This window comes from Opisthorchis viverrini (assembly GCF_000715545.1).
Source record: "Opisthorchis viverrini unplaced genomic scaffold opera_v5_199, whole genome shotgun sequence".
Classification (NCBI taxonomy): domain Eukaryota; kingdom Metazoa; phylum Platyhelminthes; class Trematoda; order Opisthorchiida; family Opisthorchiidae; genus Opisthorchis; species Opisthorchis viverrini.
This window is the reverse complement of record NW_008751857.1, coordinates 659,333-724,635: the sequence shown is the minus strand read 5'-3', so window position 1 is coordinate 724,635 and position 65,303 is coordinate 659,333. Positions and strand designations below refer to the sequence as shown.

The window sequence follows — 65,303 nt, the reverse complement described above, 5'->3', positions numbered from 1 at the left end:
TAGCCTAACTAACACATTGAATCAGGCCGAGAAGAGACTAAGTCCCTGGAGAATACGCGATTTCAGAACGCACTCGTAGATTGCCATTCTTTGGGAAAACAATCCAACCTCAAGGGAAATGATGTAATGCCTTCCAAGACAGTATTCCATTCTTAGCGTTTAACGGTAAAAGTGCAGATTTGTAGGCCAGTTGGTATGTAAGATTAGCCAGACAAGTTCCACAAAAATTAAATCTTATGACAACTGTCACCTTTCTACGCTGTTATAAAATCGGTCCGTTTTACCCGTAGTAAAATTTCAGCCACCTTTTTTTAATTAATGAGAGCGAATTAGCACTTTTCATATCTTGGGGGAAATGGCTTTTCGCCGACCCTCTTTGATTATTTGTTTTTATGGCAGTAAAAATCTTCTGTTCGGTATTGGCCAGATTACATTCGGTAACAGCATTTCGGTATGCTTCCCCTAGAAAACACCACATACCATAAAGTAAACCAGACCTCGTTTCAGAGGGGTTTGGTAAACAATCGTGGATTTATTGTTTCTCTGAAACGATGACTTCCCAATCGGTCCCAAACATTTTCCGATTGATTATACCAGACCTCGTTATCAAACCAAGTAAACGCTGATGCCCAATGCGAAGTCAAGTCTCTTGTCAAACGGCTTGAAACATTCACCGGGCTTTCAACATGCACCTTGCGCATTATAGAATGTTCAGAATATGAAAAAATATTACTTTTCGAATTTTAATGGATATACCATTTTTCGGACCAGAAACACTATGATAATAGCAAGACTTTGAAAAGCACTTCAAAGTATTTGCGCTTCTCCAATATCACGGACGTCATAACCATGACAGGGCGTTTACTCACGTGACAAGGTTTAATTAGCCTCCATTTTCAACAATCGTAAGGCAATTCTGCGGACATACCCAGGAAATTTACAGGATTATCGGCTCCTTCTTGAAGACGCTAATAGATTAGAATAAATTATTCCATCACGCAAAAGCGATTGAAAAACAAAAGCGTATTTAGCAGAATATAATCAGTATAAGCTACGTCATATATATATGTATATATGGGTATTAATCCACCCTAGAATAAATAGTACGTGAAACTTATTGTCCCAGAAAACGCATTGAATTTGACAAACACATTCGAGGCGTATGTGCATTGCACGGAGAAACTATCCTGTATCTGATTAAAGTATACTTAAGGAATTGAGGCTGACCTTCTAAGGATTAATCAACAGCGTGCTCAAACACCGTATTTGCCAGAATTGTAGAATATGTTTAGTCGTAGAAAATTGTCGATTAACCTGTAAGCAAGTATGTATGAATTATCCTTAAGTAGCTAAATAACACCCGAAGTAATTAAGAAGGCCGGATTAAAATAAAATAATAATCTAGCAAATAAGAATATTCCCGTAATTTTACGTATTTCTACATATCCTATATGCATATTATCCTAATTTGGACTGGATCTTCCCACACCACGATATCACATTGGTTATCGTGCATCGTTGTAAAACTATTTTATTCAAGCTGTATTCTTCTGCTAATGAGTATGCCGATTTTAATTCTCACTTTTGAAGCCATGTCAGGTAGGACAAATGCGTTGGCTATATCCAACTAGGTCTCGCTAAAAGCAATTGAGTTGCCTACCTGCATGAACGCCTACGTTTCCAAATGAGCACCGTTACTTTATCTGAGGACACTCCTTTGTATATGCAAATTTCGAAAGGGAAACTTCTCTAAAATGCTAGCCGCATATTTGCTCCAATGTGCCTTGGTAACCATTCAGGAACACTCACGAACAAACAGGTCTGAGGTGAATAATTGTTGCCACAGTAAACCTCGCTATTTTTACCTACTTAATTCTTCATGGGGTTTTAGCGCAGAGGATCGAAAGACCGTTTTAAACTTTGTGTTTATATTCAGAATTCGCTTTTCGTGCAGATGCTGAGCAACTGCATTGTGAACCTTCTTTATTACCATTTGCCCGAGTTCTGCAATCTTCCACAAACGTACTAAAGAATTTTTTCTCCGTGAGGCGTTCAAAACTCGCGAGAATGTCATTTTTTGAGTTTTATCTTTCGAATTTGAAGCGAATTTTCTGGCCCGCTCCTTCTTATTCGTCCGTTTCAAGGTTACGTATAATATACGTTTACATTGCTATGTAACTCCGTTCCCGTTGTCGACAACCTATGATGGAAAATTTTCTATTAGTATCTTCAATGTAGAAAAGTGCACTTTTAAATATGAAGTTTCAAAAGAATATGAGTTGATAAATCTCCCACCTTCAGAAGACAAACATACTCTAAGTTCCAAAGGGGCTTTTCCACTTTTCATATAGTGACAGACAACTAGAGATCATCGTGCGAAATAAAATGCCTTCCTACCAGTGCAGTTTGTTTTGCCTTCGGCCTCAAATAAAGATAACTCTAACTTTCCCTGGATAAATAGTGGACTGTAACAAAGCCCAAGCCAACCATCTGTGTTTTAGGCTTCGAAGCATTAGGACTGTCTGATTATTTAATTGGGTTATCTACCGGAATATGAAAACCATAAAGACTTGAGAAACGCATTCTGTTGTTTCTCAAAGTTTTTAGCTAATCAATCACTCGTGCGCAGTCTCAGACACCAAGTGTTATTCTATGAAAAATACAACACAAACAAGTAATGCCATAAATAGCCTAACTAACATATTGAATCAGGCCGAGAAGAGACTAAGTCCCTGGAGAATACGCGAGTTCAGAACGCACTCGTAGATTGCCATTCTTTGGGAAAAAATCCAACCTCAAGGGAATTGACGTAATGCATTCCAAGGCAGTATTCCAATTTCCGTGTGCATTGGATTATACCACATACTAAAAAGGGTACGAAATCATACAGCATGTGTTGTGCGCACCATAGAACAGCGTGCCTTGAATTTGCAGCAATTTTTGCATCTATAATATCAGAAGAACAATTCAATATTTTGAAATTAGGACGTTTTTAGTGTCAGCGAGCAAACAAAAAATCTCCCTAGAACTAGTATAGAATAACTGATCGAGGGACTTTTCGAAGTAAAGCAAGGACGGAAAATTTTATTTTACAGAAGCGCAAGATGCCATCATGTAAGGACCTGAGTTCAAACCAACAAATGTTTTTCGATAATTTACTGCGATAATATGATGATCACGTAAAAGTTGCCATTATCAGACAAAAAGAATCAGGTGCTGTCAATTTTACACAAGTTAAGTCACGCCGAGCAGAAGTGGCTTCTTCCAAAGGTTGCGTTTTAAAAAATGACGCAACAGAAAATCATCACTGAAGACAGCGATATCAGTGTTAGCAGTGATGCTTCACTGCCGGCACCGCTTCACAGCACACCATTCTAACAATGATGTATTGCAAAACCGGTCGGCTCTGTGAGTTCGTCTTCCTTTATAGGGAGCTTATCGATAGAAGAAGCTCCGTAAGCCAAACAGTTACTTATGTGGCGGTTGGCCTTTCGTGTGTTTGATCTATCCCGACATAAACCTGGGCATCGTAGTAACATATATCTTTGGGACATAACAACGATTACTGTTGCTATACCGCTAGTGTCAGTGTCACCACCAATTAGACACTTAAAATAATCGCTATAATGCCGCAGCCCTAACATGATTCCTCACTGAAAAGAAGTAACAGTTTTCATAGCAGACCACTTAATGGGCAATATAGCTATCCTAAACACAACTTCAATGTCCAACAACTTTGATAACCATATCCGAATTGAACCAATCCCCTTTTGAATATAACATAGCTAAAATTAATTAACAGCGACACCCAAAGAAGAATCCGCATTCATGCAAGTGCCGGAATTTCTACAAGTTATCCGGTTATCAACTTGTCTATTAAATTGAATGAAAGTGTTCTTAGCCCATTAGAATTCAGTTACTACATCCATATAGTCGACATTCTGAAATTTGTGAAAGTTTGTTAAACAGTAGAGCGAATCGTCCATAAGAGTTTTGATGGGCTACCAGATAAAAACCAACACAAATATTTGACTTTGAGCCTTTTAAATTTCCAATCGAGATTTCGTCCGGTCAGAGTAAGTAATGATCATGCGTCTCAGGGCAGACACACCACTATCGCAAGTAATGGACGGGGGTTGGAAAGCAATTTTATAAGAAAGCGGATGATTATTCTTGCTAAATCCGTTGAGATTTCCTTAGTTCAATTGGAAAGCAAAAATTTCACTAGTTTTTCAACTCGCCCTTCATCCGGTTTTGTTCCTCAAATCTCTGGCATATCTGATTGCTGAATGCCTGGGAGAACGCGATAAAATAAGACTCAGAAATTGGACGGCAAACAATGCTCCAGGCGTTGGTGCGTTTTTCCTTAATCTGCATATTTTGCCAGTAGCCGGGTAGGAGTAAAACCAAACTTTGGGAATGTCTGACTGGGATGCTATCAGTGTGGATTATTATCACATTATTTATCCCAGTCTGTCACCTGTTGCTGGAAAATGAACTCAAGGAAGACAATCTTGGCAGTTGTTGGCTAGCCTAGTCTAAAGTCGACATTCGTTGTCGTTAAATCTGCCTGCTCTGCATTACCTTTCTTTGTGTGCATGCCTCAAAATCTTCGTGCTTCGAGCATCTTCCTTGGGATTCTTGGTGTCAAGATTTGCCGGGTAGTTTGTGCTTTCAGCATTGATTTGTATTGCATTATTCACAATGTCGACGTCTAAAATGCTCTTAATTTATGTCCCATATAGTTAGGGTCTCTAGTAATTTCAACGTTCGGAAAAATCCCACAATTTGTCGAGTTCATTTTTACTGGAGATGTGCACCTGAAATGTTGGGCGAGGGTTTCACAATAACCACGAAACTATAGTGCCGCGATTTTACTTTGTTGCTGACAACAAACGAAATCTCGATATGTGAGTAAGTATTTTGCAACAACAAACACATCTAGAATGCAAACTCGCATGACCTTTCAATTTTACCATTAGATTTGATCATAACATGTATAGAACTGTAAAGGTTTCAGGGAAAGCATGAGCATAAACTAATTGTGGGAATGAAGAAATCTCTATTGAATGATAGAATAACAAATCCACGAACCCATATAGGCAATATGTGAAAATTCTTTTAGAAATTGCACACTTCTTTCCACCATTCGTACAAAACCTGTCAAACCACTAAATTGATTTCGCAAAAAATTATTCTAATCCAAGCAAGTAAAATAAAAGTAACCCTATCACTGCTCCCGCCATCAACTAAGTGCAACATCTGCATTGCCTCAGGCCTGGTTGGATAAGAGTTGACAGTCTTTTGGTTATGATAATTGAAAGCTTGTGGACGATATTCTAAACGATACACAAGGTTTGTCTTGTCGCGTGTTCCCGAAAAATGTACTACAATTGTCGCTGCTAATTAGGACACTAACTCCATGTATTGCGAATGATCTAATAATTTATCGGAAACTCTGGGAAACTTTATACGTCTAACTGACAAGAAGCAAACAAAGACCTGATAAATCAGCTTAATTTTTTAGGCTAAATTGGCCCTTTCTTACCATAGAGACCTATTTGAAAACAATAGACTAAGAATTAACTTGTAAATGTGTTAGATGTGATATTCAGATGAAAAAACGCATTGATAAAATCTAGAGTGGCTCTAAACGACTCGCCAAACTACTTGCATCAGCAATGCAAATACGGTCATTCCAGTGAAATATATTGGTATCCTAAATATTTTTAGGTCATTTTTAGGCATTTACACTGCGTACGCAATTGGAAGTTATCAGGACCATGAGATTTGGTATAGAATTATTTTAATGTTTCATTAACTCCAGTGGACTGGCAAAGTGTGGTTTGTACGAGGTTGAAACGGACTCATTACTTGCAAAAATGTCTACCACGCATCTGTAAAATAAAAGCAGAAAAGCACGGTGTTTGCTCAAAATTCTAATACAATCATTGGGTTAGGACTTTTACATTCTGTTATTTTGTAATGTTACTCTCTTGAGCCCTCTAGCCGACATCTGTTAAATAGCTGCAACAATTTTTGTGGCGATGCGAGCGACTTATCGGGTTAAAGATCCACTACTGGCGAATACGCTAGACAGTAGAAAACATCAGCAATTCATGAATACATTATCATGCCGGAACCATTCACTTTCATATGGATTCTTGAGTTTTCATAGCACAAAAAGTCGTTGAAAACATTTAATCCACTACTAACCAACATACTTAACATCTCTTCCTATTATAAGAGGCTACATACCAAAAACGCGTGGCGTGATCATTTTGGTTTTAGCTTGCTGGAGAAAGGTTTGCTACTAATGCCCCGAGTATTACATTACATTGTCTAGGATAGACGTGGTATTGACACCAATTGGCTGCACTCCCACAGAATCTCTGTCGGTTTTCTGTTCATTAATTTCTTGTATGAACCTTGCTGAGTTTCAGCGAAGCTAACCGTCTAACATTGGTGTGATGCTGGTTTGAAGAAGATGGTGAATGTTATCCTACTCCCACGCTACAACATTCCAACTATGGCAGCATCTTATCAACGAGTGATAAGTCATTCAATTGAACTCTAAATGCCTTATTCTTCCCTTGCAAGTTCACACATTTTGAGACCATCAGTCTGATAAGTCATTTAATTGAACTCTAACTGCCTTATTCTTCCCCTGCAAGTTCACACATTTTGAGACCATTAGTCTCAGAAGAGAAGGCGGTTATACTTGTTTTCCATAATCCCAGTGGAAAATTAGTCATCGTCACAAAGTTTTCGGCAGCAGCAAATGGCATGTCGTTATTTTTTAAGGATATATACATTTTTGGGATTGAAGTAAAAAACGGACATCCCTAAGACACCATAAGTGAGGCGTAAAATATTCTTTTTCTTTCCGGAAAGGAGGCATAAATGCGAGTCGGTGAGAAAATAAAATGGAAATGAAATGCACATTAATTATTATCGCTTAGCTTTGATTACAATTTATCGCCCTCTATTCGACAAATAACTAAATCGTCAAACCGTTCTAAGTATACTTTGCCTTTTGCTTCATATTGCGAGTCGGTGAGAAAACAAAATGGAAATAAAATGCACATTAAGTATTATCGCTTGGCTTTGATTACAATTTTTCGCCCTATATTCGCCAAATAACTAAATCGTCAAACTTTGCCTTTCGCTTCATACGCAAACGTTTCTAATCTAATCGTAGTGACTGCTTTTGTTGTCTCCATAATTCAGAAACACTAATTAATGAGAATCAAACAAATTTTGGGTGCAATTGTAGCTGCCACAGTTTTGTTGTAGGTAGCTGTTGGCTGATCTAATTTACTTTCTCTGGTTCTAAAAAGCTAAGTCCATGAGATTGAAAACAACAGCATGCATACAAGTTTCCGAATTCTCAAAAACCTGAAGTTATCTCAAAGAGATTTAGCGGAATTCTCCGCACAGAAACGATGGACCAAAACAGGCAGAGCATCAGCTTTGTCAGTGTTTAAAATCAAACACAAGCTGATTTTTGTGCAAGTGATGCGCCACCTGATCATGGTACACAGCGCTATGGGAACATGGCAGCGTTGGGCAATACATACCACTACTCAAAGTGCAACCACAGATGGACCACGTCGCTCCACTGCGCACTGATGACCACACCTCGGATGCTGATCAACTGTTTCAAAGAGATCGTTCAACTCAGCAGACAAACCAGTGACCGTCATGTTCTCATTTAAGTGTGACTCGATGTAGAATAGCTACGTCTCCGCTTTCAATGAGCCGGCTAGAATTGATGTCAGACCCACATATCTCACATACTCAGATGCGGCGTGCTAGATTTCAGCTACTTCGTGCAACAGGCAAGCGGAGTTTACGAAGGTTTGCTTACGATTCTTCTAGTAGTGTGATTAGGACATTATCACAGTTTTCCAATCAAATTTTCGGAAGTGGATCTAATGATGTTAAGAGTAATGGGGATTTATCTAATAAAATCTTGGCGGATTAACCTTAGATTTAGCCCTTGACAACTTACTCCTTGTTTCCTGGTATTCTTTCTGGGTACAATCTAAAGTGTATTTACTTGTTGATGAGTTCCTGGGGAAGCAGAACTTTTCGTGACTTATGCGGTCAAATTTATCACCGTCTACCTTTTTGAAATTTTTGCTCGCCGACTTCCATCACCCCCTAAACTGACAGGCGCATTTCGTATAAATACGCGATTTATTATTCCTTGTCTTTCAAAAGTGTTGGTTATTACCTTTCTAAGAAGAATTGTTATCTCAAAATGGCGTATTCTTGGTGAAAGTTATATTTTAACATTCTCAAGGGGTTTATTTAAACCGAAATCCCGAGGAGTTTTCATATTTTTATGGCTAATTGAAGTCTTGCTTGTCCTTCTAAAGGAAAGTTAGGCGAAAACCCGTAAACAAATCACTGCAAATGCTCTATAATAGGTGGATTTGATGAACTACCCGTGCATATTACAAAACCATTTGCACAACACTCCGAATGGTTCGGTCAAATTCAGAAATCGAGCCTATGAACGGAATCACAGTCAGCAAATTTTAACACAATAAGGTGGTGTCTCATATTCGGCATGAGTGATGTGGTTGATTCAAATCACCCTCCACATGCTAATATCACAGCGAAAAACTATCACATGCGAGCGCTCGTGATAACATCGTGTAAAATATGACTACTTGTGATCAACGTAACTGACTTGGGCTCTTTTCTGGCAGTAAGACGAAAGTTTACATATACTGTGGACAGTGCACGAGCAAATAATAATCATATTTGCTCACTATACCCCTAGATCAACTAGCTTCGCGTCCGCCAAAGCACAAGTTGAGGATTGGTTAGTCCTAAACGAAGTAAAAATCCGGCAATATAAAATTTTGGAAGATTGACTCATGTAAAATTAGAATATGAGGTAATTAGGGTTAGATGTCCTACTGGAAAACACATGTCCTACAAAGGGAATTCGGTTGGGATTCACTTGAGTTGCCCGTTGGCAGCAAGCTATCTGTAGATGAGTGTTCCTTGCTAATGACGTATGATTTGCTGTTTAGCTGGACCACAAGGTAGACCATAAGTTTACCAAAGATTTGTTGACGATCTGATGAACGTAAAAAATGGTGAAAACATTGATCAACTGCCGGAGAGTTTTCAGTACTGAAATATTTCGAATGTCGTACCAAATTAAACATGAGGTCTATTTTGTGTAGCGCATTCCGTTGACAAATATCACCAAAAAGAGATTCGGTCAATTTTCCCTCTATCACGAACTTTACTTGAAAACGGAAGATGTCCGTCCCTTGCGTACGCTTTGGCGCCATGCGTTGTTGTTTTTGGAGACCAGTATGAATGATTCTACTCACACCTTATTAAGCAAAATACAATCACATCTGGAAGTTTATTAGATCTTTAGCAGAGAGTCCGTGGACGTAGATGCACCGATTTTGATAACTTTTAATAATATTCGTGCAGATAACTGTTGGATGAAAAATAAACGAGTAATTTCAGGCCAATTTAATCGTTTCTCGTGAATTAACGAAATCTGAGAAATGGTCGCACATAGCCCTAATGCAAGGTAAGAAGGTAAATATCAATTAAATGTATAGTTTTGATTTTCATCGTTTTATGCTGTTCCCCACAGCTACGCATTCCTTCACGGAGTTTATAAAGGAGTGGCCGTGCCTCTGGAAATAAACCAGCCAGTTTCTTCATTACTGATTCATTTTTCAACTTTGTCAACCTCATTAAGTTGCCAGTGGCTTTTCCCCGCTGTGCATTGGTTGCTTTGTCAAGTAAGATGTCATGTGACACCTCGCGAGGTAGCCTGACTACGCGCCCCTACATATAATAGACTCAGCGCGGATGTTATAATCTTTTGAATTTACGCCTGTGGATACCGGAGTCAGCATGTTTTCCAAAAGCAAAACGTGTATGAAAATTTAGTGGGAGAAACTGAAAGCAAAAACTCCTCTAATCTTGTGAAAGGCATTCATTGGTATGGTGACAAAGGCTCAGATTGGTGTATCTGTGCATTATGTTGAACCAAAATGACAAAAGTCGGACTGTCTCAGCGTCTTTTGCAAACCTAAGTGCAGATAAATTTCAGGTGGAAACCTTTGAGAAGTTCCTGTAAGCTGGTCATTTGGATCGGCTTCGTTCCATGTCTTGGAAGATTTTCAACACCGTGCATGAAAAACCACGTGGATGAGAAAATTATGAATCACGCAAACTGAAATTAGCTGCTTTCGTTTTACATTGCCACGACATGAAATGCTTTTCGCATGGGTTTCTCAAGGAGGGGATTGTAGTGAAACACATTTCCTTGTCGTTGGCTTGTTCGCTGTGCTGAGCATTTTGATCGCAAACGATTCATCAACAATCGAGGTGACCTCATCGGCGCGTTATTGGGGAGCGTAGTGGTGCGTAGCAGTGGATCAGTGGTTAGTGGCACCACCACTTGTTTGATGTTCTGAAGGGCTAATTATAGCCAATAGTTTACGCATTATCTGCGTACGCAAAGTATTAGTTCATGAAACTCTGTTAAATTTAGCAGCAACTATATCGCAATAAGAACCATAGGGAGTCAAACCACTCCTTCCAGGGAAATTTGTCCATTTGGGGCTGTTTGTATCTACCACGTTGTCATCTTCATTATGGAGTGTCTTGCAAGTGTCGTATTAAATTAATACCAAACCATGTGATCATATCTGAAGCCTTCACGTTTCCCATTTCTTCTTTCGGTAGACTCTAAGTTCTTTCAGCCACTACATCATGAATATGAGATAACACTCCTGCAGTCTTGCAGAAACCAGTGTTGACGAATCAGTTTTTCTAATCACAAAAGCTTGCTGCTGAAACAAAACAAGTGTCACTATGGTTTTTATTCCCGTTTGAATGAACTGCAGACTAGAAAGATTCGTCATTGTCGTACGTTTGTTCCATAATGTAAAGGAATATTTGTCTACTAAATAACTTTCTTCCACTTGTTTTCCCTACTGAAGGGCTTGATGATACAAGTTGAGAAGGACATCGGGCAGCACAGGAGAGTATTAGAACGCTGGTGATCCAAAAAATTCAATCGAAGTCAAAGCTCAAAGTGAAAACCTTGTGCTTCAATTCAGGTCTAGAAATACATGCAAACGCGGACGTGTTATTCCCTTTACCTAATGTTTAGTCAAGGAAACAAGCTTTAGTGTGACTACACGATAAAATGGATCTGAGGTAATGTCATTTTCGTCTTTTGCGCCAAAATTTCCTTTTTTTTGAGCAAAAAATATGGTTAGTGCAGCTGTAGAGTCTTACGAGAATAAGGCTTGTCCCAACACAAGTGGATTATCAAATATAAAAACCTAAAAGACTGTCCATTTGAAAGGCCCGAAATCTGAAATTGTTCAACCAAAAGGTGAGTAAGATAAAGCACTCTGACGACCAAGAGCTTCCCCATGATTTTTCGATGGTATTTAAATTTTATTAATATATGAACGCGTAGAACGTCATTCAAACTTAATGTAATTCTTCATTTTATCTGATCGTCTAAACTTCATCAGAACGTTTCCATCAGGTATATTCAACATGAACATTCGCGTCTAGTACAATTGCGCCTTGGTAAGACAGTGCCTAATGCCTCACGGGTAATTACTGCAACCATTGGTATTTTTAAGTTTTAGATTTGTTGCAGTCATCCAGTCGCAATTCACCGACATCTGACATTCCCCGTCGGCTAAAACCTCTATCGAACGCATGTGACTAAAGTTACAAATTGTGTCGTTCTCGATTCAACCCAAATTAACACAAACACAGCTGAGTACTGATATGCTTTTCACTCGTTAGTCATGTTTTATAAATTTCTTATCAGTGTCCAAGGTTGTTGACGTGCCTGTTCTCCCAACTTCAAATAAAAGTTTCCCTGATATTTCTGGTCAAATTTTTTTCATGAAAACAAGCCACTGACTGTAGAAGTCGGTTCGCAATCGAAACTTTCCTGGATCCATCGTTTTGCTTGGGATGAAAATTACATTTTGTCCCAAACAATTGTCATCTTACTGAGATGCTAAATCTGCTATTAGTATTCATCTGTTCGGTAGTTTTTCTTAAATTGCGTTTGTGAACTAATAAATAGATTGTTTCGTTGCCATTCTAAAGCGCATTTGAAAAATGCAGGATTAGTGAAGTGAGCTTAACATAGAGAAGAAATTTCTGGCTGTCTATCCTCGCAACCAATACGTCAGATAGCTCACTTTAATGGCTTGCATAGTGAGTGAGAATTGAGTGCTTAGACAATTATATACTGGCAGCAATACAGGTAGACCCAGCTCACGATGGGACTTTGGCAATAGAAAAATGACAGATGGTCAGATAAAAAAGATTCGACGAATCACTTCAATTGGAAAATGGTTCCACTACCAGCCTTACCTAACTGGCAAGGTGATAATTTAATTCCACTTTACTTCTGCCGAAATCCGTGAAGTTTGCTATTTTACATTTTTCATCAATATTTCCGTCAGTTTTCATCTAACGACAAATTGTCCGAAATCTCACCTTAGGTTGAAAACGCCGGTTCCTGGCGACTATTAGTTTTAGCAGTTTTGTCTCAAAAAGCAGCACTTGATCGGTCAGTTAAAAACCCAGATTTATCCATATGCCTAATTCCGCGCCAAGCTGAATGATGAGGAAACATAGGGCAACAAATATTCGACACTATCTACTGCTAACCTACCAAGTGACGTCTCCTGGCCTTGTATAATATTTACTGTCCACTTCAGGGAGTGTATACAAAAACGTTTGCAAATGTCCACGGTGAGAACATCAAACAAATATGGCTTGCTCCACAATAGAGACATCTTGGTGATGCTACTATAAAACCTGTAGTCTTATGGACGCACTTGAAAACCTTGCCTGCACGTCTTTGATTGCTGTGAATAGGTTCAATCGAAAATATGGTGTTCCCATTTTCATCTCCTCAGTTCTCCTAAATATGAGGTTGTGGGAAAGTTTATTTCATTAAATCAAAGAATTAGCATGGAGCGTGTAATTTCCATTTTGGTTAGATAATGCTGTATAAATTCAAGCAGTTCTGTCAGTCACGCTGCACTGCAAAATGGTTGGGTCAGTTACTGGGAAAATAATAATCATCAGGTTGAGAAGGTTTGCTGTGAACAGCACTTTACTATCAGATTCTTACTTGCAACGAAAAAAAGGGGTTCCACAGATCCAAATAGAAAATTTCATGAAGAGAAGATTCAGTTCAATTTATTTGAATCGCCTATTTTAATAAAATAGCTGTTCAAATGTGAGCATTTATTCAATTCATTTATCGGTCTTACATTGTTTGTGTGCTGCTTTTTGCGCACATATTGCTGCTGATAGCAATTACTTAAAGCCTACAACCTTGTTTGCTCTATTAACCAGAAAACAGGAATAATGAGAGCTTTTCAATGTGAAATAGAACTGATGAGTTGAAGCTTCAGCTCAAATAATCCCACTGTCATACATAAATACATTTTTCAAGTTTCAGAAGTTTTAATGGCAATAACGCATCCTCTACATGGCCCTATTGGAAAGATGAATATATATATATATATAATATGTATCATGGGCTTAAATGAGTTCGGATAATTTACCTGATGAGGGAGCCATACCGTTTGTTATAATTTGGATATCCCATTGCAATACATAACTGAGGCTTTGCGGCAACACCATTTGATGGCAGTTGCTGGGCTTCTTTGTCTCCGGGTGTGTAAAATAACAATCTCTGGAAGTCATCCATCTGGGCGTAAAACATCTTTACCTCTTTTAGACTGCTTAACCTGATGGCATTGCGGCGAATAAATGGCCTGATCATTGTGATAATAGTTAAAAACACAGCAACTTATTGAACGGGTTATTTCGGGTTTTGATACGCTCATCTTATGAGAGTTAAATAAAATCACTATAATGAATTGTTGAAGCAACCCCAAAGTTGTCTGTTTCGCTCAAGAACTGGAGTGGGATGTTACGTACAAATGGCTTTAATGCAACCTTTCTACACCCACTCAAATCGTGCAGATGAACTGAGAGAAATTAAACACTTCCAACATGATCAATCATTTTTACACTGAGACCAGATATTGGTTCTCCTAGTCAACAGCTTACGCAAATGAAGAACAGTCTGTGCCCTATCAGGACAAGCCTGATTTTGATATGGGGTTTCCAAATGACTGACCAAACTATATGTAATCCTGTTTTCAAACACGATACCAGGATGACTCATTGGGTCAGCTACCATAGTCAAACGCGCCTATTCGTGGCAAGGGTTATGAATTTCGTCGCATCTGGAGTTGTGATGCCTATTCGTGGCAAGGGTTATGAATTTCGTATTATTGCAAACAGGTAAATACCAGATTATCCAACTATTCTGTCCTTGAGAATAATGCATCGCATAGCAAATGAACAGAGGTTTCTCAAAATGGACAGTGCTCAGTATCGTCTTATGGCACCGATACTGGGACAAAGAATACAGATTTCCTTACAATTCTAGACCGACACGATATATTCACTCGTTGCCGAAAACTCATCGGTGAAGCCCCATCCGGTGAATTGAGGGTCCACTTTTGGACACTTTCTCAACTACTCATGTAGGAAAAGTAGCATTTTATCATCCACATGCATAGCAAACCAAACCTGACAAATTGCACACCATATTCAAAAATAAAAATGACGGAACAAGTTTATCTATGGACGCACTTTTGATTGCAGTGTCAGTATAAAATAAAAAGCCATTCCGAGTTTTATTCCACTTGCGAATTCACTAATTCACATGTTTTTCACGTGGTTCGCGTGACTGTCTCTAAATGGTATGATCAGAAGTAAAGTGCGACACCACTTTTTCATTGTTTTCCTTCTTAGGTTAACACAATAAAACGAAAACTTATGAAGTGTTTAAGATAATTAGATTAATGTGCTGGGTTGTTGAGACTCACGGAATAACACAAATCAAAAAGTCGATCTTTTGTTCGCCATTAGTTAAGATCCGATTCTTAGAAGAGGAAAGCACATCTGATTTGCTGCAGGCAACTGTTGCCTATTCGACCGGACTGACAAATGGCGCGTTCACTAGGCCATCAGTTAGTAGCAGTAAATTGGTTGAAGTAATATATATTTCATGATCTCAATGGTGTTACTACAGGTAGGCAGGTGAAAAATCACCATCTAATGAACAACGCTTTAAAGCACTGCGTTTGATTACCCTTCTACCTGTTCACACCATGAGGTCGGTTGTGTGAAACCCGAAATTCAGTCAGAATGGCACACGGTACTCAAGAAAGCATTATAGTGGCAGCCTAACTTCTGTTGCTCGTGCAGAATATATCTCATGTATTGATAGATTTCGCCATAATTGTTGACGCTGACCACAGGACTGATGATATCACAGGCTGTGACAGCGTCTGACCATTGATTCTAGTTCAAGATTCACTTTTTGCTGTGTTTTCGTGTCTGGGACCGAAGTATATTACTTTGTATTGGGGGTTTCCCAATGTTCCGTCAACTAGATTAATGTTTGTTGGGGTGGCTTTTCGTTCTAGTTGTACCAACCTGTCCGAGAGTATAAATGGCATACGTGATACTGTGGATATGCCGGTAGGCGTTCAAATGGTAAGCACACATACTTTTTAGACATTCTAATGTATATGATATCCTGAAGTTGTGTATTTTGTTTGTTTCCAGACAAGAAATTGTCATGTCGTCATGCTGGCCTTAGAATGGAAATATTTAAAACCTCGAATGGATCTAAACTTTCAAGAAGGTTTCAAAGAAATTGATAGGAATTCTGCTCTGCTTCCAACCCGTTTAGCGCAATTTGAATGCCACTACGACACCAGACGCGTGTTTATATGAACAGGAGAATAGTCTGCTGTGGCTTTCAGTAAATATTTCCACACAGATTCATCTTACTCTGATAAGATGTGCTCATAATCTTTGGTACTTAAAGACCAGACGGACCGCAACTGCAGGTACCATCGACGTCTGCCTGTGAAGCCAAGAGGTTGTGCAATGTGTGGCGTCCTAAGGAGACAGCCAAGCTGTTAACACCCTGCAGTGATCCATGTGCTAAATCAACAACTTTGCAACAAAACAACAGAATGGAACATTATAATAAGATTTCTGAATCGAGATGACTATTCTGCGAGTGGAGCAGACTGGTGTTAATTGTTCGTTTTTTAAGGGGTTTGTACGTTCTTCACTTTTCATATGATTGCCGAAAATTAAATTAAATCAAAAAATCATTTTGCCGCTCACATGACTGGATGCGTCATATGTGACGTATCGAGCAATAGATAATTATCACTCAAGGTGACGAATTGAGCAGAATCTTCAACAGCCCATATCCATTGAAACCGTCACGTAGTTGTATCGCATGCACACTGCTCCTAAATTGTCAGGCCGATTAAAGTCGTTTTTCGTACCATGTCTATTTGAAAGAAACAGAGGTTGGAGCTAAACGTGGAAGCATACAAACGAACGCACTGTGATATATTAAACCATGTTTAAATTGGTTCTTGATGAAATCAATTTCGTTTACGGCAAGCAAAATTGTGATTGTTTTTACACTTAGAGTGCTTCAAATTCGGAGAAAACGCCTTCCGTAGATCCCAAACAAGAATCACAGCGTTAGGCCCCATCTTGGTAAAGCGAGTGCTGTCTTACGGCAACAAAAGTTCACATCATATACCGAAGATATGAAGTCAAATTCGCTTGAAGTGAATAATTGGGATTCTGTATTTTGCTAACTAGTGTTCCTCTTGCGCCGTTACGAGAAGAAACGTTATTGAAGAGCACTCAGAAGCTTGAAAAGTGTACAGCCTTCGTGGGTAGTGAAAATCAGGTGGGACACTGAATAAAGTACTATTCTAACAAAGTGATTTAAATGTCGATATTCAGATCATTCATTTTTTTCAAGTTCCATTTCGATCAACGTAGTGTTTCTAAATCACTGTCTGAGACCTCCCATTTTGAATGCACTCAACTCAAGTACCACTCAACAGATAGGATCTTATTCCTTGTCGAAAATCGCCAGAAAATTGATTATGGGAATCCAGCTGAGTTAAAGAAATCCAAATGCATCTATAAGCACAACTATAGCTTGCTAGTCAATGTACTAATGCGTTAGACGCCCAGGAAATTGGGCTGAGTTTCAAAGAGACGGTATTTCTATACAACAGTGGTTTTCTTACAGATCAGCCGAGTATTTATTCCACGACTGTAAACAAACGCACTTAAAAATTGAGGAACCAAAGTGCAATATTTGTCAACCTTTTCAATGAAACATAGAGGTGTGATCAGAATCATGGTTCAGAGCTTCTGCACTCTGTTGAACGCTACCTGGAATGTTGGCGCTTCCGGTTTGTGCACATGGATTATATCCAAAACTCATCTTTCTGTTCTTAACCTCATAGTGTCTTAGGCTTGACCGGTGAAACATCGAACAACCCAACTCTATTTTCACTCTTCCCGGAAAACGTTTAACGTGAGTGGTCCGGTTCATCAAAATTCCATTTCACACAGAGATGAGCCTCAAGGAAAGAAGCTGGATAGGTGAATACTTGAGTAACATCTGATTCTTACAACCCAAAAAAGCAAGTGGATCTTTTCCAGTCATCTCATTTGTTCCCTGTATTCAATCACCCAGCACTCATAGAGTGTCTGTGTCTAAGTGGCATCAGTAGACTTGCTTACAAACTGCCAAAACTATCAGGATGCACCAGGATTACTTATCTGCAAACCACTGCACAATTAACGTCATGTTATTTTTAATTTGCCATAAGACTGAATAGCTAGAGTTGAGGCCCTGGAGTTCTTGGTGTTTGCAGATTGTAGAAAAAATCCGCGTGATTCATTTTGTTCCACTTTAGGGAAGCTTCAAAGAGCGAAAAATAGTTTTACGAAGTATGTCCGTGCACAATGTAGCGTTTTCAACACCGTTACCAGAGCCTTCCGTCTCCCGTCAAGTGAAGCGTCGCCAAAGACGTACGGGAGAGGAAAATTGAAAGCACTGATAATTTATTCAGACTGATGAGGAGGTGGGCCCTTGTGACAAAATTTGACCTTCTGCAGACTGGATGCTGCTCCTCTTTTCAAGTCATTACTGATTGCATTGTAAAATATTCGAGCGCAATGCACACTGCAGGAAAATTAAAAAGTCGACCGAACTGTGTAGCTTCCGCTTTGTTACAGTTATTTTAGACCAACCACATGAATCCGAATGTCAGTGGAATGTGTATGATTGAGTTTTGCGGCCATAAGCAGGTGGGATGATGTGAACAAGTGCAAGTAAACGTAATAATACTGCAGCAGCATGGCACAGGTTTGTGTGCATAACATATAACAAATAACATATTGTTTCAGAAGAGCTTGGTAAACATTGGGTAGTTTGGACAACGTTTCGCTTTTGACACAAAAGCTCTGTCAAGCGAAGTGAACACGTCACCAAGTTATTAGACAGATGGGTACCATTCAGTATGTCCTCTTCAGATTATCACACTAGGTCAGTGTTTAGTGTCAATTAACGGCTCTCGTCGGCTATTGTGGTTGCCGAAGTCTTGAAATGATGGGTTGGAAAGATAGCTGGTTTCCAGGTGAGTCTCTCGCAAAACCAAATTGGTTTGCAAAAGGGTGTATTTTGCTTAGGGGTTAGAGGAGTTTCAAGTTGCTTCCGATCACATTTTGTTCCTTAATGTTCCGCATCAGGATGCTTCAATTGATGATTCACCTCGGGTGCCACCGGTAGAATTTCCTTGATCTTCGTGGCCGTATGAATGTTGCGACAATTTAATTGAGGAAGGGGAGATCAAATTTAGTATCGAGATAGATTTTATCAAAGATTTACTAATAGAAACTGTATGAAGATAGAGTTTATCAAAGATTTACTAATAGAAATTGTATGGAAAACATTATGACTGGTCACGTGGTAATGTAGGTATGTATCTTTTCAGGCCTCAAATGTTTCTCACTACCGTTTCATCTCCATAGATTTGAGATGAAATGAATCATAAAACCCCTCTGGGTAGCCTACCAACTTCTGTCCCTTGTCCAAAGGTCAAGTGTAACTGGAGTTTGAGCACAATTTTCAGAAATGCATTGGTAATTTTCGGTCAAATACAAGTTTATCTGGTGACGACTATCAGGTCTTCAATGTGGATAGATGGCTAGCTGTTCACTGGGATTTGAACTCTGAGGAATTATGACCTGTTGGAAATGTGTTTAGATTTTCAAAGGACAGAGAATCCCGAATTTCGAACTGTAATAATCGATCCTCTAAGTAGGAACTTTTTGTCAGAGTTTTGCATCTTGGTATACGTTGAGATTTCGAGTCATGTGTCTATTCCCCTGTTGGCCAGTAAACGAATTGAATAGTTGTTCAAACTAAGGCTTTTGACAGGCCTTTGATATTTTTGGGATGTTTACTGACTTTTTCTATGAAAAATGTTGGCAAACAAAGCATATTTCAGACTGTCACCGAATCTGATACAGAATCAAACCAGGATGTGTAATTTATCACAGGAAAACAGAGTTTGTATCCATTGTCTGAACGTCTCATTCAGGCAATTTGCAGCTTGGATACACAAGCAAGTTTGAAAACAATGTCGTGTGACACAGTGACCTACACCGTCTGATTTCCGCTTGGTATAATGTTCCTCGGTAACGAAACATTTGCAAGGAAAGTTTCGGAAAAGTTGGAAATCCCACTGGGACTGTCTGGGCAAGATAATGCGTGAAATCACTGCTGTTCTGTTATTTTTTTCTCAGTGGATCGTGCCACAAATGAGCGCTTGGTTTTGGGCTTCCAATCTTGTAGCATACATCGAGTACTGTGAGTTCAGCCAACTCAGAACAACCCAGGTCCCCTAGTATTCTACTTATCAACAGTATGAACAAACCCATTTTGGGCCTTATTTCATTGATCATCTCATACGCGTAATACCCAACGTCATGTGCAAACAACTGATTGCGTTTCAGTGTCACTGGAAATAGTGGTGAAGGAACATTTGATGTGGGTTCAACGAGACAAACTTGAATGGGAGGGTCACTGTTTCATGCACAGGGTAAAGAGCATTTAGACGGATGCGCAAATGCTTTAGTTCATGCTCCATCCACACCATTTAACTAATTAGCGCAGTTTTTCCTTTAACATATTTGCCATAAAACTCCATTTTTGTAATATTTTTTTAAATTCCTCATAAGGCTGAAACCGCTGAAAAGAGCTCATGGGCTTTTCGGCCTGAACTAATTTCACCTACAGGGTCAAGTCTCGTTCAAAAATTAGATTTGTTATTTGTTGTGTTGGAATTTGGATTATATATATATGTACTATAGCGTCCTCTGTTATGATTACCTGATGCTAGCTGTGTAGCGGAAAACCAGTGGTGCGTAGTGATGACAGAGGGGGTGTGACTGATTGTGTAAAACTTGTCCATTTGAAACCGCATAATCTTTTGGAAATGCACAGTTAATACTCACAAAATGGGTCAGAGGAAACTCAAATTTTTGTTACGGAAAAAAGATAACCTTTTGTATGCTCAAGAAGCCCCAATGAGTGGCACAAAACCCGGGGCTTCTTACGCCACCTTAGAGTGTTTTTCAATCAGGTTTCTTACTTACAATTTGAGAGATCTGTTTACATAAACTCTTCTGTATAAGTATATTGAGAAATCCATTCATAATATGTGGTACCGCAGGATCATTCGGTCATCATTGGTGCTTTCTTGGCAGTAGAATTACATTACTTACCCAAAGGAAACACCAACAAAATGTAACGAGTATTCCATCAAGGATAAATTTCTCTTTAACTCGACTGTTTAACTCGGCTTGGCTGGGAAAAACGATACTGGTTCACTGCTAAAGATAATGTTGGCTCATACGATGTAATTAAAAGTTAAAGAATTCTCACAAATGACTATTGAACTTCAGAGCCCAAGGATGAGAACAGCAGATATGGAAGTCGATGAAATGTACGAGTTATTTTGAATGTTTCACGGTATCCTCTTTTGAAAGGTTCAAACTCAACCATCTGATTTTGTTGTAGGCACGGCTGTCGCTTTTTCCAACCCCAAATGTGACTGGTTTTAGCAGTCATCCACTACATTCCTCTGATCCTTTTGTTCTTACATGACACGTCATTTGGCACATCAGATGATGAAGACACGTGCAATTTCGCATAGGCTCACCCTTTTAAGCTCGACAGACACTTGCCGAGTGGTTTACGCGTGCTCCAAGAGATAACATTTATGGTACAAATTTTGTAGCATTCCGCTTTTTTCAATTATTCTGAGATTCTCTGACGCGGATGCCTCCGCGTTTGTATCAATCTCACTAGAACTTGACCAGCCATCCATCATTCCTGCTTATGATTCTCTGGGGAACTATGGCACGAAACGTAGAACTTGGTTAAAATTTCAGCAGTAAATTTGAGTCCGACGGATGGAAAGCAGGTGAAAAGTGGACTGTTTGTACATCGTCGTTGATGGCGCTTTCCTGAATTGCCTGAAGGCCATGAGTTTACTAAGCTTATGAAATAAAACGCTAAAGAAAATGTATATAAAAGAGGACGGAACCGAATAAACAAGTAGGGAAGTATAAAATAAATTTAACAGTATTGTTCACATTTTCAAACGCCAGTGTGGGTATGTTTACAGAAGCGAAATAGTCCGTTTACATTAATAGTAGTTTGGAAAGTCCCCAAAAACGTTAACAACGATCTGGGAGAATGTTGGGGGCACTGAAACAGGTTTTGAATTACCTACGTCTGTCTGAGTATTAGTTTTAGCCAATTTATCAACATAAACTATCCGCGGAAAATTTTGTGGTCCGAAAAGTACACATCAGCAGACCAAAGTCGGTTCATTATTCTGACGAGTTACCAAAGGCCCTGAAGTGACTTTATGCAGGTCTCGCCTATTTACTGTATTGTGATGATTACCCTTCAGTAACAATTTTTGGAAAAAAATTGACAGTGAATGAACAGTTGCGCTTATATTACTACCTCCTTTTCCAAGGAGAAGACTCCTGCGAATGTAAATCTTATAGCTTTACGTTCGTTCACTGTTGTTATTTTGAAGACTTCGGTGAACTGCGTCGCATTTCAATATTCAAGTGTCTAAACTGCAGCGGTGATCTCGAGATATAAGTTTTGATTATGAAAAAAGCACAGCAGATCGATTAACGGCTTTGCAACCAGACCGGCATCTTTGTGTAAAAAAACCCTTCTCCATTGGTGTTCTATTCGGACTAGATGAGAGAAAACAGGAACTGTCTGATATTTTCTGACGATGCATGCAGGAAATGGTGAAAGGTGGGCTTGAGGAAATAGGTGAGCTTTTTGGACACTCGTCTCGCGCCGGACACCCACGCATCCATGTGGTAGGGGGGGCTATTGGTGTACAATTTTCAAACACAGTCACAAAACTCACCCGCCGACGTAGTTACGTTGCACAAAACAATCGTGGACTAGTTGTGCACCAGAAACGTAGGCTGCACAGTTTGTTTCACTCTCTCAGTGCTTTTCGGTACACAGTTCATGTACGTAAGCTGAGTGCTGCGTTATGGAGTCTGCGATTACATCCAGTATGGAAGGTTCCACCGCCAGTCAGTGCAAATCCATGATTATCACTGTGGATTACTATGAAATGTGAGTTAATATTGAAATAACTATTGGCAAAACAGACTGTGTAGATGTTCAGAGACAAATAGAGTTCCTCGAAACTTTGCTGGTGTCTTCACTGAGGCCAGTAGATGCATGAATACGATGGTCCCTGGGTTTTACTTTCAAAGCTTATTGCCGTTTCTCAAAGGCCTTTTCCTTGAAATACTAACAAACTCGGTAATCCAGTTATCTCCCTGCTTTTCGTCCCATATCAACCGAAGGTTTGTAGGGTCAGCGAAAGAAAATTTAATACTTGCCAACTAAAAATCAGTGCGTTCACAAATCCTGTCTTTGAAATCTAGCTTTCGTTGGGTTTTACATGCTCCCTTTCGATCCTTTTCTTCGAAATTCCATGTAATGGAGAACTTACAGGTCGAATTCAGTTTACCCAGAACTTGAAAAACTTTATGTCCTATATCTCTTATAAATTTACACATATTTTAGCGGGCCTGTGGATACAAAACAAGACTGCTTTTACTCGTAAACGGACAACCTGGAAACTTTTAGTTAACTCTGAGAACGCTACTTCTTGTTTACAACACAACCGGCTTCGAATCTATGGTATGGACCTGGTATATTTCTTTTGGTCCTAGTTAGAAACAATAAGGTTGATGGAGAATGTCTTGGAACATCTGAAGGTGATCTCTGTTTAGCAGACCTGATACTAGGTGCAACAATTTCATGACATTTGTTGTCCAAAAAGCTATACTAATGAGTTGTGTATATTACTGTACTGCACGCATGCATCGTGATCACCATCATTTTATGGATTGCTTGTTTTATCTCGGGGAGGAAGCCCGTCGGAAGGTCAGTTGTGTGATTCGACAATATCCTGACTGCTCAGTTGCTACTAATGTCACAAATACGTGTTGATGGCACGTGATTTACCATATCCCAAGTGAATACTGAAGGCCAACTCAGCAGTAATGAAAGATTGAACAGCATTTATCCCGTGATATCCTTTTCACGCGATTCCACGTTTCGACAGAAAGTTATAATCCGGCTTACAATACTACATTCAGACTGATGTTCTAGGCATGTGGTCAGAAGAATTCACAGTAGTCGTTCGTTTTCGTCATCCAGGTATTTTCTGATTACAGTTAGTGAATAAAATTTTCCACTTTAATATTCCAGTTTGGAAACATGTTGATGCCACTCCGTAACAAACAGTATAAGTGGCGGATCAGATTAAACTTGGCAGACTGATGTCTGCACTGACTAAGGTTACAAAGCAAATCTGAAGCATGGGTTTGCTCACGTCAAGTATTTCAAACGGTATCGATTCACTCCCTTGGTGACTGTAGTGCCAAACATAGACATTTTATTGAGTATTTCTGTTATCACTCTTCAGTAGATAAACGTTCTTCGGATTGTGAAGTTTGATAAGCATATGTAGTACATTCATCTCCAGCGTGCTAATCTGCTTCGGTAGGGTTCCTGTCAGTCTTGTGGGTTCATTCTATGCCTCTCATTCAGTGCCGTCCCGCACGAACCGGATTATATATGCCGACAAGCCGCTGGTTCTAACTTTGACGAACGAGCTTGGATACATATTTTAATTCGCGGACAAGTTTGACGGTGTTAGACTCTATCAAAACACCTGAATTTCTAGCGTCAGGGTTCCGGCAGGCCACTTCAGCGGTTCCTCCCGTGATTGAATGGTACTGACCCATATTTATTATCATTACCGATAATACGTGTTAACTTATTGGTTTTGAAGTCTACACATATACTGTGGGTTACGAGAAGCACTGCAGCCACCAACACATCTATTTCAAGCTACATCGTAATATAGCGTGGTGCTCGGCCATTAGTTTGAATGCCGCATAAAGTGGGGCAATACGATTAGTAATAAACTTGTTGCTATTAACAATCTTAAATAAAATCCGCCGCCAGCATCAGCTTTTAGAAGGTCCACCATTCGGTTGGTAGCTTCAAACCTTAAAATACACGTTGTAGTAGAAATTTCCTTGTGATAGCACAGATCTCCATGGCAATTCTCCCGATTCTCATGCTGAGATGGTAGCTCTCAGTATTATCGGAGTGTTTCTTGGAACTCAACCATACAGATAGACATAAGAGATAAGCTTACATATTGACAAACCTACTTGGGTGTGCTCAGTGAAGCTGCACATCCGAACACCACTGTAGAAGAAAAACAATAGTATTTGCTGTAAGAGTGGAGATCGCTAAGCAGTTAAGGCTCAGGGTAACAAGACCAGTCTGCCTCTCTAGGTTGAGTCTAGATTTAAGTTGCGATTTGCCACAAGACAGAAAGTCGGAGAATAGTTGACCGAATTTTGGGAAACAGAGCGTGAAAAGGCTTACCGAAATTCTCAAGTATGGGTTTCATGCTCCTCAAGACCAAGGCAGGATGTTCACTTTAGAACCAGAAAACGTTTAGGTCCCCCAGTCACTATCCTGACATTAACAACTAATATACCTTGTATTCATTGATCTCTGATGTACAGTGTGTCGCCAACTGCTTTTTATTACACCAGTGATTAACTAATGAGATACAGGTAAGAGATTTCGTTTGCAAACAGTTTTGTCTTGGGCAAGTGCCAAAGCCAGTTGAAGAGTACTGGATTTCGAGTTAATCAAATGGTCCAGCAGGCATTGTCCTGAATGGATAGTGTTACAGCTTCTTGGTACAAGAAATCAATTTCTGCTCAACACGTTCCAAACATTTCCACCATGATCTTTAAAAACCTAATTCGGGTAACTGTCAATCTGTCCATTATGGAGGAGCTTATCAAACGGGTTAGTTTTTCTCCTGTGTCCACAATACCCCATATCCAGCACCAACCCTCACTGCTGTATGCCATGTGGTTCCCTGGCAAACAGGTCCTTGTTCTCACAAGGGAAACTAACCACAAGGTAACTAAAAATTATTCGGTTTCGTCCTTCTTGGGTTGAAACCCGTGTTTCCGTCAGTATTATGTTCTACTCGAACCAAAAGTCCTAGTTCTGTTTACTCTGAGTCCAGCTACGAATCCATGCAATCCAGGCTTTATAATACGCTAGATTTTACTGGGTATTTTTCCAATTGCCGAAGGTGTACTTGCCTGCCGGTTTGGATATTTCTCACAAGAAGCCATTCTGGATTCCACGAAAGTGGGCAAGACCTTTGGAAAGACAAAGGGATAAATTGGATAAATTGACTTGCGACTTTTGTAAATACGATTGTTTGAACAAAGGTATGTACTCAAAAGACGGTAATTCAGTCATCAATGCGTTACGAAATTTGTAAATTACTGTTGAAACAAACCCTCATCTCTTGCCAAGGACAGTCACATCAGAGGTGTGATCACTGAGCTCAAGGTTTTGCCTGGTTGAAGCTTGTCAGAGACGCATATCCTTGACTGCGGAATGCTTGAACCTCAGAAATTTGAAACTCTAAAGAGAATTAATCCAGCAGCACAGGCCTGGTGCACTTGAATCACCCCGTCACAGCAAGCAGTGTCATTCACACCTGAAGTGGTTGGCTCAGTAAACCAAACGACGACTCATTAAGTCCATGATCCAAAAAATGGTGATATTGATATCAACTCTGAAATTTACGCAACCGCCGGGGGCTAGGCAACCACATCTGGTTGGTTTCAAGTGTTCACAGTGCTGCCTGACTGAGAAGTTCTCACAGACGGTTCTGTTGGTCGATGCAGTGAAGACAGCCACTAGGTGGTCCATCCAGGCGTCCGCTTATCGCCTGATAATGACTTACTATTTTTGTTGGTCTGCGTCCCTATCTGGGACCGGATTTCAACCAAGCTGCGCACACGAAAAACTACGCGAGATAGAGAGAACACTCAAGTTGGGCCGATATTCAATGCTCCTGTATCACGCACATGTTCGTTTGCTGTGAAGAAGACACGACTACAAAAGGCACACTAGAAAGCTGACAATACCGAACACGAGAGGTCGTTTGACAGGTTCGGAGACCAAGGCAGCAGGCGACGGTCTGATTGGGTGTGGAGTGGAGGATATCAACGTTCAGTTAGAGTATACCGCTGTGGATCTGGGTAGTGGCTGACGCAGATAACGGATAACACAGTGGGAACGTGTCCTCATGGTGCAGATGCAACGAGAATCGTCACCAATTTGTGTGCGGTTTGACCGTACGTCAGGTGGCCAGATTTTATCTCCTGCTAGAATTCACTTCGGTAGGAGTGAAACCGGAGTCTGAAGCTTCCTCTTTTTGGTGTGGGCTAATCGAAATATGTGCACCAGAGTTGAGAAATGTTCAAAGAATGGTTGCGTGACTTCTAGACATCCAATCAGTTGAAAAGAGGAAGGAAGTTGATTCCAAACTTCGTCGCAAATAAACCTCTTTTTCAAATTTAACTAGGAAGCACGAGGTGTGACATAAGTAACTCGAATAGAAATGAGCATAATAGGACAATGTGCCATTTCAAATTAAGGCACCAGCCCATCGATGACGAGAACATGAATGACCAGCGGCATAAGCTGCCGGAAAGCTCGCTCACCATTTTCATGAACGTAACTCTTGTAAATCACAATCATTATTTCACTTCTGATTAGGAGTTATGTATTACAGGTCATGCAGAAATCCATAGTGCATACCATGATGTGATAGTATAAAGTAGAGATGAATTGAATTCAGTTTTCCTTATGCATTTTGTTTACCAGGATGAAATTCACGCACTGGAATCCCAAATTCCATCAGCTTGCCTCGAAACTAGCTGGTTTGTTGTTGAGAAATCAACATTCCCGGACAAATATTCAGAGTGATGCCTGGCCTCTAGCCCAGCTGGTGCACCTACAAAGTGACTTACTGGACCCATTTGATCTTTCTGCGTCAAACTCCGTTGCACATCATCTACTAGCGGCTATTGGTATTGATCCGTCTGTATTCAAAACGGCCAACTCCTCCGGTGGTGTCACACCTTCCCGTAATCAAAAGTCGAATGAAATCATGACAACTATAGTCCAACAGCTTGTTCAGCCAATCAGACGAACGGATCCGATTACTCACACGCCAGACCAAACCGATTTTGTAAATCCCGTCTCAGGACTATCTAAATTACTCATTGAGAGTAATCCACAAGTAACAATATTGCCTTCAGTTTCAATTACCCCCGTGTATCCACCACTATATCCACCCTCACATCAGATGCTCATGCTTGACCCGACTAGGAATATGATGCTGGCTCCTAAGAACTTACGAATGGTGACATTCAGCGAACAATTAAATAACCTAGCCCCTTACGTTCACTCTAATCGGTTCTGCTGTGAGAACGCACTGCAATTCATAGTGTCTTCTTTTCACCACGATCTAATGAGTCCCATCAAAAATACCTTCAGCACAAACCAATTATCTCATGTGGCAGTCCATTCACGTCCCAGTATGGTAAACGAAAAGATGAGGTGCATGCTGTCACCAGACGTGACGGATATACAAGCGTTTCGATCCATTCTTCCAAATGCTCAATCCAGTTCACTTGCGGACCTACGACATACCCTTTTACCCAACCCACTGTTTGGAGCGCTGAATCACCTCCAAGTGGCAAGGAGTCCACCGGCTCTACTAACTGCACCTGTAGCTCCTAGCCTGGTACACCCAGTATTACGGCCGAATACGGATGCAGAAATGCAGTCGTGTTTACTTTTTAGTTCTACTCCGGTGACTACATGGCGATTGCCAGGATCAATGTACATTCCCGTTTCGAACCAATTGGGACCATGGATCTCAACATGTCGTCTTGAAGTACTGCTGACTAGAGATGAAGCTAAAACTCGCTTTATGTGCTCAGTAAGTGATTTCTACTTGGTCACCTTTTCAGTTCCTCATTCAGCATCACCGAATGGACGATCCTTCGTAATTTCCTTAAGGTGTGAATATTTGCGCATTTTGTGGGGTAACAAACCATTGGTTTAGGGAGAATAGCCTTCTAAGATGGCAGCATCTGAACTAAAATAAAATTGCATAAGTGTTTCGTGCAGAAAGAAAACGTATACATATATCAACTTACGGCTGACGTATATTTACATCCGGCGTGCGAACGAATAGGCTCAAGGACACAATGAAAATATGTATTGGTAACGTGTTGGACTGTTGGCTGCTCGGGTGCATTAGCTGGTAATTGATCAGGTGACTGTTGATCTTGGCAAACGTTTCGTCACCATTCGGGGAGACATCTTTTATGCGCTGAAGACGTTTAAAAATCAATTGCCAAGCCCCACGAACAGATCAACAGCCACCTGGATATATATATATATATATATATTATATATATATATTGCCTTCGGACGGTTTTCAAGAATAGGTAGAACAATGAGCTGCTACCAAAGCTAGCAGCTCCACCTTGCACGAAAAATTCACGTCGCCGAGTGGATTGACCGTGCGTCAGCTGTGACTCAAAATTTTCACTATATTTTCTGGGTTCGTGTTCACAGCAGAACCCTCTCACAGATGTGTTAGCCTGCCCAGAAAGTGTTCCTTATTTTTCCCGCTTCACTATGTAGTTACCCTTTTTCCTCTGAAAAATACGCTTTCGAAAACTAATCAACTTTATCAATATCCCAGGCTTTATTTGACCCTCATGACTGATTATTTGCACAACTGATTTCTGCAATAATCTATTCCCTTGACTTCAGACTTGTGGAAGACAGTGGACATCAATGAAGGGATCCATCACGTTTGTTGTCATTCTTTCACATTCCACAACTGGTGCGATGCAGAGCCTTCAATGGACCATTCAGCCCGGTGCAAACGTCTTCTTCGAATTATTTCCCCAATCTTGCAGCGCATGCGATGTGTTGTGTCAACCAAAATGGTATCCAGAAGAAATAGATAAAGTGAGTAGGAACGTAAGTTATTCCGAAGCATTTCTGTCGTGTTTTCAGTTGGTTGAAAATTTCCCTCTTCTCTCAAACCGACAAGTTTCAAAATGTGCTTTTTCGTTTATCCGGTCTAACATACGGGGGCACATTCAACCATTGCTGGAATCGCTCAGCTAAAGTTAATAGTACTGTTGGTGTACACATTTTCTAATGTATTGTTAGTAAAAACCAACAGCTTCAGTATTATTCTCATGTGTCAAAGGCCAGTAGCACCAGATGGACAATCGGTATTGGATGGTGACCGGTTGGATGGCACAAATTTATTGAAAAACAAACCGTGTTCGGACGGAACGCTGTTACTTGCCAAATTAATTTTTGGAAGAGGGATATATTAAAGTGCTAAACACCTTAGTACCAAGGTGTGAAATGGTAGTGTCACCATCCTGTACAGTTTTCCCCCCGAAAACCAACAAGCACTCTCCTACAGGTTATGTCTTTCTTTGAATATATCGGTTATACGTTCAACCCGTGTGCACCAGATAGAAAGTGGCACAAAAGAAGTGACACTGAATTAACTGATAAAAGTTCGGAACTGATTAAAAGGGTTTGGCAAACATTCGGTGGTTTTACACTTTGGCAGTTGATCGATCGTTATGAATGTCATTCGAAAGCTATTGTCTTTTGGTGTGGGTGCCCAAATAATACAGCGCCATTTCGGTGACCCACTCATCTGGCCTGACAAAGTTCTTGTTCCGAAGGCGAAAATTTGCCCGGCTATAAACCTACCGACTGTCTACAAAATCAATTTGAATTATCTACATGCTATGAAAAAAACGAAAAAGAACGTTATCCTGTCACCGTGGTGGCTAGTTAACAGGGGAGTAGCCTGGTATTCACTGCATATAGTTTAGAAAGACGTGCGTCTAATTTTCGGTGTTTATTAGTACTGTAAATTAAAGAAAAAAGTTTGGGCTTCTGGTTTGCACCAGTGATTGGTGACGCAATGCTCTCTGTTTCACCAGTCCATATAGTGATCCGTGGAATTTTCCCCTATGTACTGCAAGCAACACACCCTCTTGAATCACTTCATTTCATAAAAGCTCATATGCACATGGAAACATGAAACTGGCATAAAAGTTTGTATCTGGATGACGCTATGTCTGTTTGTGATCTGCCACCCTAAGTCGGCCAGTACCGTCAAAGAATCGTGTGCAGCTTTAGGCCTGTCAATGTCTGCTCCGAGCCCCACAATGCTAACGAAAACCACAAAAACCACATGGTGGTTTAATTTCATCTGACAATTTTCACTGGATGAATGGGAATTTTCTTGTACTTGACCGCAGCATTCCAAAATAAAGGCCTGTACTAGTTATGCATTCCATTCATCTAAACATCTCCATGTTTCACTACGGTTGGAAGCGTTTGCAAAAATGCTTTCGAAACAGAAAGATAGGATTGTTCTCTGCCTAAAAGCGGTTTGTATTCATGTTTGCTTTCCTTGTGTGGGAACAGCACTGCGTCGGCGTATCGCTGAACCAAAATTTGAGCATTTCACTAGCCTAACGATACATTTTGGAGTAAATATTTGTACACATGACGAGGATTTTGACGGTTTGTTTAACAGTGAGCAGCAGAGTGCAGAGTAGTCCCTTAAAAGGCGACTAATTGTCTCCGGATTGACCTTAATTGATTCCTTTTGCAACTCCTGCGGGAAAAGTCGTGTAAAAGTATGGTAAAAATTGACATCTATCACGTACAGTGTTTGGTTTCAAATTTTTGCACAGAATATCCATATTATTAGAGTCTTTTCTATAGAGGAGACAGCTGTCTAGTTTGACTAGATTTAGCCCATTTTGTTACTGCCTCCGACATGACTTGTTTCCAAAGTATAATCTTCTGTGGGACTTGGAAGGCCTCCTAGTCGAAAGTGGGTTAAAGACATCTGAGACAAATGACATGCTTTATTACGGCATTTGCGGAATCCGTAAGAACCTATCACTCGAAGTAATATCCAGCGTGGATCTCTCCGAAGAAGCCATCTCACCGTAGGCTCCTCATGGATGCCGGTTGGTCTATGTCGCTCGGCCTATGTACTTCTGGGGATACCCGAAATAGGACACCAAGACGTTAGAATTCTGCCTAGAGTACGCTACCAAAAATTCACTAAAAACGCGTCAAGTGTCGTCAAACCGGCGAACACTCTTGTGTGAGACATTGTCTGCATTACTTGGAAATACATAAAACCTTCCCGTCAAAAAACGATTTTTTTCAGACGTAATAATATCTCATAGTTTTTCACCTTATAGTATCCCGCTGTACACGCACCCGGTAAGTTTCTTTTGTCCTTCTTGTATTCCTCGGCTTTCGGAATTTCGGAATTATTGCCGTTTGCTTGTGCTTTACAAGAACTCGCACCTCCTTGTTACAGCTAATTGGAAGGAAACGTACACTATATTGTGTTTCTGTCGTTGAATCTAAAAAAACATCCACTTATCACAAACAAACGTGTCCGTTAGTCGGGGACCGAAACTTTTTCCTTGAATAACGGAGTTGCCAGTTGTATATCTTTTGAACACCGATTCACTATCGAACACCTTAGTGAAACAAAGATGAGCTTGGTCGCTACACCATTAGCAACCAATTTCGAAGTTTATTTCCTGATGATTCAGGAGCATATTGCGAAAGTGGGGGTTTTCTGGTAATGTATAAAACGAAAGTGAGAACTGCCCGAAAATTTACTTGGCTAATACTGTTTTCACCCGCCCCTAGCTTTCTGCTGCACGTTTAATTATGAAGCTTTACAACAGAATCCACGAAACATCCGACCAATATTTTGTTTTTCACAAAGACTGAAATGAAAAGGTGTGCTAAATGTGGGGAAAATATGAAACATTAGCTGGCGTTTGCCACTACACCTGGATAAATTTGAAATTGGATAGGATTTTTGTTCCTTATAACTCATTTTGTCATAGAAGAGATCTGAAGAGGCAGGCGAAACTCTCCAGTCAATGCAGTTGCCAGCAGTATTAGATTGCCCTTTCGGAAGAAGCTATTATGGTGGTAGACAAGCTAATCCTTCACCAGCTCTTTGAATCTTGGTCAGAAGTCTCATTCTTCAGAGGAGGAGCTCACCCTCCACCGTTTCATTCAGATGGTGTCCATAGGGAGTGTTTTCAATGCTTATCAAAACGGTGCATGTTGAAATTGTCGTCCCCAGCAGCTTTCTTCATGCGTCTGCAAGAGGAATGTAAAGCAATGCAACAAGATGAGAGTAGTATGGGACATCCAGGATAAACCGTAATTCAGGCCAGAAGGTTAGTTGGTTAGTTACTTTTACACTGGAGCAAGCCAACTTTCACTTTGCAACAGTACGTATGCTTTAAAAAATATCTTGTAACACCACAAGCCTAAATTGTGAGTTGCAAATAAGTTACCAATTTCTTCTTCCATTTGACACTTTTCAGCCTTGTTTAAAGTGGACAAACACACAGATACTTATGGATCTTCAGTAGATGAACCGCTAGTAAAACAAGACTTCGGAAGGGAATGTTTTTCTTCCGTCTATTTTCCCAAGAAGAAATTTTACCAGGAACTGTATGTCCTAACGGGCGGAGTTTGCATGGCGGTTTCGAAAAAAACCGCCTCCAAACCAGCTATTCGAAACTTTGAGTTGCTGCATAAAAAAAGCATTCTAATACGTGTTGGTTTTGCAATTTTTGCTACAGCTAGTCGGTTTGTCCTTGAACAACTCACAGCTCCGTTCTAGGGCGCACTATCCGCTTCAACTTGCCAAATCGATTAGCTGAAATGATACATGTCCTAAAATTACGCAGTTGCCAGTTGCAAATTGATTTGGCCTTTAAGTAGGTGGTTGCGTGCGCGTCTGAGCGCTGATACTGGTTCTGTGGGTTCATATTTCACTGATTGTGCGAAAATGGAGTTTCAGAATATGCTTGTGTGCGCGCATGTGTTTGCGTGTGTGCGTGTGTGTGCAAAGCGAACGTCTAAAAGGCGTGAGAAGCGATCATTCGAATGGATTACTCTGGAATAGCTCGTGTGATTTCAAAAACGATGCGTTGAAGCCTTCCTTAATTAATGCAATGGTAACCCGTACACAGTTTGCCTATATATTACGGAAAACAGCGCTTTCGAATAACAGGACTGTCTGGAAAAATCTCCCTTGTTACGTGTGTTTCCCTAAAAACGTTGGGCCGTCCAAGCTACGTATATTTTTCGGTGTGGAACACCCACTATTCCGGACAACAGTTTTCTATCAAGTCAACACAAGAAGATGCAGCTCTAGACAGGATATACATCTCAACATTCACTTATAAGCAAACTTCTTAGTCACATCAAACAGAGGTTTAGTAATCAACAAAAGTGATAACCAGTCAGTCATTAAGATGTGCATCATTACCGAAAATCTGGTCCGCCAAACCTATGAATTAAGGACAGGAGAATTTAGGAAGTTTGTGGAATGAGCCAAGTATGCTAGACGTTAAGAAAGGTTTGAATGGTTGATAAAAGAACCACCAAGCTGCATACTGTAAATAGTTCTATCGATGGGAGTAGCGAGGATCTCCTGGGCCGCATCTACTGGACTTGACTGACAAGCGCCTGGCCGGGCTTAAGTAGTCTGGTGCTGTGTGAGGCAGTTCTGTGAAATGATGTACGTGACAGTCTAATTCCTAGAGACACTTTTTTGCGCTCCATTCATTAGGAGTTCTTCAGATGTCGCTTTTTTCGAAGTATTCATGCTTGTTAGTTTACAGCGAGTTCTTCCACGTAAGTACTGCTGCACCTGAGGAAATTTGCCATATTTCAAAAACGTGGATGTATGTCACCCTCAATCAAGTTTCATGTCAAATGGTTCGATGTATCGTAACACACTACCAAAGTTTCTTAGTGTGGTGATTCATCTAAATGGCATGAGAATGGCTTATAGAAACGAAGAAAACTTAGCAGATCATTGGCCCTTAGGTGAGTATTTTCGAGGTTAGACTGATTTATCTGCAACTTGAAGAAACGGGTTTCACATCCTGTATCCCTTAAACAAAGAAACACTTGAGCATCTCCGTACATCCAATGCATCCAATGACGCGACAGTTATTAATATCCCCATCTAAGCGTTTGCTACCGATCAGACTTCGAAAAACCGAAATTGCTATTTATTTTCTTGGAATTTTCAATATGCTCACCAAATTCCTTAACAATATTCCTTTCTTTGAAGTTTTCGGCTGCAATGCATCTGTACGGGCCATTCTCAGAAACCAATAAGGGTTGAGTGTTGATTATTGAGTATCTATTTCTACTAACCTGTGGACTATCCTGACTTTCTGGAAAGAGGCATTTTCCTCTCAGCAAATTTGCTACGTTTGCCATAAGTTATCGATAAGCCGGGTACACTGTTTCCGCAGCCGATCCTCGCTATTGCCTCGGAAGGTGCAGTTTGAATGGAGTGATCAACAAACCCCAGTGCTGCTTACTAAAATCGAGCGTTTTGAGTGACGCAATACGGTTTTGTATCCCAAATAAACCACAGTAGATTTGCATATATTGACAACGGACTTTGCTTGGTTCTTCCAATAGTAAATAAAACCTTGTTCAGTGAACTGGTCCATCTGAGATTCATTGTGAAAATTAAACTCAGTAGATCATTCAAGTTGTTCACTCACCTTACACCCCGTGCATATTGAAATTTTGAAAAACTCTTATTCACAATAGATTTGTCAGATTCTAGAGTGTACACCTGAAGAAGCCAAAATTCATTCGTTTGTTCACAAAAATGGAAGGAGAACTGCACAAATTCACCGGTGAAATTTGAGCTGCTTCTCCCTTATTTGATGCACGAATCTTAGTGCTTATATCCCGAAGTTCCTGAACTTCCAAACTGCACCGTTGTAGATCTCTTGGAACACACGGATAAATGAACCGGAATAACCAAAGGAGACAGTGTTTTGGTTGCACTACTAAAAACATTCTGTCGCATCGCGATAAAAAGTGGTCCACTCAAGATTTCTGAAGTTCAGAAGTGATAAACTAGATTTCGTATCTTTTGAAGGGTGTTTCCTGCACGGATAATCTCCTCCGGGAGAAAATGGATCTAGCTATGCCATTGATGGATGAATTCGTTTTTCCTTGGTTAGTTTCCAAAAAGTCTGGAAACAAGTGGTTTTTGTTTCATTTCGGAGATCATTTGCCCGGAAAAACGTACTCGAATGCGTTTCGATCTACGATGCATTTCACTTTGATTTATTATATTTATTCTCATCTTTTCATTTTTTTCTCCGGTATGTGTTTTCATAGTTAGCTATCCTCTATTCACAGTCGTAGCATCAAGTAATCACCTTACTTTTGCGCCCAGTGTTATTGTGTTTGTCTTAAGCAGGATTAGCGTCTGACTACTTATTTCTTTTAAAGTAAGCAATTTATCAGATGAGATTTGTTCAGGTGCAACGGGTGGTCGTGTACGGGTGGACATGGAATCGTTGCTTTCTCATGCTCAATTGAATGTGAGTGGTACCTTTTCGTGGTACCGTGGCCTATTTCCTTTCCTTTAACCACACATGCGATTACCCAATTTATTTCCTTAGACAGTGTGCATCCATCAACTGCTCGAGGTTGGCTGTAGTTCCAAACTACATTTTTGACTCCAGTGCTTACTAGTATCTGGTACTGTACATGCGAACTGACATTCCCCTGCGAATAAATCTGACAGCCATACTTGTGTACCTGTAAATTGGGAATTCTTTTATGAAGGCTATGGTATATTGAGTGCAGGGTAGCCGACCACGCTTGGTGAACTTGCTCGGTTAGAGTGAAAAAGCTGTGCGACTACGCACTGTACGGCAGTGTAATGCGTAATCACCGAGTCTGTATTGCTGCTACGGAAGAGCACACACGCTAATTTTCATATCATGGTCTTGGGCATGTCGATCCCTATCATACGTGTGTGTGTTCCATAATTTTCCTTCTTTTCGAAGAAAATAACATTACTGGGCTTATCTAGAGGAGCAAATGATGGGTTTTCTATAGTTAACCATTAGCCACTGAAAACGGCTCATCGTTATTGTGAGGCTCAGTAGTATTCCACGTTTTTCAACTGAGTGAACGCTTCGTTTGGATCTTGCGTCACCATATTTTAGTCCACAAGTTGCTGTTCAAATAATGTCTGGTTCTCAATCAATTGGGAAATTCATCACTTGGTAGAAAAACTACCGATCGTTTACGAAGCCCTCCTGAAACTCCGGTCCATTTGTTGGTTAGACATGGAACTGAGTTAAAAGAAGTTGAGAACTGCGAATGGACCACAACCAGGACAAATCCATTAGTGCACTATGTGCGAATATGTGAATGTCTGTGGATATTCCCGCTTTCGAAAGCCTGATAACGATAGACCTCTTCAAACTGGGTTGCGATCCCAAAAGGGACATTTTTAGCAATAGTCTCTGCTGCTCCAACCGGACGATTCGGCCGTGATTTAGTTAACGTGTGATATGTCTCATTTGAGAAACCAACAGCCTAGTTCTAGAGAAACATTCAATGGAGCTAATGAAAAATAAACGGTATTTCAAACGTGCAAGATGAATACACTTTCCCTGCAAAATCGCATGAGTTCGTGTAACTTCATGATATGTCATCCACATGGAAAGGGTAAGCTTGGGGTCGGGTATCTCACGAGAGATTTGAAGTACTTGCTTGCCTAGGTTATTCGTATAGATACAAAAAGCTACAATGCATTTATTAGTTGAACAGATTCCGTGTGCTGGTGTTTTTTAGCATCACCTTGCTTTTAGATATGATGGTCTATTGATTGTCGGTTGAATCGATAATGAGGAAGGTTCACTCCATTTGTTGTTAGACATGGAACTGAGTTAAAAGAAGTTGAGAACTGCGAATGGACCACAACCAGGACAAATCCATTAGTGCACTATGTGCGAATATGTGAATGTCTGTGGATATTCCCGCTTTCGAAAGCCTGATAACGATAGACCTCTTCAAACTGGGTTGCGATCCCAAAAGGGACATTTTTAGCAATAGTCTCTGCTGCTCCAACCGGACGATTCGGCCGTGATTTAGTTAACGTGTGATATGTCTCATTTGAGAAACCAACAGCCTAGTTCTAGAGAAACATTCAATGGAGCTAATGAAAAATATACGGTATTTCAAACGTGCAAGATGAATACACTTTCCCTGCAAAATCGCATGAGTTCGTGTAACTTCATGATATGTCATCCACATGGAAAGGGTAAGCTTGGGGTCGGGTATCTCACTAGAGATTTGAAGTACTTGCTTGCCTAGGTTATTCGTATAGATACAAAAAGCTACAATGCATTTATTCATGGAAAGGGCTTGGGGTCGGGTATCTCACTAGAGATTTGAAGTACTTGCTTGCCTAGGTTATTCGTATAGATACAAAAAGCTACAATGCATTTATTAGTTGAACAGATTCCGTGTGCTGGTGTTTTTTAGCATCACCTTGCTTTTAGATATGATGGTCTATTGATTGTCGGTTGAATCGATAATGAGGAAGGTTCACCATAAAACGTCGCCCTTTTCGAATGCCTTGTGTCGATTAGATAGCAGACTATTTTCCCCACCTTACTCAACCAGTTCCACCGGCATGACTTCTTTCGAAAGTTTGTGCTTACTTGAATTTCTTGAGGTGAGCAGGTGCCCCAAAACTTTCTGTCCGGTTCCAAAAAAGTTATCACTTCTGCACCAACTAAGAAACTGACATTCAGCTGTCATTCACAGGCCATCATGACAAAAACAAAATGTCTTTGTTTCCGAGCTGTGGTATAGCTTATTTTTCTCGCAGCCAACCAAGTGTACACAAAAACACTACTAAAACTTCTGCCTGTCTACGGTAGCACTCCAGATTTGTCCTATCACGCTGTGTTCGCAGACAAGTGTGAGTAAAACAGAGTGTCAGTGGTCCGGCGAGCAGCATAGCATAGCCCACAATGACTGTTTAAGTCAGTTGATAAAACGGCCCATTACGGTGCACACAGTGGACACACTGTGCAGACAAACCAGGCTATTTCCCGGTAAGCAATCGTCGGAACATGAACCGACCAGAAGCTGTCCAGAAGCTTTAGCATATGTAGAAAGGATTCGTGTTGACACCGGTTGCACCCTGGTATGAACAAACGGTAAAACCACCGACAAATACTCACCGGTTATCCTCGATTTCACCCCTATCCCACCCATGACCCGACCCCTTGTGACCTAAAACAACCTTTGTTAGTCACTTCGCACCAATCGTTAAGTCTATCGCGCATTGATTTCTTCTTCACACCTCCCATCCGGTTCCGCGCTTACTAAACGGAGGGTTTCCTATCCTAGCGACAGCACCCATCAAAATGTTTCGTGACATTCTGCAAGTTCATGTAATCCTGCCGAATGTTTTGCTTTTCATGCGTTTCAAATTAAAGGGTAGTACCGTTTGTCTTCTCTATTTAAAACCATGGTCCTCCATTTTCCAAAATAGCGACAGGATCCGCAAATTGTGTACGTTTAGGTGCTCAACAAGAAGGTTGCTTAACCACGATAGTTTTACTCTAATTGGTGATGCATACGTATCGCTAGGACTGGAAACTAACCAGAAACCATCTACTTCGAATCCGGACCTGGTGGAAATTCTCGACGCGGTGTATTGAGCTGCATCTAAACATAAGTTACCCCCCGAATGACGGACACTCAAACTACTACAGGATAAACATAACTGAATGTGGTCTTTTTGTCTTCGATAACAGGTTATTCGTAACCTTTTCGTCAGGATCCATGATCAGTTCTACCAGGGTGTAATACCTTGGGACGACCAATGGAACTGGCATAGGCGGGACGGACAGCCTTCAGGTCCACACAATAGCACCAAATGTGTGGCTTGTCACAATGGACTTTGTCGTGGGGGGTTGAAAAACCATGTGAACCAAGATAATTCGAGTGGACACGAAACCATGGATCGAACAAAGAAAACCACGCCAGAAGTCGGAATACTGAACAACACAGCTGTAAGCAAAGATTCCACCGATTGTGTTAGTGGTGCCAGCAGTCCAAACGGCCCGCCTTCCTCCAAAAGAAGATCTACCATTATAGAAAGACAGTGATCTGTATCACCCAGTTTTAGTAGACTTGAAGAAATTTCGCAACAAACCCATTGTGATGTATTCCCTTGTTTCGAGACCAACTTTCGTGTTTGTGACCAGTGACCGATTGATTAAGCTAATGCATATTTATGAGCCTAAGAGTTTGATTTCTCTCGATTTGGTCTCCGTATTTAAAACAGTATTAACGAATGTGAATGGGTGTTGCCACATTATCATGACGGAATTCTAGATGAGCCATAACTTGTATTCGTCTCTCAACTGCAATGACTTGTGAATAAAAGTCTGTTAACAGTCCCATGTCACCAGTTTTTGAGGATGATCAGATGGGATTCAACTGAACGCCAGCTGATAAAGAGACATTTTCAGCTGATCAGGCTTGATCGACGAGCACATGAACGTGCCACTGACTAAAGGGATCATGGAAACAAAGCATGCGGTCCATTCTGTCACACACATTCGATGTGTGTGACAGGAAACTACCCAAACCGACATGTATAGGGAAAGCTTGATTCCTAAACGGGATGTTCGCTTGACTGCATTTATCTGCATTCTTAGCAGTGAATTATCTCCTAGTTTGGACATCAGTGATTGAAATACTACACCCCCTGCGAGGAAAGCATCCGGCTACAAGGGACACATTGAATAAGTTATCAGTTAATAATGCAGAGCTGACCACTTCACTTTCAGTTTTCTTTTAGGTAACCTCGGCGTTCTTATCTGCATTATACAACCCGATTTGGGCTCATTTCATTTTAAAGCACCGCTGTCTTGGAAAACAGCCGGATTTGAGTCAGACATTAGGCCTGATGTTCTTTATCGACTGTTTCGGTAGCACGGTATTTGAAGGAACAAAGGTTATCCATAGGAACGTGGAATGCCAAGGAGTCAAAATTTGAGTTATCGAATACCTCTAGGCGATCAAGAGCACAGTAAAACAGAAGGGGAGAGAAGCAGTCGGAAGAAGAAACTGAGAAGAAACCCATGCAGTTATCCTTCTGAGAATACAAATGAAAACTTGAAACTGTCCACATTGTTCCCCCGATAACTCCCTCTTGGTTTCTCTCGGTTTAACCAACACCATTGAATCTGATAACGCTTTTTTTGTGCTGCACAGATCAACTTCCGGGCGTATGCAGTTCCTTTTCAGTATTCTAGCTTTGTACACTATTAGGCGGCAGAAATCGATACGTTTGTTCATCGACGTGTGTGGTGTGGTAAGTATTAGGTGAAAAGCCACTCGCGATGAAATGGAGCTGTTCTCGACCTTTTTGGTGAGTTTTCGTGATGCTAACATGACTCCCTGCGTGGGGGGTCGCGCGCATGGCGAACAAGGTCCTCTAGAAGCTAGAAAGATAACAACAGCAATGTATTGAAGTGCTAAGGTCGCGTGGGCGAAACGTTTCTTCGTTTCTTCTTACACAATAGGGAATTTTCGGGACATATGTGTACAATAAACGCTAGTTCAGGTGATTAGTTTGGCCTCAAGAGTCAGTGAATTCCATTTTATAAGACAGTGTCAAAATAGTTGACCTATAGACTGAAATATACTGATGAACACAAACAAGCCATCACCAGACTAAACACTGATCACATGTCTGACATACAGACTAGACAAGACGTGTAATGATCCTGTCATACAAAGAAAAGTATATGCGTGATTCATGACTGCAACGAAATGACTGCTGTGCGGAATTTCCCGCAGCAGTCAATGACTAGTCTGAATCAATAGTAAATGAAAAAGCAACCCGAGAACATGAACTTTTCACCAGCCCCAGTGAGGACGAATCTACTGTCCACTTCTTTGATGATTATTGCTGGGAAAAACATCATGAGAGTAGACAAGTTCTGCGCTTGTATGCACTTCGTCCGCAGCACTCACACGGGGAGTTATCTCGAGGGCAATAAGTAACATCATCCCATCTACCTGCAGAACACTAGGAGAAACAGGAAGTAGCTCAGAGAAAGGATAATCTCACTGGGCGTATGAAACTCTGCCATGAGAAGTGGTCACTTGAAGAGCCAGTTAATACGTGACTAGACGTTGTGGTTACCGTTATTTAAGGATGAGTGAAGCCATGTCGTATTCAGATGAGAATCAACCATAGTGTTGATCAGCCACTCATGTCCAGACGATAAATTGTTCAACCACTGCTGGGAGGTTGCGAAATCAAGACTCTCTGGGTTTTATCAGACGCACACAAGAATCAAGAAATTGTACAATGCTTCTAGGTTTATTGGCATAGATTGACTTCACTGCCGNAACTGTCCACATTGTTCCCCCGATAACTCCCTCTTGGTTTCTCTCGGTTTAACCAACACCATTGAATCTGATAACGCTTTTTTTGTGCTGCACAGATCAACTTCCGGGCGTATGCAGTTCCTTTTCAGCATTCTAGCTTTGTACACTATTAGGCGGCAGAAATCGATACGTTTGTTCATCGACGTGTGTGGTGTGGTAAGTATTAGGTGAAAAGCCACTCGCGATGAAATGGAGCTGTTCTCGACCTTTTTGGTGAGTTTTCGTGATGCTAACATGACTCCCTGCGTGGGGGGTCGCGCGCATGGCGAACAAGGTCTTCTAGAAGCTAGAAAGATAACAACAGCAATGTATTGAAGTGCTAAGGTCGCGTGGGCGAAACGTTTCTTCGTTTCTTCTTACACAATAGGGAATTTTCGGGACATATGTGTACAATAAACGCTAGTTCAGGTGATTAGTTTGGCCTCAAGAGTCAGTGAATTCCATTTTATAAGACAGTGTCAAAATAGTTGACCTATAGACTGAAATATACTGATGAACACAAACAAGCCATCACCAGACTAAACACTGATCACATGTCTGACATACAGACTAGACAAGACGTGTAATGATCCTGTCATACAAAGAAAAGTATATGCGTGATTCATGACTGCAACGAAATGACTGCTGTGCGGAATTTCCCGCAGCAGTCAATGACTAGTCTGAATCAATAGTAAATGAAAAAGCAACCCGAGAACATGAACTTTTCACCAGCCCCAGTGAGGACGAATCTACTGTCCACTTCTTTGATGATTATTGCTGGGAAAAACATCATGAGAGTAGACAAGTTCTGCGCTTGTATGCACTTCGTCCGCAGCACTCACACGGGGAGTTATCTCGAGGGCAATAAGTAACATCATCCCATCTACCTGCAGAACACTAGGAGAAACAGGAAGTAGCTCAGAGAAAGGATAATCTCACTGGGCGTATGAAACTCTGCCATGAGAAGTGGTCACTTGAAGAGCCAGTTAATACGTGACTAGACGTTGTGGTTACCGTTATTTAAGGATGAGTGAAGCCATGTCGTATTCAGATGAGAATCAACCATAGTGTTGATCAGCCACTCATGTCCAGACGATAAAGTGTTCAACCACTGCTGGGAGGTTGCGAAATCAAGACTCTCTGGGTTTTATCAGACGCACACAAGAATCAAGAAATTGTACAATGCTTCTAGGTTTATTGGCATAGATTGGCTCCACTGCCAGGATGAAACCTCTATCTCACGTAGGTTTGACATACGGGGTAACGTACGGTTATTTGGTGGTTCGGTTTGCGTAGACTAAATAAAATGGAGTTCCAGGTGGTTCCTGGTGTACCAGACCAAAAAAATAACGAAATAGTAAGAGAGGGAGAAAACAGATAAAGCAACGCCGTCGACTAAACGCCTGCACTGTAGTACGTTTCATCATTGATGTGATGGGTTTCTGATAACCGAAGCTAGCTGACAATCGATCATCTGACTTACGAAGTATGTGACCGAGAGAGCACAGTTGGTACACCTGAATCAGGTCAACAGTGAGACAAATAATCGACATTCGGGGCGAAAAAGTCCATTCACTGCAGCTCAGTATTGTTAATCCGACGTTGTTACAGTACATTTGCAATGCCTCTAAAGCATCGACTGTCAAAGACATTTTGTAGCCATGCTTTCCGCCCGTTCTGAAACGATGGAGAAATTGCTGCAGAAAGGGTTCAGAAAATAACATCACTCACTCCGACTGCAATTATACTGTTTGGTGGAATACTCAGAAAAGAAAATTCGTTTGAAGTCTTTCTTGGCCCTATGTACATACGCAGCTTCCGTAGCATCCAGACTTACAATAGGAGCCTGCAGTGACAGAGCTCATTCCAAGTTGAATGGCGAATGAAGGTCATCGAGGAATGAGCTCCAAGTTGCTGTTGGGGAGACGGCGGTGGAATGACACGAAGCATCCCTCACTCCATTTGCGGAGCGTATGGTTTTACTTAAACCAGGTTGAGCTTGAACTTTAATTAGTTGATGTCTACAAAACTATAGTGACTGATAAATTGAGGCGGTCATAGGACGTTCCCTGTATAGTATTATCGTTCCTCAAGAGAGTCCTTACTCAGAGGATGTGCTTCCCTCAACGAGGGTGAAGTAGATCGATCCTAAATCTAATTGTACTTTGACGTATAGACTGTCTCTACAGAGCTGTGCCTCCAAGGAGGGAGCGTTCGAAAATATATTTGGTGCCATCGCAAAATGAAAGCCAGCACTTGGGCTGTCAAAGTACTGTACCAGTAACAGGTGTGAATACAGATAGTGTTCCTAAATCGGCGAAGAGGTGCGCTTTGTTGTAAAACCTCCGAAGTGTAAACACTGGTGACAAGAATTACTCAGTCCAAAACTCGACACCATAAGGTGATTATATGTGGTCAGAAGTACATTGAGCTTGATAAAGCACCGCATTTTGTTTGCATAATTCAAGGTCTGAAACCTGAATTAAACCGTATCAGAAGCGCGGTTCGGTTGAAGTAGCCTCAAGGCGCTGTCCCAATCAGCACCACATGGAATAAATTCCAAGGGTTGGGTTACGTTATCGACGCGTAGTTTATGCAGCTAGTTTGACAGTGTCAACTATGAAGCACTCGTAGTTCTCGGTGGATGTCCTACTGCTTTTTAAAGCCCAAAGAAGTCCAAAGAAGGGACAGGTGGGGCAGAAATCAACGGCAAGCTAGACTGACCGGCATAGGAACTTCAAAAATCCCAACGAGAATGTAAACAAAAATTATCCACTATTTTTCTTAATTCTGCTTGCTGTTATATTTGAAGCGGACGAAATAAAAACAACCCCATATTTTTATCAAAAATACCACTGGTGATACAATCGATCCGGTTTTCGTAACTCGTTCTGCACAATGACCACCAACTGAAGCAGAAAAAATACCGCGAAATTTTTTCTCAAATCGTCATTATCTAGCGTATACACTACCGATTTTCGCAACTTCTGATGGTATTTCCTCTTCGGAGAGCACTGTATGCAAATGATGTAAAATTGTTGCCAAATCCAAAAAGTTTCAAATGTGATCTCCTTGGAGCCGCTGAGGAAACACCGATAGTAGCAGTCTTCAATATACAAAGTGCAAGGGAAAGCCCTGATTTTTTTGGAGAGTTTTTCATACTGGATAAGGTAATGGACAGGTATTCTTTTGTGGTGCCGGTAATTACCAGGTTGGTTTCGGCCGACGCATTTAAGATATTGGCGCAGTGGTGCGGTTAGTGCAGCGGCAAAAGTTTTGGGAATAAACGTAACCCTCGATGGACCAGGTGTAATTGTTCAACTGAACGGAAATGAGGCGGTTCGGTGAGTGTGTACTGCCCATCAAAAGCAACCGAACCATCGTATGGAGCTAAAAGGCCTTAAAAAGTTTGAATTTTTGAACTAGCCGGATCCGGAAATGCACGATGATAGAGACGGATGAATAGGCAGTATATTTGGGCCTGGCACATCGAGGTTGCATCCATCAAACGGTCATTCACAAAGCAAACTTCGCCAACCAAACTTGTAGCATTAAACCGAAATAAATCATTTGCCTCTGGAGAGAAATAAAACGATAAAAATTTGAAAGCGACAAATAGGTGGGAATAGGCAATGAAACTGTTCAAAAAGAGTTTTTCTAGCTGGAAGTGTTTTATATGACTGTGATACTTCCATTGATAAAATTTACCCGGTTCCATTTTTTGAGTTGTTGAATAAAAAAGTGTTTTGCTTACTTGAGGGATTTTGTTTTCTTGTGTTGTAACCGAGAAAAGACACTGTTACTAAAAACACAAAGTAGTATGTCATTATGTAACATAAGAAAAAATTTCTCCGAGTGATTCATTGACATTAACTCAACTTGAAAATGAAGGCATTTTGCCATTTCCTTTCAATTTGGTGATTAGCTATGTAGAAGTTTGCAATAACGTTGTCAGTAATGTTATGTCAAGTGAAGAACAGCAAAGGCATTCTTCTAGGATGAAGAGTAACTACGATGAGTAGCTGAGGGCGATTTGGACGACGAAAGTGCTCAGAAGAATGCTTGCCATGAGCTCTCAAGCATGGAGGATCAAGATGACTACTTGTGTTGGCTTCGGTTGTGTGGCAGCGTTTGTCATATTGCCTCAAGTCAAGCCTCTAGCGAGTGAATTTTAAACGCCACTTCCTGCGAGGTTGGACCTCTTTGGTATGGTACGTCTTGGCAACCCGGAAGTAATGGTGACCTAGACTGATACCACGGTTATTTCCGAATTCTTAAGTGATGCCTTCTCTAAGGGTAGGGATGCGTTGGTCAGAATGATAAGCACTAGTACAGGGTGAATTTTCCCTTACAATATCCATCCATTCTAACAGACTAGAGATGAGATTTTTGCCACCATTTTGTACGATTACTTGAATGACCGTTTTCTTGATTTTCTGATTTAAATATTAAGGAGCCTAACTCAACGATGTCTGGTCGCACACTTTTTCACTCACAGCATCATCCTTCTCCGCCAGTTCTCTAGACCATTCTTGAGAATGTATCAGAACCCGTTTCGGAACTCGTATTCACTTATACTTTCGATGCGATACATAACTTGAACTTGAGTGGTTGCGTTTTAAACTCAGTCAATCACCAAATTCACAGGATCCCGGATTTCGAACTAATATTCACTTCGTCAATCGTTTTTTTCACGTTCCACGGGTGCCTACCGAACTGTTGTTGACAATTTCATTTCAATCACTTGAGTGACCGAATCGCTTCCCAAACTAGTGACGTAATTGCACTGTGCCAGCTGAAGAACTCTATAAGGTTCACCATCCCTAGGCAGTGTCACGTATGTGTGGTCCAGGGACCTCGATTTTGGTTGCAGATTTTGACAGATTTGGCCAGTCCAACTGCAATCGGCTGTTCATAGGAGTCCAATCAATCATCACTGAACCCATCATTCATTACAGCAGTCAAGCAGCCATATTCAGCGTAATACCACGCACACCACTGACAGATTACTTGATCCTTGGAGTGTAATGCATCGCCAGAACAGAGCCTGACGTTCGTATTTTTAGGACGAAACACATCAGCAGTTCATAAAGTTTAAATTCCAGGACCTGCCACCTGTGGTAAGATTTCGGGCCATAAAGTATCAGTTCCAGGGTTTACTTGAGGCACGAGTTTAGCTTAGAACCAAGGGCACAACCGTTTGTCCCATTTGCTTGTAGGGTTTAGCCTAGTCCAAGACGCATTTAGTGATGTTGACGGTGGATTGGAATATGTGGTTTTCTTGTCCAATTTTGTCTAACCCGTTCTTCCTCTGGGACACAAAAAATCACTAAATACTGCTGGATGGTTGCCCATACACAGATTACCCGTCATTCAAAATGTGCAGTGCAGCAGCTAGCATTAAACACAATTTTTACCGGTCCACCACTCTCGGTAATAGAGTCAAGAACTGGATCAAAAACTGTCTTCCCAGCATATCAAATGTACACCGCGGAGCATATCACTTGAAATTACTTCCTGATCTAGTACTGATTTCTCCATGGTTCGATTTCGACCTTCTGCAAATTTCTGAGACGTCATTTTAGGATGTAGCTCTCAAACGTGGTGCAGATTATTATTAACGTCTGTTACGAAAATCCATAAATTAAATCAAAAATTAACTAAGTTATTCTAAACCTCTTATTGACCAGTTCATTTCTTTCATATAACTAACACTCAAGTGTATCATCGTTCGAATTCACCAGCACCAAAGCAATTATTCGTTTAGCGATCTTCATAAATACAGAGTTTCCCGCTTAGAGCGTTGTTCACATAACCTAGCGACTATAATGGACAGCTAGGGTGAATATCTAAGCCAGCAAAGAAGTTGGTTAAATTATATTTATCCTAGTTCTTCGCATTCAACAACCCAGATACTGTACAGATAGAAGCCATTGATGTACTACTAACCACTCCACCTGGTAAGAGAAATAATGCGCAAAATCTTACTTACGCAGTTGAAAGCATTCGGTCCAGTATCCATTGAACTTTGGACGCTTTAGATAGACTGTTGTCTGGTCAAGAAATTTAAGGCAGCAAAATGGAACCCACACAGAGCAAACTCAGTAAACCACTTGACTTACCGCCTATAATTGAATGCGCTTGAAAAGTCTGGGAGTTGATGTTGGAACCACTCAACCAAATAAACATTGGCATGCCAAAATGTGCAGCAGGCGACTGGTGTCAAAAAGATTTAGTAGGCTGGACTAACTAAAATTCCGTGCTCTGACGGAATATGAGTGATGCTTTCAATGTGCACACTGCCCGAATTTCAAGTCTTACGAATTAGTCACGAAAGGGATGGACAATAGCGTGGTGTGACCGCTGATGTGCCGCCGCGACCCAGTATCCTGGCGGGGGGGATGTCCGCGCGACACTCACAGAGGCTCTCACACCCGGTTGGTCAATGGTTAGATGTCCGGCGAACAGTCTACTGGTTCTCCAAGTTGGGGGTTCGAATATGTGTGGTGACATGTTCCGTAAAAATGGCAACGTACTTGCAATGCCCACCAAACACCCCTGACTTTCGGTCAGGATTTTTGGTCAAAGATTTTGGTTGAGTACTACAAGTGTATGGAGACTCTAGGTGTGGGCCCCATTGCAATATCACAGTTCGCGTACAACCATGAATTGCACACATACGAAAAACCCATGCCAGATTGGTGGACGCATGGTGCTATCGGCCAAGTCGCATTACTTTCTGCTAACTGCAGGGCGGGTAAGCGAAAACAGGCTATTGCTGACGCTTCCATTCTTTGTATTCACAAAAATTTATCTCCCCTCTCTCCATCCCATCAATAAAACTCTCCTTGTGGGCCCAGCAGTTAGGACTCCGTTCGTTCTGCATCAATTTTGCAGGCAGCATCTGCGCATCATCCGGCTCCGGCATCCTCAGGCATCTCGAAATCAATCTTCAAATCTCGAAGCGCAGTCTATCTAGTTACATTCAATGTCCGGAAGCAAGCCGGACAACAAGTTGCTCTTGCTCTCACACTGGCCTCTCTCGGCATTGATGTGTGCTGTGTAGCAGAAACAAAAACTCATGATGTAAGCACAGTGGTTGAACTAACTGCCGGATCACTCTCCACCGACCTGCGGCAAGATGTACGATGGTTGGTATCGCTCTAAATCACCGGGTAAAGAAGGTTCATTGCTTAATAGTCACTTCTGTGGGGTTAATCTGGCAAAGTCTATGGAGGATTCGTACAAGCGGAAAGTCGGGTGCTGTCTGTTTGTCGCATCTGCTTACATCCCAACTGACTGTAGGTCTGACATCATGACAGAAAACGTTTATGACGCCTTGAATGCCATGTTGCAGCGAGTTAAAAGCTCAGATATCGTTGTGGTTGCCGGCGATCTGAATGTACAGGTGGGCAGACTTAGCGCGTCTGGGACCCAATTAGGTGGTCGACGTGGATTGGACTTGATAAGTACGGACGATGGTGAACGATTTCTCCGGCTATGAGCTGGCCGCAAGCTGTTTTAGATAGCACTAACTAAAAAAAAGTCATCTGACCAAATGTCCTCCAACCGCGTGCCTGGTATGAACTCAAATTGGTCACATCACGATCAGTTACCGATGGCGCGGCTCAATAACTGACAGTCGCTCGTTTTGGAACACACTTGCGCATTCCGCGCTCGACTGGAGTCGGCTCTCCCTTCGTCTTCCAGGGCTGTGTAAGGTGCGGACAAATCACTTGGCAACTGAAAGACTGGCAGATTCGAATGTTAGACGAATTTGCCAAAATCGTCCCCTAGTATCTCTTCCAAAGGTTCCACCATCAGATACGAAATCATACTGAGACGAGATTGCTACCTCTTTGCATAGTGCTAGGAATTTCGCCTGTGGCACGGCACCACCAGACTCACTCAAGTACTGGATAATAGACCGAACCATGACACTGCTTAAATCCTGGAGAAATATCCCAGCCCGCCGGAACATAACTTGATGCGACGAACTATCAGAAGTCAAGTGAAAGTGAGCCGACCGTGAACACAGAAAGCCAAAAAATGGAAGAGACCCAGGAAGCCGGTAATGCACAGAAAGTCAAAAAATGGAAGAGACCCAGGAAGCCGGCAATGCCCGAAGGTTATTTCAGTTGATCCGTGCGACCGGACCCCGGAAACAACTTGTGAGTGAAACCATCGAGGATCGGAACGGAGTGACCATCTCGAAAAACACCTGGGTCGTGGGGCCGCAAACTTCGAACAACTGTTTTCATGGCCACTAGCTGGCTTCCATCTGAAGCCCACAAGCGACTTAAAGTCCTGGAAGGTGAACGTGAAATCGCCTACGGCCTCGGAGGTTTATGAATGCATATTTTCCTCTCAAGCGTCCCGAGATCCTGGTCCGGATGACCTCCCACCCGCATTGTTCAAAGATGGGGGTGAAGTCCTCATTCAGCGCTTGTCTGATCTGTTTGCCTGCATTTGGGAAAAAGAAACTGAGGTGAATCAATGAAAGTGTCCATTTTAAAAAAAGGCTCGTAGTGAGTGTGGTAACCACAGAGGGATCCGTAACGAGACTGTTGGCGTCATTCGTGCTCCGTCGCCTTATGATAGCTCATCAAACACTGACTCGAGAGCAGTAAATGGAGTTCAGGCCTGATAGGGGTTGCGCTGACCAATTCTTCACACTGTCAGGTCGTAGGACAGCGCCATACGGTTGACCGGCCAGTTCTCCTTGACATCCCTGACCATCAAGGAATGCCCCAGAAGTTTGAGAGCATAATACGTTCTTCGTATTCTCAAACTTCTGGACGTGTGAGTATACAAAAAGTCATCCAAAAGCTTCCGTAGACATTGTGGTGTCCGTCAGGAGTGCCCACTTTAACCATTGTTATTCGATTTCGTAATCGATAGGATAATGAAACGAACATTGGAAGGTCTCCGGAACCCCGGTGTTCCGATGACTTGTGACGAAAACCTCGTTGGTCTGGAATATCCAGACGATATCGTTCATGTTTTCAAAGAGAAGGAGCAGATGTTTTGGATGAACTCACCATAGTCATCCCTGCCTTTGGTATGCACATTGCATCCACAAAGTGTCAGGTTATGCTCCCGGAAATGCAGTCACTTAACACGCCACTTACAAACCAGTGAGGCATTCGAGGCTAAGGAGAGTTTTACATACCCTGGAAGTTGTATTAATTATGACTGTAGTGTGACGGATAAGGTCAATGCATAAATCTCCAACACTCGGCTCGCGTTTGCTAATTTGAGATACCTGTGTCAAGGCGGTATATCCCTTAATCTCAAGGGACATGTGCATCGGGCTACAGTACGGGCTGATTTGTTTTATGGTGGTGAGACTTGGTCTGTTCGAGCAGGGGAACTGAGACGTCTTCAGGTGTTGGACACTCGTTATCCCAGGACCTTAGGTCATGAGGACTGGTGTCGGCGAACCCCTAACGAGGCAATTAGAGAGCAATTTTTCGCTTGTTCAATAGGTATTTCCATTGAAGAATGTGTCCAGCACCAGAAGCTACGTTGTTGGGCCATTTATTGCATAAGCCAATCCATCGTTTGCCGAAGAGTGTTGCTTTCCGTGTCCAATTTAGACTGATATCAGATGCGGGCAGGAGCTTGGACACCAGACCATAGACTAGTTGCATACTTCATCAGTAGCATACACTTTTCACGAATGTGGGGTGGTGGACATACAGCGGAAGATAGACAGCCGGTGTCTGGCTAATACTAGGTTCTGTTGGTTAATATATACCGTAGCTAACGCACTGATCAATATTACAGCAGAGTGGCAAAAATATGTACACGCATCGCTTCCGTTTAAACAGTCCTCGCGTCCTGGCGTAATCATTCCGGATAATTCACATAGGGTTGTAATCATTACCCTACACATACAAGAATGAGCGAACAAGCAACTCTGCTATGGCTTACGATCAGTCGCAAACATACATCACAGGGTATAGTTGATAATTGGTTGCTTGAACAACCTCAGAAAACAAAAAATTCACTACCGAAGGATAAAACTACTTTAATCGACATGCCTCCAGTACCAACAAGACGGAGATGGGAGAAAATCATCCAAAAGCTTCTACCTGAACTATAAAATGCTGCACATACATAGTTAGAATGGTAGAATATCAGGAAGGACCGTTTTGCTCCTGAGTAGCAGGTTTACCAACTCTTCGAAGTATTCTAATAACTATCGGTTAACTGGTTATGCCAGACCTTTCTTATTGGCTACCAACAAAATACGTTGGTCGGACACATGCACTGTTAGAGAAGAGTTTTAATTCATCTACCTTTAGATGAACTCATTACGAGTCTCACGCAATTTCCGGACACTCAACACCGGAAAGTTGGGTCTGCTTGCTTAGACCAGAAAAAACAAGTCAATTCTGTTTGTCGTAAAATTTCAACCCGGTTGTTTCCAATTTTACGTTCTCTGGATAATTTTGGAAACTAGAGTCAGACAGAAGTAGACGTTCATTTGTCTACAAAGTAAACTGCTCCTAAAAATAGCGCCCCGGAATTCACGTTTTGTAAGAAGGATCGGCACACAATTTTGCCGGATACATCCAACTTTTCCCGAATCAGCGATCGTACTGAGCAGGTCGATACCGACGCATCGGTCGACCATCAATAATATAAAATAACGGATATGCGCAGTTCAACATTTCAACCACATAAAACACAAGCTTCTGGCAATTCTTGGAACGATACAGCAGAATATGTCAATAGAAAGCACAGAGTTTCTTGACGGAACTCGAATCCAACAATATCCTCGTGATATCCACACCGGCTGTTAGAATGTAGATGGTCGTATGCCTCCTATCTAAAGTCAGTTGCAAGCAGCTCTGCATGGAACTTAAAGGGTGCTGATTGCGAAAATATTTCAAATTAACAGATCATAGTGGGATGTTTCCTGAGCAACGCAAAAGGGTAAAAGTCAGCACTGACTTGTTGACCGAATTCTGGTATCTTATCCACAGTTTGTGCCTTTTTTGTCCTCTACATCTTTACGCCACCAAATAGAACCTAACTTAATCTATCACGGTTGTCCAGCTGTAGCACCCTTTCGGTGCTTAGCTGCCATGCCACACGAAGGAGGCAAGAGGGCTGAGATACTGTCAGGTTGCCCAAGCCTAGACAGGGGAAGTCGAATGGCAGAGGTCGGGTTCGAACCACGGACCTTCTGATCAGCAAATTCGCGCTCTAACCACTTGAACCATCTAGCCTCCCAATCCATCACAGTGGCGGTTTGATGACAAGCGCTGAAGTAGTTTACGCAAACGCTGAATAACATAGTCCGATATATGACTGAGGAACACTACGTCTCGCGATAGATACACTTGTATTGAAGCACCGAAAATTCGCATACAAAAGACCACAAAATGGTCCACAAAGGAGTTCGGGAAGGATTATGTTTCCTCAGATCATCTACATAGAAAGAATGGACATAAAAGACTCCGTATCGTTCCGCATTTACACAAATTTTCCCTAGCTGCACGATAGACCTAAGAGATGTAATCTTCTCTCCGAAAACGTCAGAGAGCCTGTTTAGAATTCCATCTAGTATGCCTATGTCGCCGGTCACATACTCTAACCAGCATGAACAAACAACGAAGTGACGAATCAAGAATCGACGAGCCAATCCAGTTATTCGACAAGCAAGTTGGTTATTCAAAAAGTTGACAACTTTCCACCGTAGAACAGTAGTAACGAAGTGGGTCGTATATTACGGCCGACCAAACAACAAAGTCCGCATCCGACTGAGAGATAATTACTAATAACATGGAATAAATAGACAGCCAAGTCAACAGTAAATCGGATACACCACACTACCCGAGAACAAGGTCCAACAACAGCGACAACCTATAGGGACTTGAAAACTAATATCAGTGACGAGTGGTCACGAAAAACTAGTATAGGGGGTGACATGCGATGAGCTTTGATCTCGTTTGCCTGCGCCCGTAGGAATGTCAGGTTCTTCATGAGGGATCAATGTGCATGTTTAAGCCATCTCAGACAAGGCACTGCACACGGATTGCGGTACCGATTAGAAAATGGATAAAGCTCCCGTTGGAAAGCTGAGACTCAGCAGTGGAATGTCAGTCATCAAAGCGACCACTAAATTGTCCTACCTGGAAATCCCAACCACGTTCGAACCTAACCCTGGAGTCCTTCTTGAGCCCGTATAAAATTAGCGGTCTCATCCCCCATGTCCCTTGCGGGGTTGCACAGTAGCTATGTAAGGGATATCCAATGTTAAATCCTTGACGCTGGATTCAGACTAGCAGCCACCTTAAGAAAATTATTCAATGTTTCCTTGGAAAATAGAATCGTGCAGCGACCTACAAGGAATCAGATAGCACTGGTGCCAAGACTGGTAGGTAGAGGCCGGAAATTTCTGAAGCACTAAGCGGAAAAGAATTAACAACGGGCGGTCCGATATGGTAGACTTTCGCGAGTGGGTAAGCAGAATTTGGGACAGAAACCAGTAAATTTGAGTCAAACATTTCAAAACAATGACTATCATTTATTAGACAATGGGTTTGGAGACATGAACAACCAAGTGTGTGACCGTGTTTAGGCGAGACAGAGTTAGACATGGGAAGATCAAAACACTTGGAACAACAAATTAAAAACCAAATAATGAATGAATGAAAACGGGAGGATATCATCATGGCAAGAAAAAACTCTTGTCGAAAACAACCATTGCTGAATGGTGGACAGAACAGAACCACCACCAGCAATGTTAATTGAAAGGCTTGTGGATTGTGCGGTTCGTTAGTGGGATGAGGAGCGAGCAAGCGAACTGGAACAGAAATAAGAGAACTGATTGGTATTTGCGTAATATGAGTAGACTAAATAAATAACGAATAACCTCACAGTTTCCGAGAGGTTCCCAAAGGAGATTCTTTCTGTCAGCACAAAGTGTAAAAAAACCGAATGGGGAAAAAGGTCTGATCCATTCGCTTAGGCCGGTGAATTGGAATATGTACATTGTAGAAGAGATCAAGCATCGACAACCATTGAGAGGAATGAAACCGGGTGTATGGGTGGTCCCCTTGGGACCAGCAGATGCAACTGTACAAAATAATCAAGCAGTGAGTAGAAAACACTTCATAAATTGCACCGATGGCTAAGCAGTTGGCGGTTTAGAACTCATTAATACAACAGCATCAGACTGAAGTCATCACAACGGGCATGTTATCAGTCTTTTTCGCATCTCTTGCGGACGGGCTAGTTGTCGTTTGGCATCCAAATTCCTCACTATCAATTGTTTCGGGAATTTTCATGAGCTCTGTAATAAGATCATCGACTGCCGAAACGGCAGATTGCAACAAGCTGGAACGTTCCGTATCGGTTTTCTTAGAACGGAGCAGATCACTCATCTGCTGCAGCGGAGCATACCGGTCACGGAAACTAAATTTTGCTCGCGCAGGACACGTAGCCTGATCGATAAACTCGGAACAGTTCACCCGACAGGCTTCCAGCTGATCTGCCACTGCTATAAGTTGTTCCACTTCCGAGGCGAAACCATTGGGATTTGGCACTGAAGACTTGAGACGAGCTAGCGTGTTGGATATGTTCAGGAGTTGGGTGAGAATGGACTTGCGAGTAGGGGTGGATGAAAGTGTATTCACTTCAACCGTATCTAGTGCTGTAGATGATGTGGATAGAATTGTAGGTAAACAGAACCTTTGGGCACGTTGAGTGGACAGGGAAGAATCGCCAGATTGGTATACAGCGGGTCCTGTCCAGCTAAGTCGTTTTTTGTTAGATTTGGAGGCCACCCAGGAGTTACAAACCTTGTGATTACGTAATGTTGGTACAGGAGGCGTCGGACTAATCAGGGAAGTCTGTTCGACTACCGCGGGTATCCGGGATGAACAAACCACTTGGGCAGGGGTCTCGGAAGGGAGAATTTTGGATGACGAGGAGTCGGTAGCAGTTTCAGCGACGGCTTGCTGATCTTGTCCAGTCGTCGAGCGGTGCGTGTGTGCTGTCCTTAATCGAGGCAGCGTGAAGAACCCGGAAGAAGTAGTAACAGAGGCTTCAAGCGCGGGCTCACTGAGTTTTCCATTGGATACATTAAGTGCAGGCTTCGTTGGGCTTTTTTGAGGACGAGCACGGTTTGATTTCCGCATCTCTTCTGTAGCATCATCTTGGTTTTGTGACTGCAACTGCAAGCGTTGTCTGAGTTCGTCGTGGAAATCGGCCGATGGGACGGGAATAACCGTTGGGCGACGGATAGGGGACTGCTTTGTGTCAAGTGAACTAGAATTTGTCGTGGATGGAAACAGACGAGAGCTATTTATCTCTGTTTTCAAGATTGGTCTTCCGGCGTTAGATTCACTGAAATGTCGTGTTTGGGTGGGACTCTTACTTTTATCATGTAAGCCGGATGAATCAGAAACGCAAGGTTTTTGTCCGATAGCCTTTGAAGACCAGCTCGACGGTTGACTGACAAGGCGGGTTTTAGTAATACAGCTCAAATATGAAAGACAGGAAGGGCGAGCGGGTTTCGTGCATGAGGAATCTGGAACAGCGCCCGGATAGATCGCTGAAAGGTAGACACAAGCCATTGATAACAACATTGAAAGGGCGCATTATCAAAACGACCAAGTAACTGAGAGCAGGTGATCTTAAAAACGGCAAGCTGAGGAATTCGAAAATTCAGTACAGATAAGACACAATGAAAATAACAAGTATACCAGTCGAAAAATGCAGGTGCGCATACACACTAAAATTGTAATCATATTGGAAAGCAAAACGGGGATAAGATACAGGGGCGATGCCATCAATTTTTCACAAGTGAAAGTGAAAGTACTGACGTGCTGCAAGGGAACAGAAGTATTCCCACCCCGGTACCATCTAGAAAACAAGCAAAGGCGTCCGAAATAGGGAGGCGATCGCATTTCAGAGAGTCGAACACCCTTCGAGTTATTAAACATCATCCCGAGGCCACATCAGAGTTAGCGGAAAGACGGAGGGTTGTTGGATTTACACTATTTTGGTCGCCACGAAATCCAGCAGACAGGTCCATATGCAATTCTTTCCGCGAATGGGTTAATGATGCGTGATTTGCCACACGACTAGACCACTTTGCTCATAACATAGCCGGGCAACCTACTGACCGTCACTCGCTGCATCATGCGGTTAGAAAAACCGGTGGGCATGTGTTCTGCCATACAAGACACGCTAAAACGCCAATGACCAGGGCCGGTCAACCGATTTACCCAAAGGTAATACAGGGGGGATTTTGTGTATCTCAACTACGTCTCACACATTTGCCGTTACCGACAACAAATTGAGAAAACCAAGATTTTCTGCTATCCGCGGCGACAAACGCTTTCCGAAAAGGACACCTGTCGCTTGTACCCACGAAGAAAGACAGTGTTCCGGTTGAAAGACACAAGGATCTCAAGCATGGTTACATAGAACCTCAAGAAAAAAAAACGCTTTTGGGCACAATAAAACAACTAAGACAAGTGTCAAGCCGTCGTGCAAAGGTAATTTCGGGGGAAATGAAACTGTGTGATCTGGGGAGGGAAAGGAAATAGTGCATTGTGTTTCTTCGGAATCACTTGGATACTAGACATACAGGTAGGCATGTTCCTTTCAGCCTGCCTTTTCTTCAGCTGGACGGCCGCACTCATGGACACCCTTATGCCCATCGTATTCCTGCTCTATCGTTATTTCCAGTCCCTTAAAACCTGAGTGCTAAAACGTTTTTTTTTAATCCGCCCAACGTGGCGTTTTGTTGCTTATTGTTGACTTGCATGGGCCCCCCGAAAAGGCACTCTCATTTTTCTGGAAACCGATAGTTTGCAAAGCAAACTTTTTTCAAGGTTTCTGAGGCCGATACGTCCAGTCCAAGGCATGATTTCACCTCGAACGGCTGGGGGTGACGGTGGCATAAGCATAACAAAAAATTTCTCGCGCGCTCGTTCCGAGACAAGGGAACCTATTTTTCTGTTAACTGTTGCTTACTCTTCTATTTTGTAGTGAGAGGCTGACATGTAAAGTCGTACTTTGGTTAAATCTTTCAGAAATAACTGATGACTATAGAACTTCCCACGTAAACAGAAGCAATGAAGTCGATGTGAGCGCTCATCGTTGTGTTATTAAGAGATGAGGGTTCGATGGCGCAGTCACCAACAAAGTCGCCTACATTGGTGAAAAGCAGAGGTTAGAGCATCAGTTCACAACTGAACAGCATTTAACAAATAATTGGCAAATAGAATTCTGAAACGCAATAAGCAAAGAACAGTGAACAAACTCTACATCAGACATTTGAACGCCCTCAAAACCGTGATCTGAGCATTCCCATGGTCAGCCTAGTTAGAATCGATTCTACTGTCATGTGCTAAAAGATGTACTGTGGCTTCAAATATGACACACTCTGTCCACCTTAAGGAAAATAAGGGCAATGCACCGGAATATTGGCACTATGCGCGCCTTTACTGGTAGTTTGCCAGGTGTTCGGTGATATGTCAACCGAGCTTCACAACTAGTTTGCGAAAGTTTCGCCCCAATCGAGGAGACACCATCAATAGATGGTTGGTAGTTATGTCGTCCGGTGTCACTGATGATGTCTTCTCGCCTGGTGACGAAACGTTTGCAAGCCGATTGCCAAGCTCAGATCAACAGTCACACGACCCGCTATCAATAAACGAATGGCACTCCCGTGAAACTTCGAGTTTCCTTACCTGACGACGTCATCAGAGGTGGGATTGAAGATTCCAGTTGGGATAATGGCAATTGAGAAACGGTTATAGATTTGTTTAAATTTTTCTTGCCATGACATTGTGACCCTGAAGGTTCAAATTCGGCGGGTGGAGGCGGGAATATATCAGCTATATTCTCTGCGGATAAGCCCGAAGCGGGGCATGGAGGGAGTTCGTCTTGAACCAGATAATCGCCAACAATTTGATCGGAATCAAATACGATTGGCTTCACTGGAGTAGTTCGACGCGGCGGACGGGGTGCTGTTCGCTTCCTACCTAAAGAGCCAGTCAATGGAAACCGCTCAGGTGGTGCCTCGGAAGCAATGGGTTGTACCGGTAATGTGGATTGTATTTTTGGATTATCACTGCGCAAATTCCGAGTTGGAGTCCATGGGCTGGGTTCACCAACACCGGAGTCTAACTGTCCCTCATCAGAGGCGGGACTACCTGTGACCAGAAAACGACAAGACAACGTAAGAGGAAAACAATGAAACATAATGGCATTGCGTCGAGTATTCTACGGACAAACTACGGGTTGGACAAGAAAAACTGACATTGAGAAACATCCTCAGTGGGAAGGTTCTGTTTGTTCTAGAACAGTAAGCTACAACAATAAGTTAGATTGAACTAGAGGAAGGCAGTCATAGGCAATGATACGTGGTTTCCTTATCTGAGCCCATTTTATGCCGGTAATTAACCCTCTCTGAGATTGAAGAATGGAATATTCCAGAATAGTTACAAAGGATGCCACTCACTTCGGCCATTTGCCGGTCGTCGCTCTTCTAAGAGCCGGTCGAAACTAGTGCTACGTCTGGGAGGTGGTGGACGAGGAGGTAGAGGCGGATGAGGCTGCCCAACATTGGCGGATTTCTTCCTGTCAGGTGTTGCGCAGGACTGATTTGAAGAAAATGAGGATGGCTTCGACACAGACTGTTGGGGTGTTGGTTGAGTTGTACGAGCCAATTCTATCGCCACCTGCTCCTCGATGCTGGCACTCTTTTGCATTGCTTCCAACTGACCTAAGAGTACGCTAAATGTAGGCCGTTGTTCTGGAAGCCATTGCCAACCTGAGGATGGAAAATGGTATAATCACCAAAGGAACTCCGAAAAACGACAAGTCTCAAAAATACATCCTCCTGAAGGTTTGAAAAGCGCACCATTCGGATACACTTTGGACAAATCAGCAACAAAAAGGCTCAGTTGTGCAGCCACGTTGGCATTGAAGAGGTCTTGAAAGGAGATTCTCTAGATAACGAGAGCACTACATACACATTCACAAACATTGTCTAGAAGAGGTAATGGCTAGAGGAAATAACGCTACTAATTTAGATTGAATGTTGAATTGCATGGATGAGTGGTTTATAGGAGACCACTAAGTGTCTCCCTCCAAGCAAGAAACATGCTCGGAAATGTTTGACAAGGAATATCCTACTTGGAAGCAGTAAATACATTTTAGCTCCTTCAATGCCTACATGGTTTGCTACTCTTAGTTTTGTTTGCTAATGTTTCCAATTCAGTCCGAATATAACACTCGTAAATTTTACACAGCACTAGATCACATTTCCCCGTTCTATGGTGTAGCGCTATGAAGGGGACAAATCTTTAATGAATGAACGGATGATAAGGACATGCAGTTGATCGACATTTGCAGGAGTTTCCGTTGGAACCCCGAACTGGAACTCAAACAGACCAATTACAAAGATCAGCTGTTTGTTCTGCATAGTATTTATGGATCCAATATCTCTTAATAACCAGAACAGTCGGCGCCTCAATGTAAAACAACATTGCAGCATTTCAAAGACTCTTGGTGTGATTCGCTGTCAGAAAGTTATATTACCAGCTTCAATTAGGTCAATACTTATAAAACTGTGGGCTCTACTGAGAATTCACAAATTTATTGTCTGGTTACAAGTCCCGAGAATTATACCGAACTACCAAAGTGTTCCCATAGGAAAGTTCCAAAACTGGACATGAAGTTGCTACTTAATTGTGTTCGCCCAACCCCAGTAGACAATTTGGAGTCGAAAAGGGAGAGTCCCTATCGACGGATTTCAAAGCCTTCGAATGGAGCGAGTGCACTAGGAAGTCCCTAGAGATTTAGAGCGCCTTGGTTTCATTACAACTAGCGAAAGTCCATCACTATGCTTTGTATGCTATAGGGAATTAAACCCAGAGAAGTGAATCCTCAAAGAAAACCAGCTTTTCGGGGTCAGGAAATACATTTTGTTGTATCAAAATTCGCAAACGTAGTTCCCCACAATTTCAATGGGATTTCCAAAAAAGCGCACTTCCAAGAAAACAAAATTCAGTTGTACGGTAGAAATATTTCCCATCTGTGATGAACGCTGCCGGATGGCTGCAAACATGGTGAGATTCGAGGGATAAAAGTCGCTCGAAGTAAGATGAGAGCAAGCTGGGTGTCGAAACTCAATCAAACCAGTTGCACCACAGGAACCAGTCGTTTGAACAATTTGATAATACGGAGAATGGACGCCGACTCACGGATACTATGTATTAAAGGAGTTAGAAACTAAAAACGACTTCGCCGACTCACCGATACTATGTATTAAAGGAGTTAGAAACTAAGCACATGAACACAATGTTCAAGAAGATGCTGGTAACAGGTGTTTGACTTCTGTGAAATCCATTGAATATAACCAACAAACGGATATGATACTCATTTTAACATTCACTTACACTGTAGCATCAGCTTGTATATTGGTTCCGGACAGCCTTCCGGCTGGTTCATTCGTGTGCCTTTCTCCAACAGAACATAAACATCTTGCAGTTCGACGCCTGGATAAGGCGTTTTTCCGTAGGTGGCGATTTCCCATAAAAGCACACCAAATGCCCAAACATCGGATTTGGTCGAGAAGAGATTATAAACCAAACCCTCGGGCGCGGTCCATTTAATTGGGAACTTGGCGCCTTCGTGGGCCTGATAGGTCAGATCACGTTCCATGCACCGAGCAAGTCCGAAGTCAGCCACTTTGATTGTTTGCTGCTTGCCCACCAGGCAATTCCGAGCGGCCAAGTCACTGAGGCGAAAAAGAAAACATTGAAGGCCAAGGGTTATGACGGCAGACCTGGTCGAATCAACTGAGGGTGAGAATACGGCAGCAAAGCATCAGTATTGAACACTAATGTCGACTATGAGGAGGAAGAGTCTGAGGCATCCATCCAGAGGGCGGATTTTCCGCAACGCGTTAAGAGAAACTGAGAATCACTGAATGCGAAAGGGAATCAAACGTCCGGAAATAAAGGACAAACAATTTCATGTGTAATTCACCGAGTTTGCTCGCAGGACTTCGAAATCTGGCCAAGTTGTCTCTTGCTGAGGAACGAAAACGAAGAAAACTGACAAGTGGTTACGGCCCACGCCCATCATCTGCATGTTAGCCCAATCGACGACGCTCACAGCAAGGGCCACAAGTGGATGCGACGTTTATGTTAGAACATTTGAGACGTCCAAACAGAAGAGTCGCCTCTAAAATAATGCAACTTAGAAATAAAAAATGCACAGAAAACGGACGACGTTTTCTGGATGGGTTGAAAAAATGGCCGATTCACTGACCTAACATATTGAGGTTGACTGTTCCGGGAAGGAACCATAAATACCCTGAAACCAACATCCCTCTTCGATGTTTATATATTTGGGAGTAAGTAAGTAAAGGATGTGGTCGACAATGTGAGCATGGCCGGTATGTGGTGAAACCCGAGAAATCCATGGAATGAACGTTCAAGAATTCTAAAGTGCCCGGCAACCACCGGGTGATCAGCTGGTGAGACAAAATCGCCTGTCCGAGGGAGTTACAAGACCAGAAAGGTTGATTCCTCACATAATGGCATTTCAGCTGACTAGATGTGAGTGGTCGACAAATGGCCATAAACGAGTCCCCCGTTTTCCGTAAAGCTGGCATCAGTTAGGTTTAAGTTAATGTTGTACATACATGGTATGAAGTGTGCACAGAAACTGGCTAAACATAGTTATCCACACTTACTGGCGGTCCACGGAGTTTTGGGCTATGTAGTGCATAAACATTTTGCTTTTAGAAAATTTTCCTGCATAGTCTATTTCAGGTTGAATGCAGCGCTGAGTTTACCTTTATCTGGAGGGGCAATTTGAAAGAACGGACAAAAATTATTACCTCAAGGAGGGAGGCTTTTCAGGGGAACTGACCGTTCTAAAGCGGATTATACTGGATCAAACCGCATTTTCAGACCATTTCTGTTGTGTTAACAGCAAGAGACTAGAAAACCGAATCTATGCTAGTTCACGACCAATTCACATTTCTGGCTGGCTACCCAGTCCAGACAGTGAAAAGCTGCTACAAATGGGAGAAATAAGAACATATGGTGTGCAGCCGAATCCGGCATTCCAATCTCACTCTGCCTCTAATCGGGGCGGCGGAAGATCTAGTCGGAAGAATGGTGGTGTGACTGAGAAACTAGATCAGGGTGAGGGTGGTTTTCTTATTTTGATTTTTTCTCCGATTATGACCAAATGCACCTGCCGTGTGCTGCAGGTAAACAGCTGCACATCACCAGGGTGTTGCTAGAAACGTGTGCATAACATGAAAATCCATTTAGAAATACCCATGAAGAAGTGCAGTGACCGGCCGGGAATCACAATTCAATAGCTGGTAGGGAGACGTTACGGAAAGTGAACACAATGTTAATTCATTCCTCACTAACCTATACACCATGTAGCAAGCCGCGAGACAATAGCTACTAATCTAAGGATACCGAGTGTTGGATCAGTTCCCGCGGCAGTTTCGGACATGTCACGTCCAAAAAACATATAAATCGCGTTATTTTCCATTTCTGAAATCGAACCAAAAACTGATGACATTTCCTAGGAAAGATGTTCAGGAAAAACACTCCGACATTCAATTCGGACCATCCAAGTGCGCCAGACACTGGGATGGTGATTTCCGTGAAACCAACTTGAACTTGCTAGCTTGGGCTATTTTCGCGCACCCCCTGACCTCAGCACAGATCGACCGAAGTGACTCAACACACAACAGATGTAACACACTTACATCCTATATGCACGATTCAAGCCACGACAGACTAGGGTTTCGACCAAAAAGCAGGTGCAATATTTTATCTAAACACCACGTGTTAACCGATAAACCGGTTTGCGGTTGGCTGCCGATCCACGTCTTCTTGGAGGAAAAATCCTCCAGTACGCGAGTTGAATCTCATCAGACACAAAGCAGAAGCCCAGAGTTCTACCTCTATCAGAAACGTTTCCGCTATCTAAGTGGAGAATGTCATATTTAACCTCAAGTTGGGCATCAACCCTTGTTCGTGTTCACCGTTTAGAAAAGCGGTTTCAAACCAGAAGAGATTCCCATCGGAGGATAATGATGTCCTAAGGTGGGAACATTCACGCGTACAGAATTTTAGTACCGATTCTCATAAAGGAACTTACTCACAAGGTTGCTGAAAACTCTTCGACAGCCCACGACCGGTTTCGCCCTTCTTGGGGCTCATCAGGTAGGCCCAATCCTCTAGTTTCCGTCAACCTTATGTTCTACTTGGATCCAAATTGAACTGTAGAAGAGTTTTCAGCAACCGTGCGATATCTCGAATATCGCGCCAACTGAAAATAAGGCGGCCTGTGTGCAGCACATTCAGTTGTAGAATATCATAAACGAGAGATTCAGTTGAGCCTCCCATGAAAACCAAATTGATTTGCAAATGAGCGTGTCGCTCGAGTACCGATTCTCCTTTTTTGTTCCTACTGAGTACAACAGGGTTTCCCGTTTCATTGTTTCCGTGATGTCCATATCCTCTTTTCTTATTTTTCAACCTGAAAGTTAGCTGAAATTGGACACTCACCAACCTGTTACCCACTGTTTTACCTAACCCACCTAGTTCAATATCGCTATAACGTTATATTATGAACCTGGTGACTTGAACTGATGCAAAATTCGGGGTATGAAATCCGTATTGTTTACCACCTACTACATCTTTATGGGATCACAGCTATTGATCCGTGTTACGTAATGCGATGTACAGAAGCCAGTTTGTACGGGTTCTAGCACTTCATTTTTATGTTCCAAGTACTGCATTCGACCGATTCGACCTTTGGGGTCTTGCGTTCAGCTTAGTGTGGCCCACCCGATTTTCGGATGTAATCAATAATTGGCTGAACTGTAATTGCTACTAAAACCGAAGCACAATGCACACGTTCATTCAATTACTGATGTGCCCAGTCAAACTGTGAATGAGTGAGGACGGTATACCCATGCCGAAATGGACCGTTTCAGCTAGACAACTGAGTCTGTACTTATAGCTCTCTGTGCTACCGTATCGTGACAATTTGAAATCTTCCAAGATCTACGAACGCGGAACACATGAGAAATGGACCGAGCTAGACAACTGAGTCTGTACTTATAGCTCTCTGTGCTACCGTATCGTGACAATTTGAAATCTTCCAAGATCTACGAACGAACGACACATGAGTAATAAGGTAGATAGATCTACATAATCCTCGACTATCAAAGTATCTATGCCAACTAATTGTAGTCTCCGAACAGCACCACCTACGAACACCTCAAACGTGGACTCTGCCTGTTAAACAGAAACGAGAAAAACCTCAATGTACGCTGACATTGACTGGGACGTTTCTGTCAGACTTTATCGGCCCAACTATCCTCCCATGATTAGAAGCTTGGGCTCAGATGCGA

General features: G+C 42.0%; 2 protein-coding genes across 2 annotated transcripts in view; one reads left to right on the top strand and one right to left on the bottom strand.

The window, feature by feature from the left end:
• Positions 1 to 22,571: 22,571 nt before the first annotated feature.
• On the top strand, positions 22,572 to 39,840 carry T265_08094 (hypothetical protein; the record flags this gene model as incomplete). The annotated part of the gene is made up of 4 exons (XM_009173793.1): positions 22,572 to 22,657; positions 27,323 to 28,445; positions 29,291 to 29,503; positions 39,235 to 39,840. The coding sequence occupies 4 exons, from the start codon at positions 22,572 to 22,574 to the stop codon at positions 39,586 to 39,588; spliced, it is 1,776 nt and encodes a 591-aa protein (XP_009172057.1).
• Positions 39,841 to 54,424: 14,584 nt separating this feature from the next.
• The window catches only part of T265_08093 (hypothetical protein), a gene marked incomplete at both ends in the record, with an annotated part of 63,017 nt that continues 52,138 nt past the window's right edge, over positions 54,425 to 65,303 (bottom strand). Inside the window, 4 exons of the mRNA XM_009173792.1 lie at positions 54,425 to 56,438; positions 58,588 to 59,052; positions 59,361 to 59,672; positions 61,303 to 61,643. Coding sequence (XP_009172056.1) covers positions 55,054 to 56,438; positions 58,588 to 59,052; positions 59,361 to 59,672; positions 61,303 to 61,643 — 2,503 coding nt within the window. The remainder of the gene's footprint in view (positions 56,439 to 58,587; positions 59,053 to 59,360; positions 59,673 to 61,302; positions 61,644 to 65,303) is intronic.